The following is a 72,089-nucleotide window of genomic DNA, read 5'->3' as shown; positions in this document are numbered from 1 at the left end:
AAATCAATGTCTTTATAAAGATGGTACTAATAAAATTGGATATTAAATGGAGAATATGAACTTCAGAATTACCTCACACCATATCCTCAAGTTAACTCAACATGTATTTTATACATAATGTAAATATAAAAAGTATAAAGCTTACTGAATAGGAAAAATTTTTAATAATCTTACTATAGCTAAAAATTTTTTAGATAAGAAAAGGATGGATGAAAATGGAAAAAAATAGTAAGTTGGACTTCATGAAATTAAGACTTTTGCAATTTAAAACATAGCATCAAAAAATGAAAAGGCAAACCACAGATTGGGACAGAATAATTTTAAATATGTCTGATAACGAACTTTCATCTAGAATGTACACATAACTAAAAAACTAAATAACAAAACACAAATAACTCATTTAACATAATATTTTGACCTAAATGGACCAAATATTTGTACAGATATTTTAATTTAAAAAGAGATGATGTCCAATACACAAATGAAAAGATACTTAACATTACCCGTCATCAGGGAAATGCAAGTTAAAACCACATTGAGGTACCACTGTACACCCACTGGAGTGGCTGACACGAGCAGAACTGACCATACCACATGATGTGAAGAATTGCTATTCACACCTGGCTAGTGGGACTTCAAAATGGTACAGACATTTTGGAAAGCAGTTTGGCAGTTTCTTTTAATGTTAAACTTAGTACTGATCATATAACCAAATAATTCCACTGCGACTCAAAATAAATAAAAACATATCCGTACCAAGCCTCATCCTTGAAGTTCATAGCAGATGTGTCCATCAACTTGTAAATGGATAAACCAGTTGTAGATGGAGTACCACTCAACAATAAAAAGGAGCAAACTGATACAACAGCAATATAAATGAATATCAAAAGCATTATGCTCAGTGAAAGAAGCTAGACATGAAAGACACCAATGTATCATTCCACTAATAGGATACTCTAGAAAATGCAAACTGTAGAAACAGAAGCAGATTAGTGGTTGCCTGTGTTCAGGAATGGAGAAAAGATCAAATGCAAAACAGCAAAAGAAAACATTTTGTGATGATGCAGATTTTCTGTATCTTGATCATGATTGTGGTCAAATGATGATATTCATCTGCCATAACCCATTAAATTGCACATTGAAAAGGGTGAATTTTACTGTGTGTACATTATACTTAAATGGAGCTGTAAATATGTTTGGAGCTTATCTGTGAACATTAGTTGCAGAGCAGGAGTTATTTTTATAGAGTGGAAATCTGCTAAGTGCCAACTTGAGAAGGGTTGAGAAAAATTAGAACCTTCTTCCAACACATTTCAGTTAGAACACTCTTAGGATGTCGTTACAGCTGTGCTCTATATTGGAGTCTCTGATGAAATCACATGTCTAACAATCTCAGCATGCCTTTCATCAACAGAATATACACGTGTTTTCTTTTTTTACTATAAAGGATATACCAAACAACTTTTTCAAGACTTTACTTCAAAAAGGCACGTAGTTTTGCAACATTTTTGGTAAGTCTTTAATTATTTCAAAATGAAAAATTGAAAATAAAATGTAATTATTTACTCAGGGCCCCCACAAAAAAGGCCTGTACGGGGAATGCATGTGGTGTGTGTGTGTGTGTGTGTGTGTGTGTGTAAGTGTGTGATTTGAAGAATTGAAAAAATTTTAGTGGGGTTTTGTAGCATCACTTTGATAGCATCCTGTAATTTTGAATTGTGTTAGAAATAAAAATAAAGTGAATACACTGATAAAAGAATTTGAAAAGAATTTGCATTATTGCCTAAATTATGTGTGGTTTCCACAGTGGCATGAATCAAGCATCTTTAACCTACATAACAATATATCAGAATGTATTAGGTAAAAAATAAGTAAACTAGTATAACAAAGTTAAATATTTCTAAAGGAAAATTATAGCTTTATTTTTTTTCCTGAACTGTTTTGAGGAGATATTTACACCAAAAGATATTATCATTGATCAATGAAACTTTTTCAGAATTTGCTTGTGTCCCACCAATATTTGATTACATAGTGCTTCTGTGAGTTCCATTTCATTAATTTAGCATTGACAGGAGAGAAGGCAATGGCTCTGCAGCCTCTCTTGATGTGGCATGATCCTGGTTCCGCTGGCTGATATCTATTAGAACCATGGCCTTAATCATGCCTTTCATGCTTCTAACTTGATTTGCATTTGTTGTGTAATCCAAATTTATTCTCTCGTTTAGTCGCTTCCACCCATAGAAAAGCAGGTCTTTTTCATTTCTCCTTCACCATTGCCCCCATTTTTTCTTTTTGTCCTCCCATGATGAAAAACAAGACAGAAACAAACTATAACAACAACAGACACCTTTTGTCTGTGGTCACCAATGCATTGTAGCACTAAACTTTGTTCAAAATCTCTAGATCTGACCTCTATATCTGCTGTTCCCAGAGTTTTTCAATGTATTCTCTAGACTGCTGTGACCCATTGACAGAACGTCTAGCTATATTTAATTGAAAGTTATTACTGTCTGATATGGCTTGGCTGTGTCTGCACCGAAATCTCATCTTGCACTGTAGCTCCCATAATTCACATGTTGTGGGAGGCACCCAGTGAGAGGTAAGTGGATCATGGGGGCAGTTTTCCCCACACTGTTCTAGTGGTAGTGAATAAGTCTCATGAGATCTGATGGTTTTATAAGGGGAAACCCCTTTCGCCTTTCACTTGGTTCTCATTTGCTAAATCATGCCTCTCAGCTGATTCTCTCTAGAATTTATTCTCAGGAGATCTAATTAATAACTTGTCAAGCTGATGTCCATCCTTGGGGACAACTCGTATCTGAAGAATGGTCAGTGAAAGGTATTAAAGCTCCATACTCCTGCCTCAATTTAGGGCAACTCTGAAGGGTCACCCCAGCTTCTCAGCTCCCCCTTGAGATTAGCTGAGGTATTTGTTGTGACTGCCTCACATCTCAACTCCCTTTATCCAATTCAGCTTTTTCGCCACAGTTGTTGGTTCCTAGGATTTTACCCAGTTAAATGTTCTCTACACAAATCTCTATCTCAAATCTGCTTTACAGGGAATGTGGCCTCAGACAGGTTTTCATTAGGTTCTGGACATAACTCTCATTAGTCATTGATATGATTCGGCTGTGTCTCCGGCCGAATCTCACCTTGATTGTAATTATCCCCGCATGTCAAGGATGGAGTCAGGTGGAGATCATTGAATCATAGGGGCGGGTTCCCCCTACTGTTCTCCTGGTAGCGAATAAGTCTCACCAGATCTGATGCTTTTAAAATGGGAGTTTCCCTACACAAGCTTTCTTCTCTGCTACCATTTAAGATGTGCCTTTGCTTCTTTTTTGCCTTCTGCCGTGACTGTGAGGCCTCCCCAGCCATGTGGAATTGTGAGTTCATTAAACCTCTTTCCTTTATAAATTACCCGGTCTTGGGTAGGACTTTATTAGCAGCATGAGAACAAACTAGTACAGTCTGTTCTATAAGCCCAAGTCGGATCACAGAGTCCCGCTTTCTTTTTTTTTTTTTCTAGCCCATATTTCTACTAAAACTTGACTCATATAGACTTAAAACAAAATAATTAAGCATGGCTAATATTTATTTAATATTTTATACGTGTCAGGTACTGTATTTTGTAACTTATCTTTTAATAATCTTTCCAAATCTCTAAAAGGAGAATTCTGCTCTTTTATAGAGAAAATAAGGATGGCTCTGAAAATGTTAGTAGTAGGGGAAGTAGGGTGAGGGACATAGGGGGCACTTTGTGTTATTTGTGCATTTTACTATCAATCTAAAATCAGGTCAAAATAAAAATTAAAAAAATGAGTAGTAGAAGCAGGTTGTTAAGATTTTCAGTGTGACTCTAGAATTTTTTTGTTTCTTGTTTGTTTTGGAGTGTAGTGGTATTATCTCTGCTCACTGCAACCTCCACTTCCCAGGCTCAAGCAATTCTCCCCCTCAGTCTCCCAAGTAGCTCGGATTATAGGTGCCTCCCCCCACACCCAGCTAATTTTTGTATTTTTTTTTTTTTAGTAGAGATGGGGTTTCAGCATGTTGGCCAGGCCAGTCTCCAACTCCTGACTTCAAGTCATCCGCACGCCTCAGCCTCCCGAAGTGCTGGGATTATAGGCATGAGCCACCACTCCTGGCCCAAAGTTCATATTTTAACTACTAACCTAAATTATTTTAAAAACAAAAGCCTCCTTGGACTCAAACCAGGTCAGAGTGACATGATCATGTGCCTGTTTTGTGCAGGGTGAAGTGAGATTATTATCTAGGAATTAGCTGAAATGTCTTGTTGTGGGCATAAATATTTCATATAAATTCTAAGCTTCATATTAGCACTTAGATTATAATTATCTAAAGAATAGAGAACAATTTCATATAATTTTCAGTGTATCAGGCGAATCAAAAGTATACATACAAGCATGCAGATGAATTTCAGTGAATATAGTGGTGACAATGCTCAACAGAATATGTGTCCCCCACCCCATCCCTGCTTCTTGCTCTTTCACTGTCCTAAAGATAGAACAAAATGGTTCAGGCATCCAGCTTGTCCCCTCCACACTTCACACTTTTACTTAATAGCAGCTTATCTTTAACACTTTGTCATCTTTAAGATGTTGCTAATTCTTTCTGGTAGATCCCAGGACTGAGGATGAGGAAGAATGATTTTATTTAAATAAAGTTGCTTAATTAAAAAACAATTTTTTTTAGTTTTAAAATATTTTCATTATTTTATAAAATTTTTGTGGGTACATAGGAGGTTTATATATTTGTGGGGTACATGAGATGTTTTGATACAGGCATGCAGTGTGAAATAATCACATCATGAGGAATGGGCTTTCCATCCCCTCAAGCATTTATCCTCTGAGTTAAAAACTATTCAATTGGCTGGGCGCGGTGGCTCACGCCTGTAGTCCCAGCTCTTTGGGAGGCCAAGGGGGGCGGATCGCCTGACGTCAGGAGTTTGAGACCAGCCTGGACAACATGATGAAACCCCATCTCTACTAAAAATACAAAAATTAGCCAGGTGTGGTGGCGAGTGCCTGTCATCCCAGCTACTCGGGAGGCTGAGACAGAAAAATCATTTGAACCTGGGAGGTGGAGGTTACAGTGAGCCGAGATCATGCCATTGTACTCCAGCCTGAGTGACAAGAGTGAAACTCCATGTCAAAAACAAACAAAAATCAATTACATTCTTTAAGTTATTAAAATTAAACATTGTAAATGATTTTTTTCCCAAAGCTTTTTCAGAGAAAAAAAAAAGTAGAAACAAAGACACTTTCTACTGATTTCCAACATGGTGACTGTATTTCTAGCATGTGTTAAGGTGAAAAATTGATTTTATGTTTAATACAAAACATAGCATAATGTAATGAAAAGCAAGATTGTAATGATGAAGGAAAATAACATTAGTGCTAACTTTTTTCAATTTGAAGCATTGGATTAAAATGAATTAGGTTATATTCCAACATGTTTATATTGAATTTCTTTTTTCTCCAATTGGTTTCTTTTTATTAATGGGGGAGTGTTGCATTTGTATAAGGTTTCCCTATTATATTCAATTGTTTTGAGATGCTTTTAATATGAAGTTTTTATGTTTTCTTTTTGATGTATACATGTTATGCTTTTATGCTGAATTTGATAATTGGTGCTGTATATGCAAAGCAAATGTAATTTCCCAGCTTTTATTTTTTAAAGCCCTGGGAAGCAACATAATGAAGTAGAAATAGTATCAAGACAGGAGTTAGAATACCTGGATTCTAAAATTTAAATTAAATTAGGATCTAGTGACATTATAGGTGTTCCTTGATCTTCTGATGACCTGGTTCCTCAAAAGAAAAATAAAATAATCTATAAATTGTTTCTAATTCTAAAACTCTATCAATCCTATTTTTAAAATTATAATTAGTTGAACTCTATAAGGTCACAAAAATCCCTAAGAAACTAAAATAAAATTTTATCATATCTTAAAAATACTCTGATCTTTTTTTATATGCTGACATGAATTCTAATTATTTTTGAGCCCCTAAAAAACATTTAAGATCACAGTTTATGTTTTATTATTGACTTTCAGATAATTAACATTTTACTGATAGATATGAACAAATCTACTCTAACAGAGATAGTCATTAGTTTATTTCTCTCTTTTCAGTACAATAAAAAGTATCGATTTACCAATAACAATGAATTAATTGCCTGAAATAAATGAAACGTAAGCAGCAAAAGTGAACCTTTTAGTATAACTCTTCTTGTAAACATTGACTTAGTTCAAAGGGAGCTTATCTTTAAAAAAAAAGCGCTAATTCATGTCTATTGGTATAGATATAATCTTTTGTTCCTTGAAAATAGATCCTACTATACTCCAGACACTATGCCACTTGGTGCAGATATTAACACAAATAGCAGGTGATCATTGTCCTCATGGAGTTTATTTTAAAGAGAACAAAGTGAGACAAAGGCACACAAGCAAAGAACTACAATACAAAGCGGATGGCATCTGACTCAGCATGGAGGTGTCACGGAAGGTGTTGTTTTGCTTAGGTTTTGAAGTGTGGGTAGGAGATGGCCCATGTTGAGAGTGGGAACTGGGAATTAAAAAGATGAGGAGGTCTCTGCAAATCTACATGGATGGGAAGTAGCATGCTGATGTGGGAAACAACTAAAAAGTTCCAGAATGCATGGTTTATAAAGCGTGAGTCAGAGAGGGCTAGACCAGTAGCCAGATCAAGGATATCTCAGATGTTATAGTCATGAATTAGTGCATTGACCTGCAGGCCATGGGAGTCACTGAAGGTTTCAGTCAGGTAAGTGAGCTGATCAGAACAGTCCTTTAGATAGGCCGCTCTTTTGGCTGTAAGGGGGACACGTTTGAAGTAGGGCTATAGCTAAAAATATACAGACACTTCCTCTTGTCTACAGCCCTGCTGGCATCTGTTGTATTTTGACTTTTTAGTAATAGCCATTCCAACCGGTATGAAATGGTATCTCATTGTGTTTTGATTTGCATTTTTCTGATGATTAGTGATTCTAAGCATTTTTTTTTTTCGTGTATTTGTTGACCATTTGTATATGTTCTTTTGAGAAGTGTTTGTTCATGTCCTTTGCCCATTTTTTAATTGGGTTATTATTTTTTCTATTTGATTTAAGTTCCCTGTAGATTCTGTATACTAAAAAACAAACAAAAACCAGAAGTAAATAAATTCTCAGGACACACACACCCACACCCACACCCACAGAGAGAGAGAGAGAGAGAGCGCCTCGGTAACAGGCCACCAACCACCAGGGTCTAAACTGGGAACACTTTCTAGTACAGAATGAATGGAAAGGATTCATGAAATATCTAGAAAGTAACGTTAATGAGATTTACATGTATGGAGTGAATGAGGAGAAACGGATCATTCAGGATTCTGGTAGGGATAACAGGGGGAGCCATTAGTTGAAATTTTGAAGTGGGAGAAGGAGAGGGAGTTTTAGGGAGAAAGATGAGTTTTTTTTAGGTATTTCAAACCCTTGAAGCTTCTATGGGACATCGAAGTGGAAATAACAGTCTGTGGGTTGGGACAATAAAGAAAGAAATTGGTTGAAGACTAGGGGAAGAGTATAGAGCAAAGAAATATTTAAGATAATAAACATAGAGAGATAGCTGAAAATGTGGGACTGGATTACAAAGGAAGAATGATTTAGTTATGAAGCCCAAGGGCTGACAGGAATGGGTGACTACTCGAGGAGTTCATATGCATCTGTTATTGTATGAATAAAAAAAATTATCTGTTCCTTCCTAAAGATATCTTCAACCTGTTTTTGGATACATATGGGCACTGCTTTTCATTCTCTTAGCCCCATTTCTTATTTTAGCCTCTGCTGTAGCAATCAGTTCTGCACAGGCTTTGACCCAGGCTTTGACTACTTGGTGCAGGTGTGATATGACACTTACCTGGAATGGCCCACAGTTTGTGGCTGCTCTCACTTAAGCAGGTGGGATGCTCATGTAGGTGTAACCTAGAAGCTTGGTAGAGTTTATGCCCATGGGGCAACCTGTGACCACTCAAAAATAAAGCCCTTTCCTCCTCCCAGATTGAGGAGTCTTGCATTATGTAATAAAACTCCTTAGAAGGCCTATTAGGTTCCAATACAGCATTAGGCAACTTGATAAGGTATCCCATCATCAGCCTTCCTTTCTTCCCTCATTCCACTGCCTCTCACTCTTTCTTCCTAAGTTAACTTCTTAGATAAAATGCCAACTTTCTATATTTTGTTTCACATCAGGGAAAATAATTGTATATCCCATTTCAAAAGCATATAAAAAGGTTACTGTATAGAAAATTTGTCTTTAATAGATTAAGCTGTAATTTTCCAAATACTTTAAAATTTTATTTCAGAAACGTTTTTCCTTTTTATAAGCTTCATCTAAAAGCAGAGTTCACCTAAGAATATACCTAAGAGCATATTACATAGAATATATTTTATATTTCAGTAGTTTAGCTAGGATTCTTTCAAAATTGAGAGGATCTACAAATATTTCTAACACATTAGTTTTCAGTGTTAAGGCTGAGTCAAGAACAAAGCTCCTAAACTTTGTGTTGGTGATTGAGAACATTTTAAAATTGTTATTTAATTCATTAATTTATTTTTAAAAAAATTTCACATTGTAATTATATAGATTTATAGGATACAATTTGATGTTTCAATGAATATATATGTTGTCTAATGATCCAATAAGGATACTTAGTGTATTAATTACCTCATGCATTCATCATTTCTTTTTAATAAGAAATTTCAAAATCCTTTCTTCTAGATACTTTGTAATATACAATACTTTACTAACTATAGTCACCCTGCTTTGCAAAGAACACTTCAACTTATTCTTCCTATATAATTGTGATTTCATGACTGTTAACCAATCTATCTCCATTTTGCCCTCCCCACTTCTTCCTCACTGTTTGGTAACCACTATTCTACTCTACTTCTCTATTAACTTTTTTTTTTTAAGATTTCACATATGAGAGAGATCATGCGGTATTTGCTTTCCGTGTCTGGCTTATTTCACTTAACATTGTATCCTGCAGGGTCATCCATGTTGTTGCAACTGGCAGAATTTCATTCTTTTTTTATGGCTGAATAGTAGTTCATTGTGTGTGTGTCCATATACATATATATATATATAATTAATTTTATGTATAATTATAATTACACATAAAATTATATATAATTATAATTATAATTATATGTAATTATACATATAATAATATATATTATACGTAATATATAATATACATAATATACGTTATGTATATTATACATAATATACGTTATGTATATTATACATAATATACGTTATGTATATTATACATAATATACGTTATGTATATTATATATGTATATATGTATTATATATGTATGTATATATATTATACGTTATATATTATATATAATATACATAATATGTTATGAATATTATATACATAATATATATTATGTATATAATATACATAACATATTATGTATAGTATACATAATATATATTATGTATATAATATACATAACATATTATGTATAGTATAAATAATATATATTATATATAATATACATTATATATATTATATATAATATACATAATATATTATATATATTATACATCATATATATTATATAATATACTTAATATATATTATATATAATATACATAGTATATATTGTATATATATAATTCACTTGTTTGTTTTTAGACACATAGATTGATTCCATATCTGATTATTAGAAATAGTGCTACAGTAAACATAATAGTGCAGATATTTTTCAAACACAATGATTTCATTTCCTATGGATGTATACCCAGTAGTGGGATTGCTGGGTTATGTGATCGAATGATTGTTTTTTTGTTTTTTTTTTATTTTTTAGCGAATTTCCATAAAGTTTTGCTTACTGGTTGTACTAGTTTACAACCCCATCAACAGTGTGTAAGTGTTCCCTTTTCTCCACTTCCTTGCCAACTCTTGTTATCTTTTACCTTTTTGGTAATAGCCATTCTAATGGGTGAACTGGTATCTCATTGTGGTTTTGATTTGCATTTCCCTGATGGTTAGTGATGTTGAACATGATTTTATTATATATTCGTCTTGACCATTTCTATATTTTCTCTTGTGGCATGTCTTTTAGTTTATTTTGTCCTTTTTTTTTTTTTTTTTTTTTGAGAAGGAGTCTTGCTCTGTTGCCCAAGCTGGAGTACAGTGGTGCAATCGGGGCTCACGGCAACCTCCATCTCCCTGGTTCAAGCAATTCTCCTGCCTCAGCCTGCTGAGTAGCCGGGGTTACAGGCACACGCCATCATGTTTGGCTAAATTTTTGTATTTTTAGTAGAGAAATGATTTCACCATATTGGTCAGGCTGGTCTCAAACTCCTGACCTCAGGCAATCCACCTGCCTCAGCCTCCCAGTTTTGCCCATTTTTAAATAAGTTATTTATGTTTTTGCTGTTGAGTTGTTTAAGTTTCTTATATAATCTGGGCATTAACTCCTTAGCAGATGTATAGTTTGCAAATATTGTATCCCATTCTGTAAGTTGTTTTTTCACTCTGTTAAGTTTCCTTTGCTGTGCAAAAGCATTTTAGTTTGATGAAACCCCATTTATCTATTTTTGCTTTTGTTGCCTGTGCTTTTGACGTCTCATTTAAAAAATCCTTGTACAACCCAAAGTTATAGAGAATTTCCCACATGTTATCTTCTAGTAGTTTTTCGTAGTTTTCAATCTTACCTTTAGGTCTTTAATCGCATTTGAGTTGATTTTTGTATAAGGTAAAAGATAGGGGTCTGATTTCATTATCCCACATATAGATATCCAATCTTCTCAGTACCATTTAATGAAGACACTGTCTTTACCCCTGTGTGTGCTCTTGACTCCTTTTTTGAAAATCAGTTGACTTTAGGTATGAGAATTTATTTCTGAGCTGTATATTCTCTTCCATTGGTCTATGTGTTTGCTTTATGGCAGTGCCATGCTGTTTTGCTTACTATGGCTTTGTAGTATATTTTGAAGTCAGGTAGTGTGGTGCCTCCAGCTTTGTTATTTTTGCACAAGATTGCTTTGGTTATTTGGGGTCTTTTCTGGTTTCATACAAATTTTAGGGTATTTTTTTCTATTTCTGTGAAGAATTTCATTGTTATTTTGATAGGGATTGCATTGAATCTGTAGGACATTTTGTTAGTATGGTCATTTCAATAGTATCAATTCTTCCATTCCATGAGTATATAGGGTCCATTTTCTGTGTATTGTAAATTTTTCCATCAGTGTGTTATAGTTTTCATTGAAGAGATCTTTCACGACCTTGATTAAATTTATCTGCAGATTTCTTGGTAGCTATTGTAAATGGAATTCCTTTCTTGATGACTTTTTCAGATAGTTCACTATTAGTGTATAGAAACACCACTGAATTTTCTGTGTTGATTTTGTATACTACAACTTTACTGAATTTATTTATGATTTCTAGTAGTTTTTGGTCAAGTCTTTAGGGTTCTCACTCTATATAAGTATATATAGAAAGAACCCTAAAGAGAGAGAGATCATATATATCTATATGATCATATATATAGATGTATACATATGTATGTGAGATCACATTTTCTACAAACAGAAACAATCTGACTTCCTTCTTTCCAGTTTGGATCCCTCTTATTTATTTCTTTTGTCTAATTGCTCTGGCTCTGACCTCCAGTACTATGCTAAATAGAAGTGGTAGAAGTTGACATCCTTGTCTTCCTCCATATCATAGAGGAAAAGCATTTAACTATTCACCATAAATAAGATGTTAGCTGTGGGTTTGTCACATATGGCCTTTACTGCGTTGAGGTACACTCCTATACCTACTTTCTTGACAGTTTTTATCATAAACGAATGTTGACTTTTGTCAAGTGTTCTTTTTGCATCTGTTGAAATGATCACATGGTTTTTGTTTTTCTTTCTATTGTGGTGGTGTATCATATTTACTGATTTGTGCATGTTAAGCCATCCTTTCATCCCTGGGATGAATCCCACTTGATTATAGTGAATACTCTTTTTAGTGTGCTGTCGAAGTCAGTTCACTTGTATCTTGTTGAGAATTTTTGTATCTATGTTCTTCAGGAATATTGGCCTGTTATTTTCATTTTGTGCGTGTCTTTGTCTGGTTTTAGAATCAGGATATTGCGAGCCTCATAAGATGAGTATGGAAGTATTCCTTCCTCATTACTTTTGTGGAAAAGTTTGTGGAGAATTGGTAGTTATTCTTTAACTGTTTGGTAGAATTCAGCAGTGAAGACACCAGGTCCTGGGTGTTGGTTGTTGTTGTTGTTGTTTTAATGGAAGATGTTTTATTATTGATTCAATTTCCAAACTCATTATTGATGTGTTCAGATGTTATATTTCCTCACAATTTAATCTGGGTAGTTGTATGTGTGCAGAAATTTATTCATTTTATTCTACATTATCAAATTTGTTGGCATATAGTTATGAGTAATGTCTTACAATCCCTTATATTTCTGTGGTGTATCAGTTGTAATGTCTCCTTTTTCATCTTTTATTTATTTGAATTTTCTCTCCTTTTGTCTTAGTTTAGCTAAAGGTTTGTCAGTTTTACCTTTACACTTTGTCTTATTTATCTTTTGAAATATTTTTTAGTGTCTGTTTCCTTTATATCTGCTGTGAGCTTTATTATTTCCTTCCTTCTACCAATTTTGGGTTTAGTTTGTTTTTGATGTTCTAGTTACTTGAAGTGTATAATTTTGCTTTGTGATTTGAAAATCTTTCTTCATTTTTGGTGTAGGCTTTTATTGCTATAAATTTCCCTCTTAGAACTGCTTTTGCTATGTTCCATAGGTTTGGGTATGTTGGATTTTCATTCTTACTTGTCTCAGCGACTTTTGAAATTTTCCTATTAATGTCTTAATGAGACCTATTGATTTCTTGGGTGCATGCTATTTAATTTCCATGTTTTTATAAAATTTCCAAGGGCTTTCCTGTTGTTGATTTCTGGCTTTATATCACTGTAATCAGAAAAGATACTTCATATGATATCTGTCTTCTTAAGTTTGTTAAGACTTATTATGTGTCATAATGTATGATTGGTCCTAGAGAATGTTTGGTGTACAGTTGAGAATAATTTGTATTCTGCAGCTGCTGGATGATGTATTAGTCTGTTTTCATACTGCTGATAAAGACATACCCGAGACTGGGTAATTTACAGAGAAAAAGAGGTTTAGTGGACTCATAGTTCCACGTGGCTGGGGAGGTCTCCCAATCATGATGGAAGGCGAAAGGCACATCTTACATGGTAGCAAACAAAATAGAATTGAGAACCAAGTGAAAGGGTTCCCCCTTATAAAACCATCAGATCTTGTTAGACGTACTCACTACCACAAGAACAGTATGGGGGAAACCGCCCCCATGATTCAATTATCTCCCACTGGTTCCCTCCCACAACATGTATGAATTATGGGAGCTATAATCAAGATGAGATTTCGGTGGGGATATACAGCCAAACCATATCAGGTGAGATCTTCTTTACCTGCTAGGTCCATTTGGTCTATGGTATAGTTTGAGTCTGTCATTTTTTGGTTGATTTTCTCTTCATATAATCTGTCCATTTTTAAAGTGGAGTGTTGAAATTTCCTACTAATATTGTATTGCAGTCTATCTCTACCTTTAAATCTAATATTTGCTTTATATATCTGGTTGTTCTGGTGTTGGGTACATATATAGTTACACCTAAGTAACATATATGTTACGTCCTCTTATTGAATTGGACCTTTTATCATTTCATTATACAGTGACATTCTTTTTTTATATAGTTTTTTTATTTAAAGCCTTTTAAAATATGACATGACTGTGGCTACTCCTGCTTGCTTTTCATTTGTTTGCATAATATATATTTTTCCATCTCTTCACTTTCAGTCTATTTGTCTTTAATAGTGAGGTAAGTATCATGTAGGCAGCACATAGGTGGGTTTTGCTATCTGAATCCATTCATCCACTTTATATCTTTTAAGTAGAGTTTAATCCACTTCTATTCAAGTTTATTATTGATAAATTAGGACTTCCTTCTACCATTTCATTACTTGTTTTTTAGATTACTTGTTCACTTCTTCCTTTCTTATTGTTCATCTCTCTAGTTTGGTGGTTTTCTGTGGTGCTAAGCTTTGTTTCTTTTCCCTTTTTTGGTGTGTGTGTGTGTATCTGCTGTAATTTATTTCTTTCTGGTAAGTGAAACTAACATACAGAGTCCTGTATTTGTAACAGACTATTTTACACTGATAACAACTTAACTTCTGTCACATAAAAATACTCTTGACTTCTCCCCCTCACACACACAATTTATACTTTTGTTACCTTACATTGCATCTTTATGAATGGTAGACTCAATGGAACATAGGATCTATGTCACAACTAAATCAATTATTTAATGGCAGCATTAAAGCAGGCCAAAGAATGTGAAAAACTGGTGTGGGTGTATTTAACTTTTTAAAAACTATGTTTCATAATGTTTTCATTAAAAAGTCTTTATCAGTTTGCTAAAGCCTAATTTTTACAACCAGCCACCATAGATTTTACAGGATAAATATATTATTTCAGTGGTAATTGAAGCAGAATTTTTGTTGCTCTTCTTACCCTTAGAGATTGTGTATTATCCTCAGACGTAATTCTTTGATTTTTTTTCTTTTCATGTTGTTACACATAGTTACCAACAATCAACGTGAGAATAACCTTTGAATATTTTCAAGCATTAAGATTTGTTTATACAGCTGCACAATTAGACAACCAACACTCTTGGGTCTTTACCTCTCAGCATTCACCTGATTATTAACTTAAAGGTATGATGGGAAAAGTATCAATTTTTCTTGGTCACCTAGATTTAGAAATATGTAATAACTATAAGCTTGGGTCTGCTTCTTCAGAAGCCTAGGAAGTGGAGTGATGGTTCTCTGAAGAGGCTGGAAACAAAGTATGTGTTTCCAGAAGGCTTAATAGAATATGTTGAGACATAGGCCATTAACACAAAAGTGAAAGAAATGCAAAAAATGTATGAAAGTAAGGATTTGAGAAGGGAAATTTTATTTTTAAGTCTAAGATTCCTATGAATTATATGAAAGTAAATGTCCTATCCCTAAAATTAGCCAAAGGAAGCACTTCACTTATCAATGTGATATGACTTTTCATACTCTTATCTAAAGATATCCTAAACTAAGATCCAGTTTTCTAAGAAAGGACCTTTTACTCATGCTTTAAAGCATGTTAGATGATTCCTACCACATCACATAATGTTGTTTACATGTATGATTTAAACTGCATTTATTCTTCAACTCACTGGTTCCTTAGGCTTCTTATCTTTCCTTGCACGCTTAGATAATTTTATGTAAAATTGATTTTTAGAAGTTTAGTTGCTGGGCGTAATGGCTGTCACCTGTAAACCCAGTACTTTTGGAATTCAAGGCAGGTGGATTTCTTGAGTCTTGGAGTTTGAGGCCTGCGTGGGAAAGATGACAAACCCCATTTGTACAAAAATAAAAATATTGGCTGGATATGGTGGCACATGCCTGTGGTCCCAGCTACCCCAAGACTGAGGTGGGTGGATGGCTTGAGTCCGAGAGGCAGAGGTGTGAGCCAAGATCATGCCCTGCTCTTCACCCTGGGCAACGAAGCCAGACACTGTTTCAAAAAAAAAAATCTAGTGAGATTAGATTTCTATTTCTATGTGATTCAAAATTAGGAGAACTTCAAGGCTAATGAATATTAAAAAATGGCCATTGCTACTTGCATGTTCTATGAAGCCAGCATACACAGCAACGTGCTACCTAAAAACCAAGCTACTTAATATGTAGCTTAGATTTCACATTTGATAGTCTTTGAGGTTTCATTACTGAAGAGATCAATTGCCAGACCAAATATAGACTAATTATGTACTTGGTCTTTTTTCATATGAAACATCCCAGCCTTGGGTATAAATTAGGAGCAAATACGGATGTTTATACCGATAGCGGTGTAGATATTTCAATGTTTATACAGTTAGCGGTGTAGATATTTCCATGTCTATACAGATAGCGGTGTGGACATTTCCATGTTTATACAGATAGTGGTGTAGATATTTCCATGTTTACACAGATGGCGGTGTAGACATTTCCATGTTTACACAGATGGCGGTGTGGATATTTCCATGTTTATGCAGATAGCAGTGTAGATATTTCCATGTTTACACAGATAGCGGTGCGGATATTTCCATGTTTATACAGATAGTTGGGCAGATATTTCCATGTTTATACAGATAGCGGTGTAGATATTTCCATCTTAATACAGATGGCGGTGTAGATATGTCCATGTTCATACAGATGGCGGTGTAGATATTTCCATGTTCATACAGATGGCGGTGTAGATATTTCGAAGTTTATAGAGATAGCGCTGTAGTTATTTCCATACTTATAGAGAAATCTGTGTAGATATTTCCATGTATATTCAGATAACTGTGTAGATATTTCCATTTTCATGCAGATAGCGGTGTAGATATTTCCATGTTCATCCAGATGCCAGTGTACATATATCCATGTTCATACTGATGGCGATGAAGATATTTCCATGTTCATACAGATGGCGGTGTAGATATTTCCATGTTCATACAAATGGCGGTGTAGATATTTCCCTGTTCATAGAGATGGTGGTGTAGATATTTCCATGTTCATACAAATACCGGTGTAGATATTTCCATGTTCATAGAGATAGCGGTGTAGATATTTACATGTTTATACAGATAGCAGTGTAGTTATTTCCATGTTTATAGAGATAGCAGTGTAGATATTTCCACTGATATACAGATAGCTGTGTAGATATTTGCATGTTCATACAGATAGCGGTGTGGATATTTCCATGTTCATACAGGTGGCGGTGTAGATATTTCCATGTTTACACAGATAGCAGTGTAGTTATTTCCATGTTTATAGAGATAGCAGTGTAGATATTTCCATTGATATTCAGATAGATGTGTAGATATTTGCATGTTCATACAGATAGCGGTGTAGATATTTGCATGTTCGTACAGATAACGGTGTAGATATTTCCATGTTCATACAGATAGCGGTGTAGATGTTTCCATGTTCATACAGATAACGGTGTAGATATTTCCATGTTCATACAGATAGCGGTGTATATATTTCCATGTTTATACAGATAGCAGTGTAGATATTTCCATGTTTATAGAGATAGTGGTGTAGATAATTTCAATTTTATACAGATAGCAGTGTAGATATTTCCAAGTTGATACTGATAGCGGTGTAGATATTTCCACGTTTATAGAGATGGCTGTGTAGATATTTTCATGTTCATACATAGGACGGTGTAGATATTTCCAGGTTTATAGGGATGGCTGTTTAGATATTTTCATGTTTACACAGATGGCGGTGTAGATATTTAAATGTTTACATAGATAGCGGTGTAGGCATTTCCATGTTTACACAGATAGCGGTGTGGATATTTCCATGTTTATGCAGATAGCATTGTAGATATTTCCATGTTTAAACAGATAGCGGTGCGGATATTTCCATGTTTATTCAGATAGCGGTGCGGATATTTCCATGTTTATACAGATAGTTGGGCAGATATTTCCACGTTTATACAGATAGCGGTGTAGATATTTCCATCTTAATACAGATGGCGGTGTAGATATATCAATGTTCGTACAGATAGCGGTGTAGATATTTTCATGTTCATACAGATAGCGGTGTAGATATATCCATGTTCATACCAATAGCGGTGTAGATATTTCCATGTTCATACCAATAGTGGTGTAGACATTTCCATGTTCATACAGTTAGCGGTGTAGATATTTCCATGTTCGTACAGATGGCGGTGTAGATATTTCCATGTTCATACAGATGGTGGTGTAGATATTTCGAAGTTTATAGAGATAGCGCTGTAGATATTTCCATATTAATAGAGAAATCTGTGTAGATATTTCCATGTATATTCAGATAGCTCTGTAGATATTTCAATGTTCATGCAGATAGCGGTGTAGATATTTCCATGTTCATCCAGATGCCGGTGTACATATATCCATGTTCATACAGATGGCGGTGAAGATATTTCCATGGTCATACAGATGGCGGTGTAGGTATTTCCATGTTCATACAAATGGCGGTGTAGTTACTTCCATGTTCATAGAGATGGCGGTGTAGATATTTCCAGGTTCATACAAATGGCGGTGTAGATATTTCCATGTTCATAGAGATGGCGGTGTAGATATTTCCATGTTTGTACAGATAGCAGTGTAGTTATTTCCATGTTTATAGAGATACCAGTGTGGATATTCCCATTGATATACAGATACCTGAGTAGATATATGCATGTTCATACAGATAGCGGTGTAGATATTTCCATCTTCATACAGATAGCGGTGTAGATATTTCCATGTTCATACAGATGGCGGTGTAGATATTTCCATGTTCATACAGATAGCGGTGTAGATATTTCCATGTTCCTACAGATAGCGGTGTAGATATTTCCATTTTCATACAGATTGCGGTGTAGATATTTCCATGTTCATACAGATAGCGGTGTAGATATTTCCATGTTCATACCAATAGCGGTGTAGATATTTCCATGTTCATACCAATAGCGGTGTAGACATTTCCATGTTCATACAGTTAGCGGTGTAGATATTTCCATGTTCATACAGATGGCGGTGTAGATATTTACATGTTCATACAGATGGCGGTGTAGATATTTCCATGTTTGTACGGATGGCAGTGTAGATATTTCCATGTTCATACAGGTGGCGGTGTAGATATTTCCATGTTCATAGAGATGGCGGTGTAGATATTTCCATGTTTATGCAGATAGCGGTATAGATATTTCCATGTTTATACAGATAGCAGTGTAGATATTTCCATGTTTATAGAGATAGTGGTGTAGATAATTTCAATTTTATACAGAGAGCAGTGTAGATATTTCCAAGTTCATACACATAGCGGTGTAGATATTTCCACGTTTACAGAGATGGCGGTGTATATATTTTCATGTTCATACAGAGGACGGTGTAGATATTTCCATGTTTATAGGGATGGCGGTGTAGATATTTTCATGTTTACACAGATGGCGGTGTAGATATTTCCATGTTTACACAGATAGCGGTGTAGATATTTCCATGTTCATACAGATAGCGGTGTAGATATTTCCATGTTCATACAGATAGCGATGTAGATATTTCCATGTTCATACAGATAGCGTTGTAGATATTTCCATGTTCATACAGATAGCGGTGTAGATATTTCCATGTTCATACAGATGGCGGTGTAGATATTTTGAAGTTTATAGAGATAGCGCTGTAGTTATTTCCATACTTATAGAGAAATCTGTGTAGATATTTCCATGTATATTCAGATAACTGTGTAGATATTTCCATTTTCATGCAGATAGCGGTGTAGATATTTCCATGTTCATCCAGATGCCAGTGTACATATATCCATGTTCATACTGATGGCGATGAAGATATTTCCATGTTCATACAGATGGCGGTGTAGATATTTCCATGTTCATACAAATGGCGGTGTAGATATTTCCCTGTTCACAGAGATGGTGGTGTAGATATTTCCATGTTCATACAAATACCGGTGTAGATATTTCCATGTTCATAGAGATAGCGGTGTAGATATTTACATGTTTATACAGATAGCAGTGTAGTTATTTCCATGTTTATAGAGATAGCAGTGTAGATATTTCCACTGATATACAGATAGCTGTGTAGATATTTGCATGTTCATACAGATAGCGGTGTGGATATTTCCATGTTCATACAGGTGGCGGTGTAGATATTTCCATGTTTACACAGATAGCAGTGTAGTTATTTCCATGTTTATAGAGATAGCAGTGTAGATATTTCCATTGATATTCAGATAGATGTGTAGATATTTGCATGTTCATACAGATAGCGGTGTAGATATTTGCATGTTCGTACAGATAACGGTGTAGATATTTCCATGTTCATACAGATAGCGGTGTAGATGTTTCCATGTTCATACAGATAACGGTGTAGATATTTCCATGTTCATACAGATAGCGGTGTATATATTTCCATGTTTATACAGATAGCAGTGTAGATATTTCCATGTTTATAGAGATAGAGGTGTAGATAATTTCAATTTTATACAGATAGCAGTGTAGATATTTCCAAGTTGATACTGATAGCGGTGTAGATATTTCCACGTTTATAGAGATGGCTGTGTAGATATTTTCATGTTCATACATAGGACGGTGTAGATATTTCCAGGTTTATAGGGATGGCTGTTTAGATATTTTCATGTTTACACAGATGGCGGTGTAGATATTTAAATGTTTACATAGATAGCGGTGTAGGCATTTCCATGTTTACACAGATAGCGGTGTGGATATTTCCATGTTTATGCAGATAGCATTGTAGGTATTTCCATGTTTAAACAGATAGCGGTGCGGATATTTCCATGTTTATTCAGATAGCGGTGCGGATATTTCCATGTTTATACAGATAGTTGGGCAGATATTTCCATGTTTATACAGATAGCGGTGTAGATATTTCCATCTTAATACAGATGGCGGTGTAGATATATCAATGTTCGTACAGATAGCGGTGTAGATATTTTCATGTTCATACAGATAGCGGTGTAGATATATCCATGTTCATACCAATAGCGGTGTAGATATTTCCATGTTCATACCAATAGTGGTGTAGACATTTCCATGTTCATACTGTTAGCGGTGTAGATATTTCCATGTTCGTACAGATGGCGGTGTAGATATTTCCATGTTCATACAGATGGTGGTGTAGATATTTCGAAGTTTATAGAGATAGCGCTGTAGATATTTCCATATTAATAGAGAAATCTGTGTAGATATTTCCATGTATATTCAGATAGCTCTGTAGATATTTCAATGTTCATGCAGATAGCGGTGTAGATATTTCCATGTTCATCCAGATGCCGGTGTACATATATCCATGTTCATACAGATGGCGGTGAAGATATTTCCATGGTCATACAGATGGCGGTGTAGGTATTTCCATGTTCATACAAATGGCGGTGTAGTTACTTCCATGTTCATAGAGATGGCGGTGTAGATATTTCCAGGTTCATACAAATGGCGGTGTAGATATTTCCATGTTCATAGAGATGGCGGTGTAGATATTTCCATGTTTGTACAGATAGCAGTGTAGTTATTTCCATGTTTATAGAGATACCAGTGTGGATATTCCCATTGATATACAGATACCTGAGTAGATATATGCATGTTCATACAGATAGCGGTGTAGATATTTCCATCTTCATACAGATAGCGGTGTAGATATTTCCATGTTCATACAGATGGCGGTGTAGATATTTCCATGTTCATACAGATAGCGGTGTAGATATTTCCATGTTCCTACAGATAGCGGTGTAGATATTTCCATTTTCATACAGATTGCGGTGTAGATATTTCCATGTTCATACAGATAGCGGTGTAGATATTTCCATGTTCATACCAATAGCGGTGTAGATATTTCCATGTTCATACCAATAGCGGTGTAGACATTTCCATGTTCATACAGTTAGCGGTGTAGATATTTCCATGTTCATACAGATGGCGGTGTAGATATTTACATGTTCATACAGATGGCGGTGTAGATATTTCCATGTTTGTACGGATGGCAGTGTAGATATTTCCATGTTCATACAGGTGGCGGTGTAGATATTTCCATGTTCATAGAGATGGCGGTGTAGATATTTCCATGTTTATGCAGATAGCGGTACAGATATTTCCATGTTTATACAGATAGCAGTGTAGATATTTCCATGTTTATAGAGATAGTGGTGTAGATAATTTCAATTTTATAAAGAGAGCAGTGTAGATATTTCCAAGTTCATACAGATAGCGGTGTAGATATTTCCACGTTTATAGAGATGGCGGTGTATATATTTTCATGTTCATACAGAGGACGGTGTAGATATTTCCATGTTTATAGGGATGGCGGTGTAGATATTTTCATGTTTACACAGATGGCGGTGTAGATATTTCCATGTTTACACAGATAGCGGTGTAGATATTTCCATGTTCATACAGATAGCGGTGTAGATATTTCCATGTTCATACAGATAGCGATGTAGATATTTCCATGTTCATACAGATAGCGTTGTAGATATTTCCATGTTCATACAGATAGCGGTGTAGATATTTCCATGTTCATACAGATGGCGGTGTAGATATTTCGAAGTTTATAGAGATAGCGCTGTAGTTATTTCCATACTTATAGAGAAATCTGTGTAGATATTTCCATGTATATTCAGATAACTGTGTAGATATTTCCATTTTCATGCAGATAGCGGTGTAGATATTTCCATGTTCATCCAGATGCCAGTGTACATATATCCATGTTCATACTGATGGCGATGAAGATATTTCCATGTTCATACAGATGGCGGTGTAGATATTTCCATGTTCATACAAATGGCGGTGTAGATATTTCCCTGTTCACAGAGATGGTGGTGTAGATATTTCCATGTTCATACAAATACCGGTGTAGATATTTCCATGTTCATAGAGATAGCGGTGTAGATATTTACATGTTTATACAGATAGCAGTGTAGTTATTTCCATGTTTATAGAGATAGCAGTGTAGATATTTCCACTGATATACAGATAGCTGTGTAGATATTTGCATGTTCATACAGATAGCGGTGTGGATATTTCCATGTTCATACAGGTGGCGGTGTAGATATTTCCATGTTTACACAGATAGCAGTGTAGTTATTTCCATGTTTATAGAGATAGCAGTGTAGATATTTCCATTGATATTCAGATAGATGTGTAGATATTTGCATGTTCATACAGATAGCGGTGTAGATATTTGCATGTTCGTACAGATAACGGTGTAGATATTTCCATGTTCATACAGATAGCGGTGTAGATGTTTCCATGTTCATACAGATAACGGTGTAGATATTTCCATGTTCATACAGATAGCGGTGTATATATTTCCATGTTTATACAGATAGCAGTGTAGATATTTCCATGTTTATAGAGATAGTGGTGTAGATAATTTCAATTTTATACAGATAGCAGTGTAGATATTTCCAAGTTGATACTGATAGCGGTGTAGATATTTCCACGTTTATAGAGATGGCTGTGTAGATATTTTCATGTTCATACATAGGACGGTGTAGATATTTCCAGGTTTATAGGGATGGCTGTTTAGATATTTTCATGTTTACACAGATGGCGGTGTAGATATTTAAATGTTTACATAGATAGCGGTGTAGGCATTTCCATGTTTACACAGATAGCGGTGTGGATATTTCCATGTTTATGCAGATAGCATTGTAGATATTTACATGTTTAAACAGATAGCGGTGCGGATATTTCCATGTTTATTCAGATAGCGGTGCGGATATTTCCATGTTTATACAGATAGTTGGGCAGATATTTCCATGTTTATACAGATAGCGGTGTAGATATTTCCATCTTAATACAGATGGCGGTGTAGATATATCAATGTTCATACAGATAGCGGTGTAGATATTTTCATGTTCATACAGATAGCGGTGTAGATATATCCATGTTCATACCAATAGCGGTGTAGATATTTCCATGTTCATACCAATAGTGGTGTAGACATTTCCATGTTCATACTGTTAGCGGTGTAGATATTTCCATGTTCGTACAGATGGCGGTGTAGATATTTCCATGATCATACAGATGGTGGTGTAGATATTTCGAAGTTTATAGAGATAGCGCTGTAGATATTTCCATATTAATAGAGAAATCTGTGTAGATATTTCCATGTATATTCAGATAGCTCTGTAGATATTTCAATGTTCATGCAGATAGCGGTGTAGATATTTCCATGTTCATCCAGATGCCGGTGTACATATATCCATGTTCATACAGATGGCGGTGAAGATATTTCCATGGTCATACAGATGGCGGTGTAGGTATTTCCATGTTCATACAAATGGCGGTGTAGTTACTTCCATGTTCATAGAGATGGCGGTGTAGATATTTCCAGGTTCATACAAATGGCGGTGTAGATATTTCCATGTTCATAGAGATGGCGGTGTAGATATTTCCATGTTTGTACAGATAGCAGTGTAGTTATTTCCATGTTTATAGAGATACCAGTGTGGATATTCCCATTGATATACAGATACCTGAGTAGATATATGCATGTTCATACAGATAGCGGTGTAGATATTTCCATCTTCATACAGATAGCGGTGTAGATATTTCCATGTTCATACAGATGGCGGTGTAGATATTTCCATGTTCATACAGATAGCGGTGTAGATATTTCCATGTTCCTACAGATAGCGGTGTAGATATTTCCATGTTCATACAGATGTCGGTGTAGATATTTACATGTTCATACAGATGGCGGTGTAGATATTTCCATGTTTGTACGGATGGCAGTGTAGATATTTCCATGTTCATACAGGTGGCGGTGTAGATATTTCCATGTTCATAGAGATGGCGGTGTAGATATTTCCATGTTTATGCAGATAGCGGTATAGATATTTCCATGTTTATACAGATAGCAGTGTAGATATTTCCATGTTTATAGAGATAGTGGTGTAGATAATTTCAATTTTATACAGAGAGCAGTGTAGATATTTCCAAGTTCATACAGATAGCGGTGTAGATATTTCCACGTTTATAGAGATGGCGGTGTATATATTTTCATGTTCATACAGAGGACGGTGTAGATATTTCCATGTTTATAGGGATGGCGGTGTAGATATTTTCATGTTTTCACAGATGGCGGTGTAGATATTTCCATGTTTACACAGATAGCGGTGTAGATATTTCCATGTTCATACAGATAGCGGTGTAGATATTTCCATGTTCATACAGATAGCGATGTAGATATTTCCATGTTCATACAGATAGCGTTGTAGATATTTCCATGTTCATACAGATAGCGGTGTAGATATTTCCATGTTCATACAGATGGTGGTGTAGATATTTCGAAGTTTATAGAGATAGCGCTGTAGTTATTTCCATACTTATAGAGAAATCTGTGTAGATATTTCCATGTATATTCAGATAACTGTGTAGATATTTCCATTTTCATGCAGATAGCGGTGTAGATATTTCCATGTTCATCCAGATGCCAGTGTACATATATCCATGTTCATACTGATGGCGATGAAGATATTTCCATGTTCATACAGATGGCGGTGTAGATATTTCCATGTTCATACAAATGGCGGTGTAGATATTTCCCTGTTCACAGAGATGGTGGTGTAGATATTTCCATGTTCATACAAATACCGGTGTAGATATTTCCATGTTCATAGAGATAGCGGTGTAGATATTTACATGTTTATACAGATAGCAGTGTAGTTATTTCCATGTTTATAGAGATAGCAGTGTAGATATTTCCACTGATATACAGATAGCTGTGTAGATATTTGCATGTTCATACAGATAGCGGTGTGGATATTTCCATGTTCATACAGGTGGTGGTGTAGATATTTCCATGTTTACACAGATAGCAGTGTAGTTATTTCCATGTTTATAGAGATAGCAGTGTAGATATTTCCATTGATATTCAGATAGATGTGTAGATATTTGCATGTTCATACAGATAGCGGTGTAGATATTTGCATGTTCGTACAGATAACGGTGTAGATATTTCCATGTTCATACAGATAGCGGTGTAGATGTTTCCATGTTCATACAGATAACGGTGTAGATATTTCCATGTTCATACAGATAGCGGTGTATATATTTCCATGTTTATACAGATAGCAGTGTAGATATTTCCATGTTTATAGAGATAGTGGTGTAGATAATTTCAATTTTATACAGATAGCAGTGTAGATATTTCCAAGTTGATACTGATAGCGGTGTAGATAATTCCACGTTTATAGAGATGGCTGTGTAGATATTTTCATGTTCATACATAGGACGGTGTAGATATTTCCAGGTTTATAGGGATGGCTGTTTAGATATTTTCATGTTTACACAGATGGCGGTGTAGATATTTAAATGTTTACATAGATAGCGGTGTAGGCATTTCCATGTTTACACAGATAGCGGTGTGGATATTTCCATGTTTATTCAGATAGCATTGTAGATATTTCCATGTTTAAACAGATAGCGGTGCGGATATTTACATGTTTATTCAGATAGCGGTGCGGATATTTCCATGTTTATACAGATAGTTGGGCAGATATTTCCATGTTTATACAGATAGCGGTGTAGATATTTCCATCTTAATACAGATGGCGGTGTAGATATATCAATGTTCGTACAGATAGCGGTGTAGATATTTTCATGTTCATACAGATAGCGGTGTAGATATATCCATGTTCATACCAATAGCGGTGTAGATATTTCCATGTTCATACCAATAGTGGTGTAGACATTTCCATGTTCATACAGTTAGCGGTGTAGATATTTCCATGTTCGTACAGATGGCGGTGTAGATATTTCCATGTTCATACAGATGGTGGTGTAGATATTTCGAAGTTTATAGAGATAGCGCTGTAGATATTTCCATATTAATAGAGAAATCTGTGTAGATATTTCCATGTATATTCAGATAGCTCTGTAGATATTTCAATGTTCATGCAGATAGCGGTGTAGATATTTCCATGTTCATCCAGATGCCGGTGTACATATATCCATGTTCATACAGATGGCGGTGAAGATATTTCCATGGTCATACAGATGGCGGTGTAGGTATTTCCATGTTCATACAAATGGCGGTGTAGTTACTTCCATGTTCATAGAGATGGCGGTGTAGATATTTCCAGGTTCATACAAATGGCGGTGTAGATATTTCCATGTTCATAGAGATGGCGGTGTAGATATTTCCATGTTTGTACAGATAGCAGTGTAGTTATTTCCATGTTTATAAAGATACCAGTGTGGATATTCCCATTGATATACAGATACCTGAGTAGATATATGCATGTTCATACAGATAGCGGTGTAGATATTTCCATCTTCATACAGATAGCGGTGTAGATATTTCCATGTTCATACAGATGGCGGTGTAGATATTTCCATGTTCATACAGATAGCGGTGTAGATATTTCCATGTTCCTACAGATAGCGGTGTAGATATTTCCATTTTCATACAGATTGCGGTGTAGATATTTCCATGTTCATACAGATAGCGGTGTAGATATTTCCATGTTCATACCAATAGCGGTGTAGATATTTCCATGTTCATATCAATAGCGGTGTAGACATTTCCATGTTCATACAGTTAGCGGTGTAGATATTTCCATGTTCATACAGATGGCGGTGTAGATATTTACATGTTCATACAGATGGCGGTGTAGATATTTCCATGTTTGTACGGATGGCAGTGTAGATATTTCCATGTTCATACAGGTGGCAGTGTAGATATTTCCATGTTCATAGAGATGGCGGTGTAGATATTTCCATGTTTATGCAGATAGCGGTATAGATATTTCCATGTTTATACAGATAGCAGTGTAGATATTTCCATGTTTATAGAGATAGTGGTGTAGATAATTTCAATTTTATACAGAGAGCAGTGTAGATATTTCCAAGTTCATACAGATAGCGGTGTAGATATTTCCACGTTTATAGAGATGGCGGTGTATATATTTTCATGTTCATACAGAGGACGGTGTAGATATTTCCATGTTTATAGGGATGGCGGTGTAGATATTTTCATGTTTACACAGATGGCGGTGTAGATATTTCCATGTTTACACAGATAGCGGTGTAGATATTTCCATGTTCATACAGATAGCGGTGTAGATATTTCCATGTTCATACAGATAGCGATGTAGATATTTCCATGTTCATACAGATAGCGTTGTAGATATTTCCATGTTCATACAGATAGCGGTGTAGATATTTCCATGTTCATACAGATAGCGGTGTAGATATTTCCATGTTCATACAGATAGCGGTGTAGATATTTCCATGTTCATACAGATAGCGGTGTAGATATTTCCATGTTCATACAGATAGCGGTGTAGATATTTCCATGTTCATACCAATAGCGGTGTAGATATTTCCATGTTCATACAGTTAGCGTTGTAGATATTTCCATGTTCATACAGATGGCGGTGTAGATATTTACATGTTCATTCAGATGGCGGTGTAGATATTTCCATGTTCGTACGGATGGCAGTGTAGATATTTCCATGTTCACACAGGTGGCGGTGTAGATATTTCCATGTTTATACAGATAGCAGTGTAGTTATTTCCATGTTTATAGAGATAGCAGTGTATGTATTTCCATTGATATACAGTTAGCTGTGTAGATATTTGCATGGTCATACAGATAGCGGTGTAGATATTTCCATGTTCTTACAGATAGCGGTGTAGATATTTCCATGTTCATACAGATAGCGGTGTAGATATTTCCATGTTCATACAGATAACGTTGTAGATATTTCCATGTTCATACAGATACCGGTGTAGATATTTCCATGTTCATACAGTTAGCGGTGTAGATATTTCCATGTTCATACAGATGGCGGTGTAGATATTTACATGTTCATACAGATGGCGGTATGGATATTTCCATGTTCGTACAGATGGCGGTGTAGGTATTTCCATGTTCATAGAGATGGCGGTGTTGATATTTCCATGTTTATGCAGATAGCGGTATAGATATTTCCATGTTTATACAGACGGTGGTGTAGATATTTCCATGTTTATAGAGATGGCGGTCTAGATATTTCCATGTTTACAGAGATAGCGGTGTAGGTATTTCCAAGTTTATAGAGACAGCGTTGTAGATATTTCCATGTTTATACAGATAGCGGTGAAGATATTTCCATGTTTATACAGATAGCGGTGTAGATATTTCCATGTTTATACAGATAGCGGTGTAGATATTTCCATGTTCATACAGATAGCGGTGTAGATAATTCCAAGTTCATACAGTTAGCGGTGTAGATATTTCCATGTTCATACAGATGGCGGTGTAGATATTTACATGTTCATACAGAAGGCGGTGTAGATATTTCCATGTTCATACAGATAGCAGTGTAGATATTTCCATGTTCATACAGATAGCGGTGTAGATATTTCCATGTTCATACAGATAGCGGTGTTGATATTTCCATGTTCATACCAATAGCGGTGTAGACATTTCCATGTTCATACATTTAGCGGTGTAGATATTTCCATGTTCATACAGATGGCGGTGAAGATATTTCCATGTTCATACAGATGGCGGTGTAGATATTTCCATGTTTGTACGGATGGCAGTGTAGATATTTCCATGTTCATACAGATAGCGGTATAGATATTTCCATGTTCATACAGATGGCGGTGTAGATATTTACATGTTCATACAGATGGCGGTATAGATATTTCCATGTTCGTACAGATGGTGGTGAAGATATTTCCATGTTCACAGAGGTGGCGGTGTAGATATTTCCATGTTTATGCAGATAGCGGTATAGATATTTCCATGTTTATACAGATAGTGGTGTAGATATTTCCATGTTTATAGAGATGGAGGTCTAGATATTTCCATGTTTACAGAGATAGTGGTGTAGTTATTTTCAGTTTTATAGAGACAGCGTTGTAAATATTTCCATGTTTATACAGATAGCTGTGAAGATATTTCCATGTTTATACAGATAGCGGTGTAGATATTTCCATGTTTATACAGATAGCAGTGTAGATATTTCCATGTTTATAGAGATAGTGGTGTAGATAATTTCAATTTTATACAGAGAGCAGTGTAGATATTTCCAGGTTCATACAGATAGCGGTGTAGATATTTCCACGTTTATTGAGATGGCGGAGTAGTTATTTCCATGTTCATACAGATGGCGGTGTAGATATTTCCATGTTTATAGGGATGGCGGTGTAGATATTTTCATGTTTACACAGATGGCAGTGTAGATATTTCCATGTTTACACAGATAGCGGTGTAGACATTTCCATGTTTACACAGATAGCGGTGTGGATGTTTCCATGTTTACGCAGATAGCGGTGTAGACATTTCCATGTTTATACAGATAGCGGTGCGAATATTTCCATGTTTATACAGATAGTTGGGCAGATATTTAAATGTTTATACAGATAGCGGTGTAGATATTTCCATCTTAATACAGATGGCGGTGTAGATATGTCCATGTTTGTACAGATGGCGGTGAAGATATTTCCATGTTCATACAGATGGCGGTGTAGATATTTCGAAGTTTATAGAGATAGCGCTGTAGTGATTTCCATATTTATAGAGAAATCTCTGTAGGTATTTCCAAGTATATTCAGATAGCTGTGTAGATATTTACATGTTCATGCAGATAGCGGTGTAGATATTTCCATGTTCATCCAGATGCCGGTGTACATATATCCATGTTCATACAGATGGCGTTGAAGTTATTTCCATGTTCATACAGATCGCGGTGTAGGTATTTCCATGTTCATACAAATGGCGGTGTAGATATTTCCATGTTCATAGAGATGGCGGTGTAGATATTTCCAGGTTCATACAAATGGCGGTGTAGATATTTCCATGTTCATAGAGGTGGCGGTGTAGATATTTCCATGTTTATACAGATAGCAGTGTAGTTATTTCCATGTTTATAGAGATACCAGTGTGGATATTTCCAATGATATACAGATAGCTGTGTAGACATTTGCATGTTCATACAGATAGCGGTGTAGATATTTCCATGTTCATACAGATAGCGGTGTAGATATTTCCATGTTCATACAGATAGCGGTGTAGATATTTCCATGTTCATACAGTTAGCGGTGTAGGTATTTCCATGTTCATACAGATGGCGGTGTAGATATTTACATGTTCATACAGATGGCGGTGTAGATATTTCCATGTTGATACAGATTGCGGTGTAGAGATTTCCATGTTCATACAGATAGCGGTGTAGATATTTCCATGTTCATACAGATAGCGGTGTAGATATTTCCATGTTCATACCAATAGCGGTGTAGACATTTCCATGTTGATACAGTTTGCGGTGTAGATATTTCCATGTTCATACAGATGGCGGTGTAGATATTTACATGTTCATACAGATGGCGGTGTAGATATTTCCATGTTCGTACGGATGGCAGTGTAGATATTTTCAAGTTCATACAGGTTTTCGGTACAGATATTTCCATGTTTATACAGATAGCAGTGTAGTTATTTCCATGTTTATAGAGATAGCAGTGTATACATTTCCATTGATATACAGATAGCTGTGTAGATATTTGCATGGTCACACTGATAGCGGTGTTCATATTTCCATGTTCGTACAGATAGCGGTGTAGATATTTCCATGTTCATACAGATAGCGGTGTAGATATTTCCATGTTCATACAGATAACGGTGTAGATATTTCCATGTTCATACAGATAGCGGTGTAGATATTTCCATGTTCATACAGTTAGCTGTGTAGATATTTCCATGTTCATAGAGATGGCGGTGTAGATATTTCCATGTTCATATAAATGGCGGTGTAGATATTTCCATCTTCATAGAGATGGCGGTGTAGATATTTCCATATTTATACAGATAGCAGTGTAGTTATTTCCATGTTTATAGAGATAGCAGTGTAGATATTTCCATTGATATACAGATAGCTGTGTAGATATTTGCATGTTCATACAGATAGCGGTATAGATATTTCCATGTTTATAGAGATGGTGGTGTAGATATTTCCATGTTTATAGAGATGGAGGTCTAGATATTTCCATGTTTACAGAGATAGTGGTGTAGTTATTTCCAAGTTTATAGAGACAGCGTTGTAGATATTTCCATGTTTATACAGATAGCTGTGAAGATATTTCCATGTTTATACAGATAGCGGTGTAGATATTTCCATGTTTTTACAGATAGCAGTGTAGATATTTCCATGTTTATAGAGATAGTGGTGTAGATAATATCAATTTTATACAGAGAGCAGTGTAGATATTTCCAAGTTCATACAGATAGCGGTGTAGATATTTCCACGTTTATAGAGATGGCGGTGTAGATATTTCCATGTTCATACAGATGGCGGTGTAGATATTTCCATGTTTATAGGGATGGCGGTGTAGATATTTCCATGTTCATACAGATAACGGTGTAGATATTTCCATGTTCATACATATAGCGGAGTAGATATCTCCATGTTCATACAGATAGCGGTGTAGATATTTCCATGTTCGTATAGATGGCGGTGTAGATATTTCCATGTTCGTACGGATGGCAGTGTAGATATTTCCATGTTCATATAGATGGCGGTGTAGATATTTCCATGTTTATGCAGATAGCAGTGTAGTTATTTCCATGTTTATAGAGATACCAGTGTGGATATTTCCATTGATATACAGATAGCTGTGTAGATATTTGCATGTTCATACAGATAGCGGTGTAGATATTTCCATGTTCATACAGATAGCGGTGTAGATATTTCCACGTTCATACAGTTAGCGGTGTAGGTATTTCCATGTTCATACAGATGGCGGTGTAGATATTTACATGTTCATACAGATGGCGGTGTAGATATTTCCATGTTCATACAGATTGCGGTGTAGATATTTCCATGTTCATACAGATAGAGGTGTAGATATTTCCATGTTCATACAGATAGCGGTGTAGATATTTCCATGTTCATACCAATAGCGGTGCAGACATTTCCATGTTCATACAGTTAGCGGTATAGATATTTCCATGTTCATACAGATGGCGGTGTAGATATTTACATGTTCATATAGATGGCTGTGTAGATATTTCCACGTTCGTACGGATGGCAGTGTAGATATTTTCATGTTCATACAGGTGGCGGTGCAGATATTTCCATGTTTATACAGATAGCAGTGTAGTTATTTCCATGTTTATAGAGATAGCAGTGTATACATTTCCATTGATATACAGATAGCTGTGTAGATATTTGCATGGTCACACTGATAGCGGTGTACATATTTCCATGTTCGTACAGATAGCGGAGTAGATATTTCCATGTTTATAGGGATGGCGGTGTAGGTATTTCCATGTTCATACAGATAACGGTGTAGATATTTCCATGTTCATACATATAGCGGTGTAGATATCTCCATGTTCATACAGATAGCGGTGTAGATATTTCCATGTTCATACAGATGGCGGTGTAGATATTTCCATGTTCGCACGGATGGCAGTGTAGATATTTCCATGTTCATACAGATGGCGGTGTAGATATTTCCACGTTTATACAGATAGCAGTGTAGTTATTTCCATGTTTATAGAGATAGCAGTGTATATATTTCCATTGATATACTGATAGCTGTGTAGATATTTGCATGGTCATACAGATAGCGGTGTAGATATTTCCATGTTCGTGCAGATAGCGGTGTAGATATTTCCATGTTCATACAGATAGCGGTGTAGATATTTCCTTGTTCATACAGATAACGGTGTAGATATTTCCATGTTCATACAGATAGCGGTGTAGATATTTCCATATTCATACAGTTAGCGGTGTAGATATTTCCATGTTCATGCAGATGGCGGTGTAGATATTTACATGTTCACACAGATGGTGGTATAGATATTTCCATGTTCGTACAGATGGCGGTGTAGGTATTTCCATGTTCATAGAGATGGCGGTGTAGATATTTCCATGTTTATGCAGATAGCGGTATAGATATTTCCATGTTTATACAGATGGTGGTGTAGATATTTCCATGTTTATAGAGATGGCGGTCTAGATATTTCCATGTTTACAGAGATAGTGGTGTAGTTATTTCCAAGTTTATAGAGACTGCGTTGTAGATATTTCCATGTTTATACAGATAGCGGTGAAGATATTTCCATGTTTATACAGATAGTGGTGTAGATATTTCCATGTTTATACAGATAGCAGTGTAGATACTTCCATGTTTATAGAGATAGTGGTGTAGATAATTTCAATTTTATACAGAGAGCAGTGTAGTTATTTCCAAGTTCATACAGATAACGGTGTAGATATTTCCACGTTTATAGAGATGTTGGTGTAGATATTTCCATGTTCATACAGAGGATGGTATAGATATTTCAATGTTTATAGGGATGGCGGTGTAGATATTTTCATGTTTACACAGATGGCGGTGTAGATATTTCCATGTTTACACAGATAGCGGTGTAGACATTTCCATGTTTACGCAGATAGCGGTGTGGATATTTCCATGTTTATGCAGATAGCAGTGTAGATATTTCCATGTTTATACATATAGCGGTGTGGATATTTCCATGTTTATTCAGATAGCGGTGCGGATATTTCCATGTTTATACAGATAGTTGGGCAGATATTTCCATGTTTATACAGATAGCGGTGTAGATATTTCCATCTTAATACAGATGGCGGTTTAGATATGTCCATGTTCGTACAGATGGCGGTGTAGATATTTCCATGTCCATACATATGGCGGTGTAGATATTTCGAAGTTTATAGAGATAGCGCTGTAGTTATTTCCATATTTATAGAGAAATCGGTGTAGATATTTCCATGTATATTCAGATAGCTGTGTAGATATTTCCATGTTCATGCAGATAGCGGTGTAGGTATTTCCATGTTGATCCAGATGCCGGTGTACATATATCCATGTTCATACAGATGGCGGTGAAGATATTTCCATGTTCATGCAGATGGCGGTGTAGGTATTTCCATGTTCATAAAAATGGCGTTGTAGATATTTCCAGGTTCATACAAATGGCGGTGTAGATATTTCCATGTTCATAGAGATGGAGGTGTAGATATTTCCATGTTTATACAGATAGCAGTGTAGTTATTTCCATTTTTATAGAGATACCGGTGTGGATATTTCCATTGATATACAGATAGCTGTGTAGATATTTGCATGTTCATACAGATAGCGGTGTAGATATTTACATGTTCATACAGATGGCGGTGTAGATATTTCCATGTTCTACAGATAGCGGTGTTGAGATTTCCATGTTCATACAGATAGCGGTGTAGATATTTCCATGTTCATACAGATAGCGGTGTAGATATTTCCATGTTCATACCAATAGCGGTGTAGCATTTCCATGTTCATACAGTTAGCGGTGTAGATATTTCCATGTTCATACAAATAGCGGTGTAGATATTTCCATGTTCATACAGATAGCGGTGTAGATATTTCCATGTTCATACAGATAGCGGTGTAGATATTTCCATGTTCATACAGATAGCGGTGTAGATAATTCCATGTTCATACAGTTAGCGGTGTAGATATTTCCATTTTCATACAGATGGCAGTGTAGATATTTACATGTTCATACAGATGGCGGTGTAGATATTTCCATGTTCATACAGATAGCGGTGTAGATATTTCCATGTTCCTACAGATAGCGGTGTAGATAATTCCATGTTCCTACAGTTAGCTGTGTAGATATTTCCATGTTCACACAGATGGCGGTGTAGATATTTCCATGCTCATACAGATGGCGGTGTAGATATTTCCATGTTCATACAGATAGCGGTGTGGATATTTCCATGTTCATACAGATAGCGGTGTAGATATTTCCATGTTCATACAGATAGCGGTGTAGATAATTCCATGTTCATACAGTTAGCGGTGTAGATATTTCCATTTTCATACAGATGGCGGTGTAGATATTTACATGTTCATACAGATGGCGGTGTAGATATTTCCATGTTCATACAGATAGCGGTGTAGATATTTCCATGTTCCTACAGATAGCGGTGTAGATAATTCCATGTTCCTACAGTTAGCTGTGTAGATATTTCCATGTTCACACAGATGGCGGTGTAGATATTTCCATGCTCATACAGATGGCGGTGTAGATATTTCCATGTTCATACAGATAGCGGTGTGGATATTTCCATGTTCATACAGATAGCGGTGTAGATATTTCCATGTTCATACAGATAGCGGTGTAGATATTTCCATGTTCATACCAATAGCGGTGTAGGCATTTCCATGTTCATACATTTAGCGGTGTAGATATTTCCTTGTTCATACAGATGGCGGTGAAGATCTTTCCATGTTCATACAGATGGCTGTGTAGATATTGCCATGTTTGTACGGATGGCAGTGTAGATATTTCCATGTTCATACAGGTGGCAGTGTAGATATTTCCATGTTTATACGGAGAGCAGTGTAGTTATTTCAATGTTAATAGATATAGCTGTGTGGATATTTCCATTGATATACAGATAGCTGTGTAGATATGTGCATGTTCATACAAATAGCGGTGTAGATATTTCCATGTTCGTACAGATAGCGGTGTAGATATTTCCATGTTCATACAGATAGCGGTGTAGATATTTCCATGTTCATACAAATAACGGTGTAGATATTTCCATGTTCATACAGACAGCGGTGTAGATATTTCCATGTTCATACAGTTAGCGGTGTAGATACTTCCATGTTCATACAGATAGCGGTGTAGATATTTCCATGTTCATACCAATAGCGGTGTAGATATTTCCATGTTCATACAGATAGCGGTGTAGATATTTCCATGTTCATACAGTTAGCGGTGTAGATATTTCCATGTTCATACAGATGGCGGTGTAGATATTTCCATGTATATAGAGATGGCGGTCTAGATATTTCCATGTTTACAGAGATAGTGGTGTAGTTATTTCCAAGTTTATAGAGACAGCGTTGTAGATATTTCCATGTTTATACAGATAGCGGTGAAGTTATTTCCATGTTTATACAGATAGCGGTGTAGATATTTCCATGTTTATACAGATAGCAGTGTATATATTTCCAGGTTTATAGAGATAGTGGTGTAGATAATTTCAATTTTATACAGAGAGCAGTGTAGATATTTCCAAGTTCATACAGATAGTGGTGTAGATATTTCCAGGTTCATACAAATGGCGGTGTAGATATTTCCATGTTCGTCCAGATAGCGGTGTAGATATTTCCATGTTCATACAGTTAGCGGTGTAGGTATTTCCATGTTCGTACATATGGCGGTGTAGATATTTCCATGTTCATACAGATGGCGGTGTAGATATTTCGAAGTTTATAGAGATAGCGCTGTAGTTATTTCCATATGTACAGAGAAATCTGTGTAGATATTTCCATGTATATTCAGATAGCTGTGTAGATATTTCCATGTTCATGCAGATAGCGGTGTAGATATTTCCATGTTCATCCAGATGCCGGTGTACATATATCCATGTTCATACAGATGGCGGTGTAGTTATTTACATGTTCATAGAGATGGCGGTGTAGATATTTCCATGTTTATACAGAGAGCAGTGTAGTTATTTCCATGTTTATAGAGATACCAGTGTGGATATTTCCATTGATATACAGATAGCTGTGTAGATATTTGCATGTTCATACAGATAGCGGTGTAGATATTTTCATTTTCATACAGATAGCGGTGTAGATATTTCCATGTTCATACAGATAGCGGTGTAGATAATTCCATGTTCATACAGATGGCGGTGTAGATATTTACATGTTCATACAGATGGCGGTACAGATATTTAAATGTTGGTACAGATGGCGGTGTAGATATTTCCATGTTCCTAGAGATGGCGGTGTAGATATTTCCATGTTTATGCAGATAGCGGTATAGATATTTCCATGTTTATACAGATGGTGGTGTAGATATTTCCATGTTTATAGAGATGGAGGTCTAGATATTTCAATGTTTACAGAGATAGTGGTGTAGTTATTTCCAAGTTTATAGACACAGCGTTGTAAATATTTCCATGTTTATACACATAGCTGTGAAGATATTTCCTTGTTTATACAGATAGCGGTGTAGATATTTCCATGTTTATACAGATAGCAGTGTAGATATTTCCATGTTTATAGAGATAGTCGTGTAGATAATTTCAATTTTATACAGAGAGCTGTGTAGATATTTCCAAGTTCATACAGGTAGCGGTGTAGATATTTCCACGTTTATAGAGATGGCGGTGTAGGTATTTCCATGTTCATACAGATGGCGGTGTAGATATTTCCATGTTTATAGGGATGGCGGTGTAGATATTTTCATGTTTACACAGATGGCGGTGTAGATACTTCCATGTTTACACAGATAGCGGTGTAGACATTTCCATGTTTACACAGATAGCGGTGTGGATATTTCCATGTTTATGCAGATAGCAGTGTAGATATTTCCATGTTCATACGTATAGCGGTGTGGATATTTCCATGTTTTTTCAGACAGCGGTGCGGATATTTCCATGTTTATTCAGATAGTTGGGCAGATATTTCCATGTTTCTACAGATAGCGGTGTAGATATTTCCATCTTAATACAGATGGCGGTGTAGATATGTCCATGTTTGTACAGATGGCGGTGTAGATATTTCCATGTTCATACAGATGCCGGTGTACATATATCCATGTTCATACAGATGGCGGTGAAGATATTTCCATGTTCATACAGATGGTGGTGTAGATATTTCCATGTTCATACAAAAGGCGGTGTAGATATTTCCATGTTCATAGAGATGGCGGTGTAGATATTTCCATGTTCATACAAATGGCGGTGTAGATATTTCCATGTTCATAGAGATGGCGGTGTAGATATTTCCATATTTATACAGATAGCAGTGTAGTTATTTCCATGTTTATAGAGATAGCAGTGTAGATATTTCCATTGACATACAGATAGCTGTGTAGATATTTGCATGTTCATAGAGATACCGGTGTAGATATTTCCATGTTCATACAGATAGCGGTGTAGATATTTCCATGTTCATACAGTTAACGGTGTACATATTTCCATGTTCATACAGATAGCGGTGTCGATATTTCCATGTTCATACAGATAGCGGTGTAGATATTTCCATGTTCATACAGTTAGCGGTGTAGATATTTCCATGTTCATAGAGATGGCGGTGTAGATATTTCCATGTTCATACAAATGGCGGTGTAGATATTTCCATCTTCATAGAGATGGCGGTGTAGATATTTCCATGTTTATACAGATAGCAGTGTAGTTATTTCCATGTTTATAGAGATAGCAGTGTAGATATTTCCATTGATATACAGATAGCTGTGTAGATATTTGCATGTTCATACAGATAGCGGTATAGATATTTCCATGTTTATACCGATGGTGGTGTAGATATTTCCATGTTTATAGAGATGGAGGTCTAGATATTTCCATGTTTACAGAGATAGTGTTGTAGATATTTCCATGTTCATACAAATGGCGGTGTAGATATTTCCCTCTTCATAGAGATGGCGGTGTAGATATTTCCAAGTTTACACGGATAGCGGTGTAGACATTTCCATGTTTACACAGATAGCGGTGTGGATATTTCCAGGTTTATGCAGATAGCAGTGTAGATATTTCCATGTTTATACAGATAATGGTGCGGATATTTCCATGTTTATTCAGATAGCGGTGCGGATATTTCCATGTTTTTACAGATAGTTGGGCAGATATTTCCATGTTTATACAGATAGTGGTGTAGATATATCCATCTTAATACAGATGGCGGTGTAGATATATCCATGTTCGTACAGATGGCGGTGTAGATATTTCCATGTTCATACAGATGGCGGTGTAGATATTTCGAAGTTTATAGAGATATCGCTGTAGTTATTTCCATATTTATAGAGAAATCGGTGTAGATATTTCCATGTATATTCAGATAGCTGTGTAGATATTTCCATGTTCATGCAGATAGCGGTGTAGGTATTTCCATGTTCATCCAGATGCCGGTGTACATATATCCATGTTCATACAGATGGCGGTGAAGATATTTCCATGTTCATACAGATGGCGGTGTAGGTATTTCCATGTTCATACAAATGGCGGTGTAGATATTTCCATGTTCATAGAGATGGCGGTGTAGATACTTCCAGGTTCATTCAAATGGCGGTGTAGATATTTCCATGTTCATAGAGATGGCGGTGTAGATATTTCCATGTTTATACAGATAGCAGTGTAGTTATTTCCATGTTTATAGAGATACCGGTGTGGATATTTCCATTGATATACAGATAGCTGTGTAGATATTTGCATGTTCAAACAGATAGCGGTGTAGATATTTACATGTTCATACAGATGGCGGTGTAGATATTTCCATGTTCTACAGATAGCGGTGTTGAGATTTCCATGTTCATACAGATAGCGGTGTAGATATTTCCATGTTCATACAGATAGCGGTGTAGATATTTCCATGTTCCTACCAATAGCGGTGTAGCATTTCCATGTTCATACAGTTAGCGGTGTAGATATTTCCATGTTCATACAGATAGCGGTGTAGATATTTCCATGTTCATACAGATAGCGGTGTAGATAATTCCATGTTCCTACAGTTGGCTGTGTAGATATTTCCATGTTCACACAGATGGCGGTGTAGATATTTCCATGCTCATACAGATGGCGGTGTAGATATTTCCATGTTCATACAGATAGCGGTGTGGATATTTCCATGTTCATACAGATAGCGGTGTAGATATTTCCATGTTCATACAGATAGCGGTGTAGATAATTCCATGTTCATACAGTTAGCGGTGTAGATATTTCCATTTTCATACAGATGGCGGTGTAGATATTTACATATTCATACAGATGGCGGTGTAGATATTTCCATGTTCATACAGATAGCGGTGTAGAAATTTCCATGTTCATACAGATAGCGGTGTAGATATTTCCATGTTCATACAGATAGCGGTGTAGATATTTCCATGTTCATACCAATAGCGGCGTAGACATTTCCATGTTCTTACAGTTAGCGGTGTAGATATTTCCATGTTCATACAGATGGCGGTGTAGATATTTACATTTTAATACAGATGGCGGTGCAGATATTTCCATGTTCGTACGGATGGCAGTGTAGATATTTCCATGTTCATACAGGTGGCGGTGTAGATATTTCCATGTTTATACTGATAGCAGTGTAGTTATATCCATGTTTATAGAGATAGCAGTGTATACGTTTCCATTGATATACAGATAGCTGTGTAGATATTTGCATGGTCACACAGATAGCGGTGTAGATATTTCCATGTTCGTACAGACAGCGGTGTAGATATTTCCATGTTCATACAGATAGCGGTGTAGATATTTCCATGTTCATACAGATAACGGTGTAGATATTTCCATGTTCATACACATAGCGGTGTAGATATTTCCATGTTCATACAGTTAGCGGTGTAGATATTTCCATGTTCATACAGATGGCGGTGTAGATATTTACATGTTCATGCAGATGGCGGTGTAGATATTTCATGTTTACACAGATGGCGGTGTAGACATTTCCATGTTTACACAGATAGCGGTGTGGATATTTCCATGTTTATGCAGATAGCAGTGTAGATATTTCCATGTTCATACGTATAGCGGTGTGGATATTTCCATGTTTTTTCAGACAGCGGTGCGGATATTTCCATGTTTATTCAGATAGTTGGGCAGATATTTCCATGTATCTACAGATAGCGGTGTAGATATTTCCATCTTAATACAGATGGCGGTGTAGATATGTCCATGTTTGTACAGATGGCGGTGTAGATATTTCCATGTTCATACAGATGCCGGTGTACATATATCCATGTTCATACAGATGGCGGTGAAGATATTTCCATGTTCATACAGATGGTGGTGTAGATATTTCCATGTTCATACAAAAGGCGGTGTAGATATTTCCATGTTCATAGAGATGGCGGTGTAGATATTTCCATGTTCATACAAATGGCGGTGTAGATATTTCCATGTTCATAGAGATGGCGGTGTAGATATTTCCATATTTATACAGATAGCAGTGTAGTTATTTCCATGTTTATAGAGATAGCAGTGTAGATATTTCCATTGACATACAGATAGCTGTGTAGATATTTGCATGTTCATAGAGATACCGGTGTAGATATTTCCATGTTCATACAGATAGCGGTGTAGATATTTCCATGTTCATACAGTTAACGGTGTACATATTTCCATGTTCATACAGATAGCGGTGTAGATATTTCCATGTTCATACAGATAGCGGTGTAGATATTTCCATGTTCATACAGATAGCTGTGTAGATATTTCCATGTTCATATAGTTGGCGGTGTAGATATTTACATGTTCATACAGATGGCGGTGTAGATATTTCCATGTTCATACAGATAGCGGTGTAGATATTTCCATGTTCATACAGATAGCGGTGTAGATATTTCCATGTTCATACCAATAGCGGTGTAGGCATTTCCATGTTCATACATTTAGCGGTGTAGATATTTCCCTGTTCATACAGATGGCGGTGAAGATATTTCCATGTTCATACAGATGGCTGTGTAGATATTGCCATGTTTGTACGGATGGCAGTGTAGATATTTCCATGTTCATACAGGTGGCAGTGTAGATATTTCCATGTTTATACGGAGAGCAGTGTAGTTATTTCAATGTTAATAGATATAGCTGTGTGGATATTTCCATTGATATACAGATAGCTGTGTAGATATGTGCATGTTCATACAAATAGCGGTGTAGATATTTCCATGTTCGTACAGATAGCGGTGTAGATATTTCCATGTTCATACAGATAGCGGTGTAGATATTTCCATGTTCATACAGATAGCGGTGTAGATATTTCCATGTTCATACAGATAGCGGTGTAGATATTTCCATGTTCATACAGTTAGCGGTGTAGATATTTCCATGTTCATACAGAGGACGGTGTAGATATTTCCATGTTTATAGGGATGGCGGTGTAGATATTTTCATGTTTACACAGATGGCGGTGTAGATATTTCCATGTTTACACGGATAGCGGTGTAGACATTTCCATGTTTACACAGATAGCGGTGTGGATATTTCCAGGTTCATGCATATAGCAGTGTAGTTATTTCCATGTTTATACAGATAGCGGTGCGGATATTTCCATGTTTATTCAGATAGCGGTGCAGTTATTTCCATGTTTATACAGATAGTTGCGCAGATATTTCCATGTTTATACAGACAGCGGTGTAGATATTTCCATCTTAATACAGATGGCGGTTTAGATATATCCATGTTCGTACAGATGGCGGTGCAGATATTTCCATGTTCATACAGATGGCGGTGTAGGTATTTTGAAGTTTATAGAGATATCGCTGTAGTTATTTCCATATTTATAGAGAAATCGGTGTAGATATTTCCATGTATATTCAGATAGCTGTGTAGATATTTCCAAGTTCATGCAGATAGCGGTGTAGATATTTCCATGTTCATCCAGATGCCGGTGTACATATATCCATGTTCATACAGATAACGGTGTAGGTATTTCCATGTTCATACAGATAGCGGTGTAGATATTTCCATGTTCATACAGATAACGGTGTAGGTATTTCCATGTTCATACAGATGGCGGTGTAGATATTTCCATGTTCATACAGTTAGCGGTGTAGATATTTCCATGTTCATACAGATGGCGGTGTAGATATTTCCATGTATTTAGAGATGGCGGTCTAGATATTTCCATGTTTACAGAGATAGTGGTGTAGTTATTTCCAAGTTTATAGAGACAGCGTTGTAGATATTTCCATGTTTATACAGATAGCGGTGAAGATATTTCCATGTTTATACAGATAGCGGTGTAGATATTTCCATGTTTATACAGATAGCAGTGTATATATTTCCAGGTTTATAGAGATAGTGGTGTAGATAATTTCAATTTTATAGAGAGAGCAGTGTAGATATTTCCAAGTTCATACAGATAGTGGTGTAGATATTTCCAGGTTCATACAAATGGCGGTGTAGATATTTCCATGTTCGTCCAGATAGCGGTGTAGATATTTCCATGTTCATACAGATAGCGGTGTAGATATTTCCATGTTCATACAGATAACGGTGTAGATATTTCCATGTTCATACAGATAGCGGTGTAGATATTTCCATGTTCATACAGATGGCGGTGTGGATATTTACATGTTCATACAGAAAGCGGTACAGATATTTAAATGTTGGTACAGATGGTGGTGTAGATATTTCCATGTTCCTAGAGATGGCAGTGTAGATATTTCCATGTTTATGCAGATAGCGGTATAGATATTTCCATGTTTATACAGATGGTGGTGTAGATATTTCCATGTTTATAGAGATGGAGGTCTAGATATTTCCATGTTTACAGAGATAGTGGTGTAGTAATTTACAAGTTTTTAGACACAGCGTTGTAAATATTTCCAGGTTTATACAGATAGCTGTGAAGATATTTCCTTGTTTATACAGATAGCGGTGTAGATATTTCCATGTTCATCCAGATGCCGGTGTACATATATCCATGTTCATACAGATAACGGTGTAGGTATTTCCATGTTCATACAGATAGCGGTGTAGATATTTCCATGTTCATACAGATAACGGTGTAGGTATTTCCATGTTCATACAGATGGCGGTGTAGATATTTCCATGTTCATACAGTTAGCGGTGTAGATATTTCCATGTTCATAGAGATGGCGGTGTAGATATTTCCATGTTCATACAAATGGCGGTGTAGATATTTCCATCTTCATAGAGATGGCGGTGTAGATATTTCCATGTTTATACAGATAGCAGTGTAGTTATTTCCATGTTTATAGAGATAGCAGTGTAGATATTTCCATTGATATACAGATAGCTGTGTAGATATTTGCATGTTCATACAGATAGCGGTATAGATATTTCCATGTTTATACCGATGGTGGTGTAGATATTTCCATGTTTATAGAGATGGAGGTCTAGATATTTCCATGTTTACAGAGATAGTGGTGTAGATATTTCCATGTTCATACAAATGGCGGTGTAGATATTTCCATGTTCATAGAGATGGCGGTGTAGATATTTCCATGTTTACACGGATACCGGTGTAGACATTTCCATGTTTACACAGATAGCGGTGTGGATATTTCCAGGTTTATGCAGATAGCAGTGTAGATATTTCCATGTTTATACAGATAGTGGTGCGGATATTTCCATGTTTATTCAGATAGCGGTGCGGATATTTCCATGTTTATACAGATAGTTGGGCAGATATTTCCATGTTTATACAGATAGCGGTGTAGATATATCCATCTTAATACAGATGGCGGTGTAGATATATCCATGTTCGTACAGATGGCGGTGTAGATATTTCCATATTCATACAGATGGCGGTGTAGGTATTTCGAAGTTTATAGAGATAGCGCTGTAGTTATTTCCATATTTATAGAGAAATCGGTGTAGATATTTCCATGTATATTCAGATAGCTGTGTAGATATTTCCATGTTCATGCAGATAGCGGTGTAGATATTTCCATGTTAATCCAGATGCCGGTGTACATATATCCATGTTCATACAGATGGCGGTGAAGATATTTCCATGTTCATACAGATGGCGGTGTAGGTATTTCCATGTTCATACAAATGGCGGTGTAGATATTTCCATGTTCATAGAGATGGCGGTGTAGATATTTCCAGGTTCATTCAAATGGCGGTGTAGATATTTCCATGTTCATAGAGATGGCGGTGTAGATATTTCCATGTTTATACAGATAGCAGTGTAGTTATTTCCATGTTTATAGAGATACCGGTGTGGATATTTCCATTGATATACAGATAGCTGTGTAGATATTTGCATGTTCATACAGATAGCGGTGTAGATATTTACATGTTCATACAGATGGCGTTGTAGATATTTCCATGTTCTACAGATAGCGGTGTTGAGATTTCCATGTTCATACAGATAGCGGTGTAGATATTTCCATGTTCATACAGATAGCGGTGTAGATATTTCCATGTTCATACCAATAGCGGTGTAGCATTTCCATGTTCATACAGTTAGCGGTGTAGATATTTCCATGTTCATACAGATAGCGGTGTAGATATTTCCATGTTCATACAGATAGCGGTGTAGATAATTCCATGTTCCTACAGTTGGCTGTGTAGATATTTCCATGTTCACACAGATGGCGGTGTAGATATTTCCATGCTCATACAGATGGCGGTGTAGATATTTCCATGTTCATACAGATAGCGGTGTGGATATTTCCATGTTCATACAGATAGCGGTGTAGATATTTCCATGTTCATACAGATAGCGGTGTAGATAATTCCATGTTCATACAGTTAGCGGTGTAGATATTTCCATTTTCATACAGATGGCGGTGTAGATATTTACATGTTCATACAGATGGCGGTGTAGATATTTCCATGTTCATACAGATAGCGGTGTAGAAATTTCCATGTTCATACAGATAGCGGTGTAGATATTTCCATGTTCATACAGATAGCGGTGTAGATATTTCCATGTTCATACCAATAGCGGCGTAGACATTTCCATGTTCTTACAGTTAGCGGTGTAGATATTTCCATGTTCATACAGATGGCGGTGTAGATATTTACATTTTAATACAGATGGCGGTGCAGATATTTCCATGTTCGTACGGATGGCAGTGTAGATATTTCCATGTTCATACAGGTGGCGGTGTAGATATTTCCATGTTTATACTGATAGCAGTGTAGTTATATCCATGTTTATAGAGATAGCAGTGTATACGTTTCCATTGATATACAGATAGCTGTGTAGATATTTGCATGGTCACACAGATAGCGGTGTAGATATTTCCATGTTCGTACAGACAGCGGTGTAGATATTTCCATGTTCATACAGATAGCGGTGTAGATATTTCCATGTTCATACAGATAACGGTGTAGATATTTCCATGTTCATACACATAGCGGTGTAGATATTTCCATGTTCATACAGATGGCGGTGTAGATATTTACATGTTCATGCAGATGGCGGTGTAGATATTTCATGTTTACACAGATGGCGGTGTAGACATTTCCATGTTTACACAGATAGCGGTGTGGATATTTCCATGTTTATGCAGATAGCAGTGTAGATATTTCCATGTTCATACGTATAGCGGTGTGGATATTTCCATGTTTTTTCAGACAGCGGTGCGGATATTTCCATGTTTATTCAGATAGTTGGGCAGATATTTCCATGTATCTACAGATAGCGGTGTAGATATTTCCATCTTAATACAGATGGCGGTGTAGATATGTCCATGTTTGTACAGATGGCGGTGTAGATATTTCCATGTTCATACAGATGCCGGTGTACATATATCCATGTTCATACAGATGGCGGTGAAGATATTTCCATGTTCATACAGATGGTGGTGTAGATATTTCCATGTTCATACAAAAGGCGGTGTAGATATTTCCATGTTCATAGAGATGGCGGTGTAGATATTTCCATGTTCATACAAATGGCGGTGTAGATATTTCCATGTTCATAGAGATGGCGGTGTAGATATTTCCATATTTATACAGATAGCAGTGTAGTTATTTCCATGTTTATAGAGATAGCAGTGTAGATATTTCCATTGACATACAGATAGCTGTGTAGATATTTGCATGTTCATAGAGATACCGGTGTAGATATTTCCATGTTCATACAGATAGCGGTGTAGATATTTCCATGTTCATACAGTTAACGGTGTACATATTTCCATGTTCATACAGATAGCGGTGTAGATATTTCCATGTTCATACAGATAGCGGTGTAGATATTTCCATGTTCATACAGATAGCTGTGTAGATATTTCCATGTTCATATAGTTGGCGGTGTAGATATTTACATGTTCATACAGATGGCGGTGTAGATATTTCCATGTTCATACAGATAGCGGTGTAGATATTTCCATGTTCATACAGATAGCGGTGTAGATATTTCCATGTTCATACCAATAGCGGTGTAGGCATTTCCATGTTCATACATTTAGCGGTGTAGATATTTCCCTGTTCATACAGATGGCGGTGAAGATATTTCCATGTTCATACAGATGGCTGTGTAGATATTGCCATGTTTGTACGGATGGCAGTGTAGATATTTCCATGTTCATACAGGTGGCAGTGTAGATATTTCCATGTTTATACGGAGAGCAGTGTAGTTATTTCAATGTTAATAGATATAGCTGTGTGGATATTTCCATTGATATACAGATAGCTGTGTAGATATGTGCATGTTCATACAAATAGCGGTGTAGATATTTCCATGTTCGTACAGATAGCGGTGTAGATATTTCCATGTTCATACAGATAGCGGTGTAGATATTTCCATGTTCATACAGATAGCGGTGTAGATATTTCCATGTCCATACAGATAGCGGTGTAGATATTTCCATGTTCATACAGTTAGCGGTGTAGATATTTCCATGTTCATACAGAGGACGGTGTAGATATTTCCATGTTTATAGGGATGGCGGTGTAGATATTTTCATGTTTACACAGATGGCGGTGTAGATATTTCCATGTTTACACGGATAGCGGTGTAGACATTTCCATGTTTACACAGATAGCGGTGTGGATATTTCCAGGTTCATGCATATAGCAGTGTAGTTATTTCCATGTTTATACAGATAGCGGTGCGGATATTTCCATGTTTATTCAGATAGCGGTGCAGTTATTTCCATGTTTATACAGATAGTTGCGCAGATATTTCCATGTTTATACAGACAGCGGTGTAGATATTTCCATCTTAATACAGATGGCGGTTTAGATATATCCATGTTCGTACAGATGGCGGTGCAGATATTTCCATGTTCATACAGATGGCGGTGTAGGTATTTTGAAGTTTATAGAGATAGCGCTGTAGTTATTTCCATATTTATAGAGAAATCGGTGTAGATATTTCCATGTATATTCAGATAGCTGTGTAGATATTTCCAAGTTCATGCAGATAGCGGTGTAGATATTTCCATGTTCATCCAGATGCCGGTGTACATATATCCATGTTCATACAGATAACGGTGTAGGTATTTCCATGTTCATACAGATAGCGGTGTAGATATTTCCATGTTCATACAGATAACGGTGTAGGTATTTCCATGTTCATACAGATGGCGGTGTAGATATTTCCATGTTCATACAGTTAGCGGTGTAGATATTTCCATGTTCATACAGATGGCGGTGTAGATATTTCCATGTATTTAGAGATGGCGGTCTAGATATTTCCATGTTTACAGAGATAGTGGTGTAGTTATTTCCAAGTTTATAGAGACAGCGTTGTAGATATTTCCATGTTTATACAGATAGCGGTGAAGATATTTCCATGTTTATACAGATAGCGGTGTAGATATTTCCATGTTTATACAGATAGCAGTGTATATATTTCCAGGTTTATAGAGATAGTGGTGTAGATAATTTCAATTTTATACAGAGAGCAGTGTAGATATTTCCAAGTTCATACAGATAGTGGTGTAGATATTTCCAGGTTCATACAAATGGCGGTGTAGATATTTCCATGTTCGTCCAGATAGCGGTGTAGATATTTCCATGTTCATACAGATAGCGGTGTAGATATTTCCATGTTCATACAGATAACGGTGTAGATATTTCCATGTTCATACAGATAGCGGTGTAGATATTTCCATGTTCATACAGATGGCGGTGTGGATATTTACATGTTCATACAGAAAGCGGTACAGATATTTAAATGTTGGTACAGATGGTGGTGTAGATATTTCCATGTTCCTAGAGATGGCAGTGTAGATATTTCCATGTTTATGCAGATAGCGGTATAGATATTTCCATGTTTATACAGATGGTGGTGTAGATATTTCCATGTTTATAGAGATGGAGGTCTAGATATTTCCATGTTTACAGAGATAGTGGTGTAGTAATTTACAAGTTTTTAGACACAGCGTTGTAAATATTTCCAGGTTTATACAGATAGCTGTGAAGATATTTCCTTGTTTATACAGATAGCGGTGTAGATATTTCCATGTTCATCCAGATGCCGGTGTACATATATCCATGTTCATACAGATAACGGTGTAGGTATTTCCATGTTCATACAGATAGCGGTGTAGATATTTCCATGTTCATACAGATAACGGTGTAGGTATTTCCATGTTCATACAGATGGCGGTGTAGATATTTCCATGTTCATACAGTTAGCGGTGTAGATATTTCCATGTTCATAGAGATGGCGGTGTAGATATTTCCATGTTCATACAAATGGCGGTGTAGATATTTCCATCTTCATAGAGATGGCGGTGTAGATATTTCCATGTTTATACAGATAGCAGTGTAGTTATTTCCATGTTTATAGAGATAGCAGTGTAGATATTTCCATTGATATACAGATAGCTGTGTAGATATTTGCATGTTCATACAGATAGCGGTATAGATATTTCCATGTTTATACCGATGGTGGTGTAGATATTTCCATGTTTATAGAGATGGAGGTCTAGATATTTCCATGTTTACAGAGATAGTGGTGTAGATATTTCCATGTTCATACAAATGGCGGTGTAGATATTTCCCTCTTCATAGAGATGGCGGTGTAGATATTTCCATGTTTACACGGATACCGGTGTAGACATTTCCATGTTTACACAGATAGCGGTGTGGATATTTCCAGGTTTATGCAGATAGCAGTGTAGATATTTCCATGTTTATACAGATAGTGGTGCGGATATTTCCATGTTTATTCAGATAGCGGTGCGGATATTTCCATGTTTATACAGATAGTTGGGCAGATATTTCCATGTTTATACAGATAGCGGTGTAGATATATCCATCTTAATACAGATGGCGGTGTAGATATATCCATGTTCGTACAGATGGCGGTGTAGATATTTCCATATTCATACAGATGGCGGTGTAGGTATTTCGAAGTTTATAGAGATAGCGCTGTAGTTATTTCCATATTTATAGAGAAATCGGTGTAGATATTTCCATGTATATTCAGATAGCTGTGTAGATATTTCCATGTTCATGCAGATAGCGGTGTAGATATTTCCATGTTAATCCAGATGCCGGTGTACATATATCCATGTTCATACAGATGGCGGTGAAGATATTTCCATGTTCATACAGATGGCGGTGTAGGTATTTCCATGTTCATACAAATGGCGGTGTAGATATTTCCATGTTCATAGAGATGGCGGTGTAGATATTTCCAGGTTCATTCAAATGGCGGTGTAGATATTTCCATGTTCATAGAGATGGCGGTGTAGATATTTCCATGTTTATACAGATAGCAGTGTAGTTATTTCCATGTTTATAGAGATACCGGTGTGGATATTTCCATTGATATACAGATAGCTGTGTAGATATTTGCATGTTCATACAGATAGCGGTGTAGATATTTACATGTTCATACAGATGGCGTTGTAGATATTTCCATGTTCTACAGATAGCGGTGTTGAGATTTCCATGTTCATACAGATAGCGGTGTAGATATTTCCATGTTCATACAGATAGCGGTGTAGATATTTCCATGTTCATACCAATAGCGGTGTAGCATTTCCATGTTAATACAGTTAGCGGTGTAGATATTTCCATGTTCATACAGATAGCGGTGTAGATATTTCCATGTTCATACAGATAGCGGTGTAGATATTTCCATGTTCATACAGATAGCGGTGTAGATATTTCCATGTTCATACAGATAGCGGTGTAGATAATTCCATGTTCCTACAGTTAGTTGTGTAGATATTTCCATGTTCACACAGATGGCGGTGTAGATATTTCCATGCTCATACAGATGGCGGTGTAGATATTTCCATGTTCATACAGATGGCGGTGTGGATATTTCCATGTTCATACAGATAGCGGTGTAGATATTTCCATGTTCATACAGATAGCGGTGTAGATAATTCCATGTTCATACAGTTAGCGGTGTAGATATTTCCATTTTCATACAGATGGCGGTGTAGATATTTACATGTTCATACAGATGGCGGTGTAGATATTTCCATGTTCATACAGATAGCGGTGTAGATATTTCCATGTTCCTACACATAGCGGTGTAGATAATTCCATGTTCCTACAGTTAGCTGTGTAGATATTTCCATGTTCACACAGATGGCGGTGTAGATATTTCCATGCTCATACAGATGGCGGTGTAGATATTTCCATGTTCATACAGATAGCGGTGTGGATATTTCCATGTTCATACAGATAGCGGTGTAGATATTTCCATGTTCATACAGATAGCGGTGTAGATATTTCCATGTTCATACCAATAGCGGTGTAGGCATTTCCATGTTCATACATTTAGCGGTGTAGATATTTCCTTGTTCATACAGATGGCGGTGAAGATATTTCCATGTTCATACAGATGGCTGTGTAGATATTGCCATGTTTGTACGGATGGCAGTGTAGATATTTCCATGTTCATACAGGTGGCAGTGTAGATATTTCCATGTTTATACGGAGAGCAGTGTAGTTATTTCAATGTTAATAGATATAGCTGTGTGGATATTTCCATTGATATACAGATAGCTGTGTAGATATGTGCATGTTCATACAAATAGCGGTGTAGATATTTCCATGTTCATACAAATAGCGGTTTAGATATTTCCATGTTCGTACAGATAGCGGTGTAGATATTTCCATGTTCATACAGATAGCGGTGTAGATATTTCCATGTTCATACAGATAGCGGTGTAGATATTTCCATGTTCATACAGACAGCAGTGTAGATATTTCCATGTTCATACAGTTAGCGGTGTAGATACTTCCATGTTCATACAGATGGCGGTGTAGATATTTACATGTTCATACCGATAGCGGTGTAGATATTTCCATGTTCATACAGATAGCGGTGTAGATATTTCCATGTTCATACAGTTAGCGGTGTAGATATTTCCATGTTCATACAGATGGCGGTGTAGATATTTCCATGTATATAGAGATGGCGGTCTAGATATTTCCATGTTTACAGAGATAGTGGTGTAGTTATTTCCAAGTTTACAGAGACAGAGTTGTAGATATTTCCATGTTTATACAGATAGCGGTGAAGATATTTCCATGTTTATACAGATAGCGGTGTAGATATTTCCATGTTTATACAGATAGCAGTGTATATATTTCCAGGTTTATAGAGATAGTGGTGTAGATAATTTCAATTTTATACAGAGAGCAGTGTAGATATTTCCAAGTTCATACAGATAGTGGTGTAGATATTTCCAGGTTCTTACAAATGGCGGTGTAGATATTTCCATGTTCGTCCAGATAGCGGTGTCGATATTTCCATGTTCATACAGATAGCGGTGTAGATATTTCCATGTTCATACAGATAACGGGGTAGATATTTCCATGTTCATACAGATAGCGGTGTAGATATTTCCATGTTCATACAGATGGCGGTGTAGATATTTACATGTTCATACAGATGGCTGTACAGATATTTAAATGTTGGTACAGATGGTGGTGTAGATATTTCCATGTTCCTAGAGATGGCAGTGTAGATATTTCCATGTTTATGCAGATAGCGGTATAGATATTTCCATGTTTATACAGATGGTGGTGTAGATATTTCCATGTTTATAGAGATGGAGGTCTAGATATTTCCATGTTTACAGAGATAGTGGTGTGGTAATTTACAAGTTTTTAGACACAGCGTTGTAAATATTTCCAGGTTTATACAGATAGCTGTGAAGATATTTCCTTGTTTATAAAGATAGCGGTGTAGATATTTCCATGTTTATACAGATAGCAGTGTAGATATTTCCATGTTTATAGAGATAGTGGTGTAGATAATTTCAATTTTATACAGAGAGCTGTGTAGATATTTCCAAGTTCATACAGGTAGCGGTGTAGATGTTTCCACGTTTATAGAGATGGCGGTGTAGATATTTCCATGTTCATACAGATGGCGGTGTAGATATTTCCATGTTTATAGGGATGGCGGTGTAGATATTTTCATGTTTACACAGATGGCGGTGTAGATACTTCCATGTTTACACAGATAGCGGTGTAGACATTTCCATGTTTACACAGATAGCGGTGTGGATATTTCCATGTTTATGCGGATAGCAGTGTAGATATTTCCATGTTTATACACATAGCGGTGCGGATATTTCCATGTGTATACAGATAGTTGGGCAGATATTTCCATGTTTATACAGATAGCGGTGTAGATATTTCCATCTTAATACAGATGGCGGTGTAGATATGTCCATGTTTGTACAGATGGCGGTGTAGATATTTCCATGTTCATACAGATGGCGGTGTAGATATTTCGAAGTTTATAGAGATAGCGCTGTATTTATTTCCATATGTACAAAGAAATCTGTGTAGATATTTCCATGTATATTCAGATAGCTGTGTAGATATTTCCATGTTCATGCAGATAGCGGTGTAGATATTTCCATGTTCATCCAGATGCCGGTGTACATATATCCATGTTCATACAGATGGCGGTGTAGTTATTTACATGTTCATAGAGATGGCGGTGTAGATATTTCCATGTTTATACAGAGAGCAGTGTAGTTATTTCCATGTTTATAGAGATACCAGTGTGGATATTTCAATTGATATACAGATAGCTGTGTAGATATTTGCATGTTCATACAGATAGCGGTGTAGATATTTTCATTTTCATACAGATAGCGGTGTAGATATTTCCATGTTCATACAGATAGCGGTGTAGATATTTCCATGTTCATACAGATGGCGGTGTAGATATTTACATGTTCATACAGATGGCGGTACAGATATTTAAATGTTGGTACAGATGGTGGTGTAGATATTTCCATGTTCCTAGAGATGGCGGTGTAGATATTTCCATGTTTATGCAGATAGCGGTATAGATATTTCCATGTTTATACAGATGGTGGTGTAGATATTTCCATGTTTATAGAGATGGAGGTCTAGATATTTCCATGTTTACAGAGATAGTGGTGTAGTTATTTCCAAGTTTATAGACACAGCGTTGTAAATATTTCCATGTTTATACAGATAGCTGTGAAGATATTTCCTTGTTTATACAGATAGCGGTGTAGATATTTCCATGTTTATACAGATAGCAGTGTAGATATTTCCATGTTTATAGAGATAGTCGTGTAGATAATTTCAATTTTATACAGAGAGCTGTGTAGATATTTCCAAGTTCATACAGGTAGCGGTGTAGATATTTCCATGTTCATACAGATAGCGGTGTAGATATTTCCATGTTCATACAGATAGCGGTGTTGATATTTCCATGTTCATACAGATAGCGGTGTAGATATTTCCATGTTCATACAGATGGCGGTGTAGATATTTACATGTTCATACAGATGGCGGTGTAGATATTTCCATGTTCATACAGATAGCGGTGTAGAAATTTCCATGTTCATACAGATAGCGGTGTAGATATTTCCATGTTCATACAGATAGCGGTGTAGATATTTCCATGTTCATACCAATAGCGGTGTAGACATTTCCATGTTCTTACAGTTAGCGGTGTAGATATTTCTATGTTCATACAGATGGCGGTGTAGATATTTACATTTTAATACAGATGGCGGTGCAGATATTTCCATGTTCGTACGGATGGCAGTGTAGATATTTCCATGTTCATACAGGTGGCGGTGTAGATATTTCCATGTTTATACTGATAGCAGTGTAGTTATATCCATGTTTATAGAGATAGCAGTGTATACGTTTCCATTGATATACAGATAGCTGTGTAGATATTTGCATGGTCACACAGATAGCGGTGTAGATATTTCCATGTTCGTACAGACAGCGGTGTAGATATTTCCATGTTCATACTGATAGCGGTGTAGATATTTCCATGTTCATACAGATAACGGTGTAGATATTTCCATGTTCATACACATAACGGTGTAGATATTTCCATGTTCATACAGTTAGCGGTGTAGATATTTCCATGTTCATACAGATGGCGGTGTAGATATTTACATGTTCATGCAGATGGCGGTGTAGATATTTCCATGTTTACACAGATGGCGGTGTAGACATTTCCATGTTTACACAGATAGCGGTGTGGATATTTCCATGTTTATGCAGATAGCAGTGTAGATATTTCCATGTTCATACGTATAGCGGTGTGGATATTTCCATGTTTTTTCAGACAGCGGTGCGGATATTTCCATGTTTATTCAGATAGTTGGGCAGATATTTCCAAGTTTCTACAGATAGCGGTGTAGATATTTCCATCTTAATACAGATGGCGGTGTAGATATGTCCATGTTTGTACAGATGGCGGTGTAGATATTTCCATGTTCATACAGATGCCGGTGTACATATATCCATGTTCATACAGATGGCGGTGAAGATATTTCCATGTTCATACAGATGGTGGTGTAGATATTTCCATGTTCATACAAAAGGCGGTGTAGATATTTCCATGTTCATAGAGATGGCGGTGTAGATATTTCCATGTTCATACAAATGGCGGTGTTGATATTTCCATGTTCATAGAGATGGCGGTGTAGATATTTCCATATTTATACAGATAGCAGTGTAGTTATTTCCATGTTTATAGAGATAGCAGTGTAGATATTTCCATTGACATACAGATAGCTGTGTAGATATTTGCATGTTCATAGAGATACCGGTGTAGATATTTCCATGTTCATACAGATAGCGGTGTATATATTTCCATGTTCATACAGTTAACAGTGTACATATTTCCATGTTCATACAGATAGCGGTGTAGATATTTCCATGTTCATACAGATAGCGGTGTAGATATTTCCATGTTCATACAGTTAGCTGTGTAGATATTTCCATGTTCATATAGTTGGCGGTGTAGATATTTACATGTTCATACAGATGGCGGTGTAGATATTTCCATGTTCATACAGATAGCGGTGTAGATATTTCCATGTTCATACAGATAGCGGTGTAGATATTTCCATGTTCATACCAATAGCGGTGTAGGCATTTCCATGTTCATACATTTAGCGGTGTAGATATTTCCTTGTTCATACAGATGGCGGTGAAGATCTTTCCATGTTCATACAGATGGCTGTGTAGATATTGCCATGTTTGTACGGATGGCAGTGTAGATATTTCCATGTTCATACAGGTGGCAGTGTAGATATTTCCATGTTTATACGGAGAGCAGTGTAGTTATTTCAATGTTAATTGATATAGCTGTGTGGATATTTCCATTGATATACAGATAGCTGTGTAGATATGTGCATATTCATACAAATAGCGGTGTAGATATTTCCATGTTCGTACAGATAGCGGTGTAGATATTTCCATGTTCATACAGATAGCGGTGTAGATATTTCCATGTTCATACAGATAGCGGTGTAGATATTTCCATGTTCATACAGATAGCGGTGTAGATATTTCCATGTTCATACAGTTAGCGGTGTAGATATTTCCATGTTCATACAGAGGACGGTGTAGATATTTCCATGTTTATAGGGATGGCGGTGTAGATATTTTCATGTTTACACAGATGGCGGTGTAGATATTTCCATGTTTACACGGATAGCGGTGTAGACATTTCCATGTTTACACAGATAGCGGTGTGGATATTTCCAGGTTCATGCATATAGCAGTGTAGTTATTTCCATGTTTATACAGATAGCGGTGCGGATATTTCCATGTTTATTCAGATAGCGGTGCAGTTATTTCCATGTTTATACAGATAGTTGCGCAGATATTTCCATGTTTATACAGACAGCGGTGTAGATATTTCCATCTTAATACAGATGGCGGTTTAGATATGTCCATGTTCGTACAGATGGCGGTGCAGATATTTCCATGTTCATACAGATGGCGGTGTAGGTATTTTGAAGTTTATAGAGATAGCGCTGTAGTTATTTCCATATTTATAGAGAAATCGGTGTAGATATTTCCATGTATATTCAGATAGCTGTGTAGATATTTCCATGTTCATGCAGATAGCGGTGTAGATATTTCCATGTTCATCCAGATGCCGGTGTACATATATCCATGTTCATACAGATAACGGTGTAGGTATTTCCATGTTCATACAGATAGCGGTGTAGATATTTCCATGTTCATACAGATAGCGGTGTAGATATTTCCATGTTCATACAGTTAGCGGTGTAGATATTTCCATGTTCATACAGAGGACGGTGTAGATATTTCCATGTTTATAGGGATGGCGGTGTAGATATTTTCATGTTTACACAGATGGCGGTGTAGATATTTCCATGTTTACACAGATAGCGGTGTAGACATTTCCATGTTTACACAGATAGCGGTGTGGATATTTCCAGGTTCATGCATATAGCAGTGTAGTTATTTCCATGTTTATACAGATAGCGGTGCGGATATTTCCATGTTTATTCAGATAGCGGTGCAGTTATTTCCATGTTTATACAGATAGTTGCGCAGATATTTCCATGTTTATACTGACAGCGGTGTAGATATTTCCATCTTAATACAGATGGCGGTTTAGATATGTCCATGTTCGTACAGATGGCGGTGCAGATATTTCCATGTTCATACAGATGGCGGTGTAGGTATTTTGAAGTTTATAGAGATAGCGCTGTAGTTATTTCCATATTTATAGAGAAATCGGTGTAGATATTTCCATGTATATTCAGATAGCTGTGTAGATATTTCCATGTTCATGCAGATAGCGGTGTAGATATTTCCATGTTCATCCAGATGCCGGTGTACATATATCCATGTTCATACAGATAACGGTGTAGGTATTTCCATGTTCATACAGATAGCGGTGTAGATATTTCCATGTTCATACAGATAACGGTGTAGGTATTTCCATGTTCATACAGATGGCGGTGTAGATATTTCCATGTTCATACAGTTAGCGGTGTAGATATTTCCATGTTCATAGAGATGGCGGTGTAGATATTTCCATGTTCATACAAATGGCGGTGTAGATATTTCCATCTTCATAGAGATGGCGGTGTAGGTATTTCCATGTTTATACAGATAGCAGTGTAGTTATTTCCATGTTTATAGAGATAGCAGTGTAGATATTTCCATTGATATACAGATAGCTGTGTAGATATTTGCATGTTCATACAGATAGCGGTATAGATATTTCCATGTTTATACCGATGGTGGTGTAGATATTTCCATGTTTATAGAGATGGAGGTCTAGATATTTCCATGTTTACAGAGATAGTGGTGTAGATATTTCCATGTTCATACAAATGGCGGTGTAGATATTTCCCTCTTCATAGAGATGGCGGTGTAGATATTTCCATGTTTACACGGATAGCGGTATAGACATTTCCATGTTTACACAGATAGCGGTGTGGATATTTCCAGGTTTATGCAGATAGCAGTGTAGATATTTCCATGTTTATACAGATAATGGTGCGGATATTTCCATGTTTATTCAGATAGCGGTGCGGATATTTCCATGTTTATACAGACAGTTGGGCAGATATTTCCATGTTTATACAGATAGTGGTGTAGATATATCCATCTTAATACAGATGGCGGTGTAGATATATCCATGTTCGTACAGATGGCGGTGTAGATATTTCCATGTTCATACAGATGGCGGTGTAGATATTTCGAAGTTTATAGAGATAGTGCTGTAGTTATTTCCATATTTATAGAGAAATCGGTGTAGATATTTCCATGTATATTCAGATAGCTGTGTAGATATTTCCATGTTCATGCAGATAGCGGTGTAGATATTTCCATGTTCATCCAGATGCCGGTGTACATATATCCATGTTCAAACAGATGGCGGTGAAGATATTTCCATGTTCATACAGATGGCGGTGTAGGTATTTCCATGTTCATACAAATGGCGGTGTAGATATTTCCATGTTCATAGAGATGGCGGTGTAGATATTTCCAGGTTCATTCAAATGGCGGTGTAGATATTTCCATGTTCATAGAGATGGCGGTGTAGATATTTCCATGTTTATACAGGTAGCAGTGTAGTTATTTCCATGTTTATAGAGATACCGGTGTGGATATTTCCATTGATATACAGATAGCTGTGTAGATATTTGCATGTTCATACAGATAGCGGTGTAGATATTTACATGTTCATACAGATGGCGGTGTAGATATTTCCATGTTCTACAGATAGCGGTGTTGAGATTTCCATGTTCATACAGATAGCGGTGTAGATATTTCCATGTTCATACAGATAGCGGTGTAGATATTTCCATGTTCATACCAATAGCGGTGTAGCATTTCCATGTTCATACAGTTAGCGGTGTAGATATTTCCATGTTCATACAGATAGCGGTGTAGATATTTCCATGTTCATACAGATAGCGGTGTAGATATTTCCATGTTCATACAGATAGCGGTGTAGATATTTCCATGTTCATACAGATAGCGGTGTAGATAATTCCATGTTCATACAGTTAGCGGTGTAGATATTTCCATTTTCATACAGATGGCAGTGTAGATATTTACATGTTCATACAGATGGCGGTGTAGATATTTCCATGTTCATACAGATAGCGGTGTAGATATTTCCATGTTCCTACAGATAGCGGTGTAGATAATTCCATGTTCCTACAGTTAGCTGTGTAGATATTTCCATGTTCACACAGATGGCGGTGTAGATATTTCCATGCTCATACAGATGGCGGTGTAGATATTTCCATGTTCATACAGATAGTGGTGTGGATATTTCCATGTTCATACAGATAGCGGTGTAGATATTTCCATGTTCATACAGATAGCGGTGTAGATAATTCCATGTTCTTTCAGTTAGCGGTGTAGATATTTCCATTTTCATACAGATGGCGGTGTAGATATTTACATGTTCATACAGATGGCGGTGTAGATATTTCCATGTTCATACAGATAGCGGTGTAGATATTTCCATGTTCCTACAGATAGCGGTGTAGATAATTCCATGTTCCTACAGTTAGCTGTGTAGATATTTCCATGTTCACACAGATGGCGGTGTAGATATTTCCATGCTCATACAGATGGCGGTGTAGATATTTCCATGTTCATACAGATAGCGGTGTGGATATTTCCATGTTCATACAGATAGCGGTGTAGATATTTCCATGTTCATACAGATAGCGGTGTAGATATTTCCATGTTCATACCAATAGCGGTGTAGGCATTTCCATGTTCATACATTTAGCGGTGTAGATATTTCCTTGTTCATACAGATGGCGGTGAAGATATTTCCATGTTCATACAGATGGCTGTGTAGATATTGCCATGTTTGTACGGATGGCAGTGTAGATATTTCCATGTTCATACAGGTGGCAGTGTAGATATTTCCATGTTTATACGGAGAGCAGTGTAGTTATTTCAATGTTAATAGATATAGCTGTGTGGATATTTCCATTGATATACAGATAGCTGTGTAGATATGTGCATGTTCATACAGATAGCGGTGTAGATATTTCCATGTTCATACAGATAGCGGTGTAGATATTTCCATGTTCATACAGATAGCGGTGTAGATATTTCCATGTTCATACAGTTAGCGGTGTAGGTATTTCCATGTTCATACAGAGGACGGTGTAGATATTTCCATGTTTATAGGGATGGCGGTGTAGATATTTTCATGTTTACACAGATGGAGGTGTAGATATTTCCATGTTTACACGGATAGCGGTGTAGACATTTCCATGTTTACACAGATAGCGGTGTGGATATTTCCAGGTTCATGCATATAGCAGTGTAGTTATTTCCATGTTTATACAGATAGCGATGCGGATATTTCCATGTTTATTCAGATAGCGGTGCAGTTATTTCCATGTTTATACAGATAGTTGCGCAGATATTTCCATGTTTATACAGACAGCGGTGTAGATATTTCCATCTTAATACAGATGGCGGTTTAGATATGTCCATGTTCGTACAGATGGCGGTGCAGATATTTCCATGTTCATACAGATGGCGGTGTAGGTATTTTGAAGTTTATAGAGATAGCGCTGTAGTTATTTCCATATTTATAGAGAAATCGGTGTAGATATTTCCATGTATATTCAGATAGCTGTGTAGATATTTCCATGTTCATGCAGATAGCGGTGTAGATATTTCCATGTTCATCCAGATGCCGGTGTACATATATCCATGTTCATACAGATAACGGTGTAGGTATTTCCATGTTCATACAGATAGCGGTGTAGATATTTCCATGTTCATACAGATAACGGTGTAGGTATTTCCATGTTCATACAGATGGCGGTGTAGATATTTCCATGTTCATACAGTTAGCGGTGTTGATATTTGCATGTTCATAGAGATGGCGGTGTAGATATTTCCATGTTCATACAAAAGGCGGTATAGATATTTCCATCTTCATAGAGATGGCGGTGTAGATATTTCCATGTTTATACAGATAGCAGTGTAGTTATTTCCATGTTTATAGAGATAGCAGTGTAGATATTTCCATTGATATACAGATAGCTGTGTAGATATTTGCATGTTCATACAGATAGCGGTATAGATATTTCCATGTTTATACTGATGGTGGTGTAGTTATTTCCATGTTTATAGAGATGGAGGTCTAGATATTTCCATGTTTACAGAGATAGTGGTGTTGATATTTCCATGTTCATACAAATGGCGGTGTAGATATTTCCCTCTTCATAGAGATGGCGGTGTAGATATTTCCATGTTTACAGGGATAGCGGTGTAGACATTTCCATGTTTACACAGATAGCGGTGTGGATATTTCCAGGTTTATGCAGATAGCAGTGTAGATATTTCCATGTTTATACAGATAGTGGTGCGGATATTTCCATGTTTATTCAGATAGCGGTGCGGATATTTCCATGTTTATACAGATAGTTGGGCACATATTTCCATGTTTATACAGATAGCGGTGTAGATATATCCATCTTAATACAGATGGCGGTGTAGATATATCCATGTTCGTACAGATGGCGGTGTAGATATTTCCATGTTCATACAGATGGCGGTGTAGATATTTCGAAGTTTATAGAGATAGCGCTGTAGTTATTTCCATATTTATAGAGAAATCGGTGTAGATATTTCCATGTATATTCAGATAGCTGTGTAGATATTTCCATGTTCATGCAGATAGCGGTGTAGATATTTCCATGTTCATCCAGATGCCGGTGTACATATATCCATGTTCATACAGATGGCGGTGAAGATATTTCCATGTTCATACAGATGGCGGTGTAGGTATTTCCATGTTCATACAAATGGCGGTGTAGATATTTCCATGTTCATAGAGATGGCGGTGTAGATATTTCCAGGTTCATTCAAATGGCGGTGTAGATATTTCCATGTTCATAGAGATGGCGGTGTAGATATTTCCATGTTTATACAGATAGCAGTGTAGTTATTTCCATGTTTATAGAGATACCGGTGTGGATATTTCCATAGATATACGGATAGCTGTGTAGATATTTGCATGTTCATACAGATAGCGGTGTAGATATTTACATGTTCATACAGATGGCGGTGTAGATATTTCCATGTTCTACAGATAGCGGTGTTGAGATTTCCATGTTCATACAGATAGCGGTGTAGATATTTCCATGTTCATACAGATAGCGGTGTTGATATTTCCATGTTCATACCAATAGCGGTGTAGCATTTCCATGTTCATACAGTTAGCGGTGTAGATATTTCCATGTTCATACAGATAGCGGTGTAGATATTTCCATGTTCATACAGATAGCGGTGTAGATATTTCCATGTTCATACAGATAGCGGTGTAGATATTTCCATGTTCATACAGATAGCGGTGTGGATATTTCCATGTTCATACAGATAGCGGTGTAGATATTTCCATGTTCATACAGATAGCGGTGTAGATATTTCCATGTTCGTACAGATAGCGGTGTAGATAATTCCATGTTCATACAGTTAGCGGTGTAGATATTTCCATTTTCATACAGATAGCGGTGTAGATATTTCCATGTTTGTACGGATGGCAGTGTAGATATTTCCATGTTCATACAGGTGGCAGTGTAGATATTTCCATGTTTAAACGGAGAGCAGTGTAGTTATTTCAATGTTAATAGATATAGCTGTGTGGATATTTCCATTGGTATACAGATAGCTGTGTAGATATGTGCATGTTCATACAAATAGCGGTGTAGATATTTCCATGTTCGTACAGATAGTGGTGTAGATATTTCCATGTTCATACAGATAGCGGTGTAGATATTTCCATGTTCATACAGATAGCGGTGTAGATATTTCCATGTTCATACAGATAGCGGTGTAGATATTTCCATGTTCATACAGTTAGCGGTGTAGATATTTCCATGTTCATACAGAGGACGGTGTAGATATTTCCATGTTTATAGGGATGGCGGTGTAGATATTTTCATGTTTACACAGATGGCGGTGTAGATATTTCCATGTTTACACGGATAGCGGTGTAGACATTTCCATGTTTACACAGATAGCGGTGTGGATATCTCCAGGTTCATGCATATAGCAGTGTAGTTATTTCCATGTTTATACAGATAGCGGTGCGGATATTTCCATGTTTATTCAGATAGCGGTGCAGTTATTTCCATGTTTATACAGATAGTTGCGCAGATATTTCCATGTTTATACAGACAGCGGTGTAGATATTTCCATCTTAATACAGATGGCGGTTTAGATATGTCCATGTTCGTACAGATGGCGGTGCAGATATTTCCATGTTCATACAGATGGCGGTGTAGGTATTTTGAAGTTTATAGAGATAGCGCTGTAGTTATTTCCATATTTATAGAGAAATCGGTGTAGATATTTCCATGTATATTCAGATAGCTGTGTAGATATTTCCATGTTCATGCAGATAGCGGTGTAGATATTTCCATGTTCATCCAGATGCCGGTGTACATATATCCATGTTCATACAGATAACGGTGTAGGTATTTCCATGTTCATACAGATAGCGGTGTAGATATTTCCATGTTCATACAGATAACGGTGTAGGTATTTCCATGTTCATACAGATGGCGGTGTAGATATTTCCATGTTCATACAGTTAGCGGTGTAGATATTTGCATGTTCATAGAGATGGCGGTGTAGATATTTCCATGTTCATACAGATAGCGGTGTAGATATTTCCATGTTCGTACAGATAGCGGTGTAGATATTTCCATGATCCTACACATAGCGGTGTAGATAATTCCATGTTCCTACAGTTAGCTGTGTAGATATTTCCATGTTCACACAGATGGCGGTGTATATATTCCCATGTTCATACAGATGGCGGTGTAGATATTTCCATGTTCATACAGATAGCGGTGTGGATATTTCCATGTTCATACAGATAGCGGTGTAGATATTTCCATGTTCATACAGATAGCGGTGTAGATATTTCCATGTTCGTACAGATAGCGGTGTAGATAATTCCATGTTCATACAGTTAGCGGTGTAGATATTTCCATTTTCATACAGATGGCGGTGTAGATATTTACATGTTCATACAGATGGCGGTGTAGATATTTCCATGTTCATACAGATAGCGGTGTAGATATTTCCATGTTCCTACAGATAGCGGTGTAGATAATTCCATGTTCCTACAGTTAGCTGTGTAGATATTTCCATGTTCACACAGATGGCGGTGTAGATATTTCCATGCTCATACAGATGGCGGTGTAGATATTTCCATGTTCATACAGATAGCGGTGTGGATATTTCCATGTTCATACAGATAGCGGTGTAGATATTTCCATGTTCATACAGATAGCGGTGTAGATATTTCCATGTTCATACCAATAGCGGTGTAGGCATTTCCATGTTCATACATTTAGCGGTGTAGATATTTCCTTGTTCATACAGATGGCGGTGAAGATATTTCCATGTTCATACAGATGGCTGTGTAGATATTGCCATGTTTGTACGGATGGCAGTGTAGATATTTCCATGTTCATACAGGTGGCAGTGTAGATATTTCCATGTTTATACGGAGAGCAGTGTAGTTATTTCAATGTTAATAGATATAGCTGTGTGGATATTTCCATTGATATACAGATAGCTGTGTAGATATGTGCATGTTCATACAAATAGCGGTGTAGATATTTCCATGTTCGTACAGATAGCGGTGTAGATATTTCCATGTTCATACAGATAGCGGTGTAGATATTTCCATGTTCATACAGATAACGGTGTAGATATTTCCATGTTCATACAGACAGCAGTGTAGATATTTCCATGTTCATACAGTTAGCGGTGTAGATACTTCCATGTTCATACAGATAGCGGTGTAGATATTTCCATGTTCATACCGATAGCGGTGTAGATATTTCCATGTTCATACAGATAGCGGTGTAGATATTTCCATGTTCATACAGTTAGCGGTGTAGATATTTCCATGTTCATACAGATGGCGGTGTAGATATTTCCATGTATATAGAGATGGCGGTCTAGATATTTCCATGTTTACAGAGATAGTGGTGTAGTTATTTCCAAGTTTATAGAGACTGCGTTGTAGATATTTCCATGTTTATACAGATAGCGGTGAAGATATTTCCATGTTTATACAGATAGCAGTGTATATATTTCCAGGTTTATAGAGATAGTGGTGTAGATAATTTCAATTTTATACAGAGAGCAGTGTAGATATTTCCAAGTTCATACAGATAGTGGTGTAGATATTTCCAGGTTCATACAAATGGCGGTGTAGATATTTCCATGTTCGTCCAGATAGCGGTGTAGATATTTCCATGTTCATACAGATAGCGGTGTAGATATTTCCATGTTCATACAGATAACGGGGTAGATATTTCCATGTTCATACAGATAGCGGTGTAGATATTTCCATGTTCATACAGATGGCGGTGTAGATATTTACATGTTCATACAGATGGCGGTACAGATATTTAAATGTTGGTACAGATGGTGGTGTAGATATTTCCATGTTCCTAGAGATGGCAGTGTAGATATTTCCATGTTTATGCAGATAGCGGTATAGATATTTCCATGTTTATACAGATGGTGGTGTAGATATTTCCATGTTTATAGAGATGGAGGTCTAGATATTTCCATGTTTACAGAGATAGTGGTGTAGTAATTTACAAGTTTTTAGACACAGCGTTGTAAATATTTCCAGGTTTATACAGATAGCTGTGAAGATATTTCCTTGTTTATACAGAGAGCGGTGTAGATATTTCCATGTTTATACAGATAGCAGTGTAGATATTTCCATGTTTATAGAGATAGTGGTGTAGATAATTTCAATTTTATACAGAGAGCTGTGTAGATATTTCCAAGTTCATACATGTAGCGGTGTAGATGTTTCCACGTTTATAGAGATGGCGGTGTAGATATTTCCATGTTCATACAGATGGCGGTGTAGATATTTCCATGTTTATAGGGATGGCGGTGTAGATATTTTCATGTTTACACAGATGGCGGTGTAGATACTTCCATGTTTACACAGATAGCGGTGTAGACATTTCCATGTTTACACAGAAAGCGGTGTGGATATTTCCATGTTTATGCGGATAGCAGTGTAGATATTTCCATGTTTATACACATAGCGGTGCGGATATTTCCATGTGTATACAGATAGTTGGGCAGATATTTCCATGTTTATACAGATAGCGGTGTAGATATTTCCATCTTAATACAGATGGCGGTGTAGATATGTCCATGTTTGTACAGATGGCGGTGTAGATATTTCCATGTTCATACAGTTGGCGGTGTAGATATTTCGAAGTTTATAGAGATAGCGCTGTAGCTATTTCCATATGTACAGAGAAATCTGTGTAGATATTTCCATGTATATTCAGATAGCTGTGTAGATATTTCCATGTTCATGCAGATAGCGGTGTAGATATTTCCATGTTCATCCAGATGCCGGTGTACATATATCCATGTTCATACAGATGGCGGTGTAGTTATTTACATGTTCATAGAGATGGCGGTGTAGATATTTCCATGTTTATACAGAGAGCAGTGTAGTTATTTCCATGTTTATAGAGATACCAGTGTGGATATTTCCATTGATATACAGATAGCTGTGTAGATATTTGCATGTTCATACAGATAGCGGTGTAGATATTTCCATTTTCATACAGATAGCGGTGTAGATATTTCCATGTTCATACAGATAGCGGTGTAGATATTTCCATGTTCATACAGATGGCGGTGTAGATATTTACATGTTCATACAGATGGCGGTACAGATATTTAAATGTTGGTACAGATGGTGGTGTAGATATTTCCATGTTCCTAGAGATGGCGGTGTAGATATTTCCATGTTTACGCAGATAGCGGTATAGATATTTCCATGTTTATACAGATGGTGGTGTAGATATTTCCATGTTTATAGAGATGGAGGTCTAGATATTTCCATGTTTACAGAGATAGTGGTGTAGTTATTTCCAAGTTTATAGACACAGCGTTATAAATATTTCCATGTTTATACAGATAGCTGTGAAGATATTTCCTTGTTTATACAGATAGCGGTGTAGATATTTCCATGTTTATACAGATAGCAGTGTAGATATTTCCATGTTTATAGAGATAGTCGTGTAGATAATTTCAATTTTATACAGAGATCTGTGTAGATATTTCCAAGTTCATACAGGTAGCGGTGTAGATATTTCCACGTTTATAGAGATGGCGGTGTAGATATTTCCATGTTCATACAGATGGCGGTGTAGATATTTCCATGTTTATAGGGATGGCGGTGTAGATATTTTCATGTTTACACAGATGGCGGTGTAGATACTTCCATGTTTACACAGATAGCGGTGTAGACATTTCCATGTTTACACAGATAGCGGTGTGGATATTTCCATGTTTATGCAGATAGCAGTGTAGATATTTCCATGTTTATACACATAGCGGTGCGGATATTTCCATGTGTATACAGATAGTTGGGCAGATATTTCCATGTTTATACAGATAGCGGTGTAGATATTTCCATCTTAATACAGATGGCGGTGTAGATATGTCCAGGTTTGTACAGATGGCGGTGTAGATATTTCCATGTTCATACAGATGGCGGTGTAGATATTTCGAAGTTTATAGAGATAGCGCTGTAGTTATTTCCATATTTACAGAGAAATCTGTGTAGATATTTCCATGTATATTCAGATAGCTGTGTAGATATTTCCATGTTCATGCAGATAGCGGTGTAGATATTTCCATGTTCATACAGATGCCAGTGTACATATATCCATGTTCATACAGATGGCGGTGTAGATATTTCCATGTTAATAGAGATGGCGGTGTAGATATTTCCATGTTTATACAGAGAGCAGTGTAGTTATTTCCATGTTTATAGAGATACCAGTGTGGATATTTCCATTGATATACAGATAGCTGTGTAGATATTTGCATGTTCATACAGATAGCGGTGTAGATATTTCCATGTTCATACAGATAGCGGTGTAGATATTTCCATGTTCATACAGATAGCGGTGTTGATATTTCCATGTTCATACAGATAGCGGTGTAGATATTTCCATGTTCATACAGATGGCGGTGTAGATATTTACATGTTCATACAGATGGCGGTGTAGATATTTCCATGTTCATACAGATAGCGGTGTAGAAATTTCCATGTTCATACAGATAGCGGTGTAGATATTTCCATGTTCATACAGATAGCGGTGTAGATATTTCCATGTTCATACCAATAGCGGTGTAGACATTTCCATGTTCTTACAGTTAGCGGTGTAGATATTTCCATGTTCATACAGATGGCGGTGTAGATATTTACATTTTAATACAGATGGCGGTGCAGATATTTCCATGTTCGTACGGATGGCAGTGTAGATATTTCCATGTTCATACAGGTGGCGGTGTAGATATTTCCATGTTTATACTGATAGCAGTGTAGTTATATCCATGTTTATAGAGATAGCAGTGTATACGTTTCCATTGATATACAGATAGCTGTGTAGATATTTGCATGGTCACACAGATAGCGGTGTAGATATTTCCATGTTCGTACAGACAGCGGTGTAGATATTTCCATGTTCATACAGATAGCGGTGTAGATATTTCCATGTTCATACAGATAACGGTGTAGATATTTCCATGTTCATACACATAGCGGTGTAGATATTTCCATGTTCATACAGTTAGCGGTGTAGATATTTCCATGTTCATACAGATGGCGGTGTAGATATTTACATGTTCATGCAGATGGCGGTGTAGATATTTCCATGTTTACACAGATGGCGGTGTAGACATTTCCATGTTTACACAGATAGCGGTGTGGATATTTCCATGTTTATGCAGATAGCAGTGTAGATATTTCCATGTTCATACGTATAGCGGTGTGGATATTTCCATGTTTTTTCAGACAGCGGTGCGGATATTTCCATGTTTATTCAGATAGTTCGGCAGATATTTCCATGTTTCTACAGATAGCGGTGTAGATATTTCCATCTTAATACAGATGGCGGTGTAGATATGTCCATGTTTGTACAGATGGCGGTGTAGATATTTCCATGTTCATACAGATGCCGGTGTACATATATCCATGTTCATACATATGGCGGTGAAGATATTTCCATGTTCATACAGATGGTGGTGTAGATATTTCCATGTTCATACAAAAGGCGGTGTAGATATTTCCATGTTCATAGAGATGGCGGTGTAGATATTTCCATGTTCATACAAATGGCGGTGTAGATATTTCCATATTCATAGAGATGGCGGTGTAGATATTTCCATATTTATACAGATAGCAGTGTAGTTATTTCCATGTTTATAGAGATAGCAGTGTAGATATTTCCATTGACATACAGATAGCTGTGTAGATATTTGCATGTTCATAGAGATACCGCTGTAGATATTTCCATGTTCATACAGATAGCGGTGTAGATATTTCCATGTTCATACAGTTAACGGTGTACATATTTCCATGTTCATACAGATAGCGGTGTAGATATTTCCATGTTCATACAGATAGCGGTGTAGATATTTCCATGTTCATACAGTTAGCTGTGTAGATATTTCCATGTTCATATAGTTGGCGGTGTAGATATTTACATGTTCATACAGATGGCGGTGTAGATATTTCCATGTTCATACAGATAGCGGTTTAGATATTTCCATGTTCATACAGATAGCGGCGTAGTTATTTCCATGTTCATACCGATAGCGGTGTAGACATTTCCATGTTCATACATTTAGCGGTGTAGATATTTCCATGTTCATACAGATGGCGGTGAAGATATTTCCATGTTCATACAGATGGCGGTGTAGATATTTCCATGTTTGTATGGATGGCAGTGTAGATATTTCCATGTTCATACAGGTGGCGGTGTAGATATTTCCATGTTTATGCAGACAGCAGTGTAGGTATTTCCATGTTAATAGAGATAGCTGTGTAGATATTTCCATTGATATACAGATAGTTGTGTAGATATTTGCATGTTCATACAGATAGCGTTGTAGATATTTCCATGTTCGTACAGATAGCGGTGTAGATATTTCCATGTTTATACAGATAGCGGTGCGGATATTTCCATGTTTATACAGATAGTTGGGCAGATATTTCCGTGTTTATACAGATAGCGGTGTAGATATTTCCATCTTAATACAGATGGCGGTGTAGATATGTCCATGTTTGTACAGATGGCGGTGTAGATATTTCCATGTTCATACAGATGGCGGTGTAGATATTTCGAAGTTTATAGAGATAGCGCTGTAGTTATTTCCATATTTATAGAGAAATCTGTGTAGATATTTCCACGTATATTCAGATAGCTGTGTAGATATTTCCATGTTCATGCAGATAGCGGTGTAGATACTTCCATGTTCATCAAGATGCCGGTGTATATATATCCATGTTCATACAGATGGCTGTGAAGATATTTCCATGTTCCTACAGATGGCGGTGTAGGTATTTCCATGTTCATACAAATGGCGGTGTAGATATTTCCATGTTTATAGGGATGGCGGTGTAGATATTTTCATGTTTACACAGATGGCGGTGTAGATATTTCCATGTTTAAACAGATAGCGGTGTAGACATTTCCATGTTTACACAGATAGCGGTGTGGATATTTCCATGTTTATGCAGATAGCGGTGTAGATATTTCCATGTTCATACAGATAGCGGTGTAGATATTTCCATGTGTATACAGATATTTGGGCACATATTTCCATGTTTATAGAGATAGCGGTGCAGATATTTCCATGTTCATACAGATAGCGGTGTAGATATTTCCATGTTCATACCGATAGCGGTGTAGATATTTCCATGTTCATACAGATAGCGGTGTAGATATTTCCATGTTCATACAGTTAGCGGTGTAGATATTTCCATGTTCATACAGATGGCGATGTAGATATTTCCATGTATATAGAGATGGCGGTCTAGATATTTCCATGTTTACAGAGATAGTGGTGTTGTTATTTCCAAGTTTATAGAGACAGCGTTGTAGATATTTCCATGTTTATACAGATAGCGGAGTAGATATTTCCATGTTTAAACAGATAGCAGTGTATATATTTCCATGTTTATAGAGATAGTAGTGTAGATAATTTCAATTTTATACAGAGAGCAGTGTAGATATTTCCAAGTTCATACAGATAGTGGTGTAGATATTTGCAGGTTCATACAAATGGCGGTGTAGATATTTCCATGTTCGTCCAGATAGCGGTGTAGATATTTCCATGTTCATACAGATAGC

Source organism: Gorilla gorilla, chromosome 21 (genome assembly GCF_029281585.2).
Source record: "Gorilla gorilla gorilla isolate KB3781 chromosome 21, NHGRI_mGorGor1-v2.1_pri, whole genome shotgun sequence".
NCBI classification, from domain to species: Eukaryota; Metazoa; Chordata; class Mammalia; order Primates; family Hominidae; genus Gorilla; species Gorilla gorilla.
Note: the sequence above shows the minus strand (reverse complement) of the source record.